We start from the raw sequence: 72,089 nt of genomic DNA, 5'->3' as shown, positions 1-72,089 counted from the left end.
CATTGTAAGTCCCAACGCAATCATTCGAAGATGCTCTGCCATTGTTCAAGAGCCATCAGTGGACAATTCCTTCTTTGATAGCTCATCTGATTTGAGGATGAGGATTTGTACATTTCATTCAACTGTTAGAAGAAATGAAAGCTCTTTGGACTTAAGGTTGGTAATATCCACAAATTAGAAAAAAGTAAAATAGAATAATGATTAACATATATCTTTCAATAGACTTCTATTCCAGTATTTTTCATTCCTATGTTTCTTTTTGTCCTCATTTGCTTTTATTTCTGGCATCTATTTGTATCAACTTTCTTTTTCTTCTCTCTGAATAGCTTTTTATTCTGCTATTCTAATGATTATATTTTACTGTCTTAATATCCAATTCCTATTAGCAGCAAAGCCTCATTTTGCTTCTAACATGAGGCAAAAAATATTATTATTATTTCCATTCATTCTGTAGCAATCTGACACAGTTGGCTTTAGTATAAAGCTCCTGGCTGGTCACCAAGCCACTCTCCCACACAGCCAGCTATTCACAATCAGTACAAATCCCTCAATTCAATTTTATTCAATGCAGTTCAATTCAAAGTGGCTCAATTCAATTCAGTTCAACTCAGTCTACCACATGCTGGTGCCAATTCTAATTGTTTCCTCTTCTTTTTCTTTATTTCCCTCTTTTGTGTGTAGATGATCAACGCATACATGAGAAATGGATCTGGTAATTTGACCAATCATTCATTTGTCCTTTCTTTGGAAAGTGCATGTTTACAATTGTACATCACTCTTGACTATTTCCAGTTTTCCATACACATGTTATTTAATGCATCGATACTCTTTCCTTTAGCACTTTTTAATATTTATTTATTACTTCTTCCAGAAGTGTTGCCTTTCTTCAACTTGCTCGGTGAACTTTCCATGTTGACTCCCAGTGATAGTTTTTTTGTTTTACAAGGTCAAGAACTTACATAATAGTAACATTTGTATTGCAATAATGTTAATTAAGGGTGATTTTTGTTTCTAACTCAGCTTTTATTATACATCAGGACAAAAAAAACTGTCATATATTCTGTCATAACTCTGTCACAATTACACGGAACTGAAACTCCTGGATTATTCCTACCATTGTGTTTATCATACTCCTTTTCTGTGTGTTCATTTTTCTTTCTCTCCATGTCTTTGTACAAACATCAGGTCATTTACTCCTAATGTTCTAACCTATACTTTTTATTTCCTGTAAATTAAAAGAATCTGTCCAATATCATTTTCACTGAGTGCTTTAGGCCAACTTTCTCTATTTTTGAAAACTAAGAATTACCCCTCCCCTGTTTTTACATCATCAGTAAACTATTTTCTAATTTATACAATCATTGAATTTCATTTAGAGTTTCTAAATAAGATTGTGCTTCCATTTTTGGTTAGTTTTGAATTCTGAGATATTTTTGTAAAAGTTATCTATATTATTAATATATGAAATTGCTACTTTATTACAAACAGTCTGAATAGTGGACATATCTATATTTGTATTTTATAACAACCATGAAAGTGTTAGTAAGGAATATCAATAACTATTTACTAGGAGCAATTGAATTCAAGGCAATATATTTCAGTGGATCTATAAAATACAGTCCTTGCTTTACATGGTAAATGTTCTCCTGTCACTCTTCCCTAGATAAGCAAATGACACCACCATCAACTGATTGGCTCTGACTGGACTTTAGGATTCACCCTTGATTCCTCTCAAGGCCTCATACTCAGCTTCTAGTTCATCAGCTACAAAATATGTGTAAAATCCAGTAGCTCCTCGTTAAGAATCTCTTCCAATTTTTCTAGCTTCTTCCAGACTGCATGTTATCGTCCTCTCTAGTCTCTGTTTTTACTCTTGCCTCAACATAGCCCATTAGCAGACAGAATAATGTTTCCAATATGAAATCCACTCATGCCATTTCTTTCCAATGGCTTCCATAGTCATTGGATTAAAAGTGAAATTCCTAATCATGTCTTGTAAGGTCCTACAGCATTTGGCCCTTATCGGACTTTATGACCTTGACGTTTTCAATTCTCCAACTCACTTAGCTCCATCCACAGAGACTTTCTTTCTATCCCTGGAGCATCTTATACTCACTTCCCTTTTAGGGCCTTTCCACTGACTCAGTGTCCTTATGTCTGGAAAATATTTCTCTTAGGTGTTATTTTGGATGTTTCTTTCCCCTCATTTAGGGCTTTGTTTAAAAGTTATCTCCTTGAAGACATGAACAGACATTTCTCCAAAGAAGATATACGGATGGCCAATAGGCACATGAAAAGATGCTCATCATCGCTGATTATCAGGGAAATGCAAATCAAAACTACACTAAGATATCACCTTACACCCATTAGAATGACAAAAATATCTAAATCTAATAGTAGCAAACGTTGGAGAGGTTGTGGAGAGAATGGAACCCTCATACACTGCTGGTGGGAATGCAAACTGGTGCAGCCACTATGGAAAACAGTATGGCGATCCCTCAAAAAATTAAAAATAGCACTACCATACGATCCAGCCATTCCACTACTGGGTATCTACCCAAAGAGCTTGAAGTCAGCAATTCCAAAAGTCCTATGTACCCCAATGTTCATTGCGGCATTATTTACAATAGCCAAGACATGGACGCAACCAAAGTGCCCATCAACAGATGAATGGATAAAGAAGATGTGGTATATATATACAATGGAATACTACTCAGCTGCAAAACAGAACAAAATCGTTCCATTTGCAATAACATGGATGGACCTTGAGGGAATTATGTTAAGTGAAATAAGCCAGTTAGAGAAGGATAATCTCTGTATGACTCCACTCATATGAGGAATTTAAAAATGTGGACAAAGAGAACAGATTAGTGGCTACCAGGGGAAAGGTGGGGTGGGGGGTGGGCACAAAGGGTGAAGTGGTGCACCTACAACACGAATGACAAACATTAATGTACAACTGAAATCACACAAGATTGTAACCTATCATTAACTCAATTAAAAAAAAAAAAAAGAAAAAGAATAGTTATCTCCTTGAGGAGACCTAGCCTGACCATGCTGGCCAAAGTAGACACCTTCTAGCAAATGTACTCTCTTTTCTATGTTCCTTTTTTCCAAAGTAATTTTTACTGTGTCAAGCTTTAGGGCATTCATAAAACTCAAAGTTTAGCTGAAAGGGATGTTTAGATTAGGTTTCTACCGTAACTCTTTGTTGAATTTGCAGAGGTAGCAGAAATGGACTACAGAGCTATGATTTTCTAGACTGTATTTTGGGAATCTTGGACTAAGAGGTTTACCCCAAAGGGGAAGCATAAATTAATACAATTTTAACAGTTCCAATATTTTTGTTCAACGAGATTCAATTTTCGCACTTTGAACTAGCAGAAATGTTCTCCTTTGTAATGATCCTCTGAGCCCAGCCCCCCAAAAAATGAGGCTAGAAGTCACAATGTCAGCCTACTGATTTGTTTACTTTTTTTCTACCTTTATTTAACAGAGCCTTCCTCCCTTACTAAAATATCTCTCTAGTTTCTTATTTGTATGTTTTTGAGTTTTTCTGAGCAGTAACTATCATTGGAAGAAATTGTTTAAATATGATATTGACAATGGGGGGAAAGGATGAAGGTACAAAGAGTTTTATAAGCTTACACAGAAAAATGACAAGAGGTGTTTAATGGATAATAACAATTGAATTCTACATGTCTGAGCTAAGAAAAAAATATGTGATTAAATATAAGGACAGAATAACATTTAATAAATATTTGAACACTTTATATTCGTCTTAGTCTGCTCAGGCTGCTAGAATAAAAATACCATAGGGGCCGGCCCGGTGGCTCAGGGGTTAAGTGCCCATGTTCCGCTTCGGCAGCCCGGGGTTCACCTGTTGGGATCCCAGGTGCGGACGTGGCACTGCTTGGCACGCCATGCTCTGGTAGGCATCCCACATATAAAGTGGAGAGAGATGGGCACAGATGTTAGCTCAGGGCCAGCTTTCCTTAGCAAAGAAGAGGAGGATTGGCAGCAGTTAGCTCAGGGCTAATTTTCCTTAAAAAAAACCAAAAAAGTACCCTAGACTGGGTGATTTAAACAACAGAGATTTATTTCTCACAGTTCTGGAGGCTGGAAGCCTGAGATCAGAGTGCCAGCATGGTTGAGTTCTGGTGAGAACCTTCTTCCTGGTTGGCAGATGGCCATCTTCTCACTACATCCTCACAGGGAGAAAGAAAGAAAAGACGAGCTTCTTGTGTCTCTTCTTATAAAGGCACTAGTCCCATTGTGAGGCCTCCAATCTCATGACCTAATTGCATCCAAAGGCCCCATCTCCAACTATTGTCACATATGAGATTAGATTTCAACATATGGATTTTGGGGAGACATGGTATTCAATCCATAGCAATCTTGTTACTTCTAAGAAATTTAAATAATTTAAACTCTGTAAATCTTAGTTTTCTCATGAGCAAAATGGGGATAATAATATTTTCCATCTGATAGGTTTGTCTTGAGGCCTTACAACAATAGAGACAGTGACAGAGACAGACACTCTCAGCATTCCTTTGTGGGCAGTATAATAAGGAATCATGTTTATCATAAACCTTATAATGAATTAACATTTCTAATTAATATGCCAGGCCTGGTGGTCTAGTGGTTAAGATTTGGCGCTCTTGCTGCCATGGGCTGAGTTCGTTTCTCTGTCAGAGAACCACACTACCTGTCAGTCACTTGTTATACTGTGGTAGCTACATGTGGCTGTGATGCTGAAAACTGTGCCACCAGTATATTCAAATACCAGCAGGGTCACCCATGGTGAACAGGTTTCAGTGGAACTTCCAGTCTAAGACAGACTAGGAAGAAGGAACTGGTCACCCACTTCCGAAAATATTGGCCATGAAAACCCCATGAATAGCAGAGCACTGAAAGGTGAGACAATGGCACAGAAAGACTGGGCAAGGTTCTGCCCTGCTGTCCACAAGGTCGCTAGGAATCGGAATCGACTTGGCAGCACTAACAAAAAAATTAATATAGAATTAATCTGAACTAAAAATTATGCTTTGGAAATTAAAATGAACATTTCGCATTGAGTTCTAGTCTTACCGTAGTTAATTCTGGAATTTTTAGTTTTAAAATTTTAAGTTTTATGTCTTAGCTGCTAAAAACAAATTAGAAAAAAATTAGGTAGAGATAATCAAAGGGAAGACAAAACTAACTACACGTATATGTTACCATTTGATTAGTGATTATCTAAAACAAAAATGTCATTTCAGATAGGAACAAGTTTTCTACTAAAATGGCGATGTTGTATCATAGCTCACATGAAATTGTGGAGTCAATTTTCTATAGAAACACCATGAGAGACATTATCTGACTCAAGATCAGTTCCGTGGCTTTCTATTCCTTCTTCCTCTAAAGAATCCCTCCTCACAATATTATTGAGTCAGTGTAACATGTTTTATGCGTATGTGTGTGTAAATTAAATAAAGTAATATATAAAAAGTGTGTAGGATAATATGGAGTGTGTCATAAGCATTCATAAATGGTAGCTGTCATTATTATTCTGACTCTAAATCCTGTGATCATTTCATCACATGATCTTATCATTATGTCACTGTTGGTATCACCACTGAGAAAATTTACCTGTTGAGACTCTGTTTAAAGGCTCCAAATTAAGCTTTTAAAAAATATGGTATTTATATCACAGAAATGTTTACCTGTTTTATTTCTTTAAGTAAATTACTTCTTTGACATTAAGTGTAATTTCTAATTAATTTCAGTTAGTGAAAAACAGTTTTCTCATTTTCCTGCGGTTATGACTAATAGTAAAGACGACCGTTTTGATGACATAAAACACAAAGCTGATCGCCACAGCGCGTGTTTTGAGTGCCCTCTAGTGGTCACTCAGCCAGTAACAATCAAGGAACCTGGAATTTGCAGCCTAGAGATTCACTATGTATATTTTCCATAGAAACTCCTCCTTTTCCAATCAAGAAGCTGATGCTCAGAAAGGATAAGTAAATTGCTTATTCTTGGAAAAACTCAAATTCAAGTCAAGTTTACTGGTAATGTTTTTTTAAATACAGTCTTATTAAAATATTATTTATTATTTTCTTTAACTGAATACCATTATGTGGGAACCATAAAAATGGATATAATGAATATCATTTGTAGAAACTGTAAACATTGAAATAAAAGTATTTTATTAGCAGATATGAAGTTCTCTTTTCTTTGTCCTTCCTCCATCACTGCTTTCCTTTCTCCCTTTCTGCCTACCTTCCAACATCCTTATTAAGCTTTTCTCATTGCTTTCTTTACTTTTAGAAACATTGTCTAGATGATATTTTAACATTTAAAAGTGCCTGACACTTATTAGCAGCTTAATAAATATTTTATAAATAAACTCTCAGATAAATTATAGACAGTCCAACTTAATGAGTGAAAGTTTTAATCCAACGATGACTGTAAATAAATATCATCCTTAGAGTATTTTGATTAGCATTGGAATCTTCTAATTCATGTTGACTTGTGTATTATATTATCTTTTTAAACATAAATACCTCAATTTTTGCTTAATAATTGAATGAGATTTATAATCACATCCTCAAACACTTTGCTACCTGAAGACATTTTATAAATAAGATTTATAACTAAGTTCTTTTTTCTCATTGTTTTAGAATTATACATTAAAATGTAATTTAATTCTTTTGGTCTATTTTATTATCAGGAAAAGTTTTCTGTGCTCAGCATGGTATTTCAGACACTATTGAGAAAATAAAGTAAATATTCTCACCTTTAGGGAATTTATTTTCCAAAAATATTAACAAGATAAATATAATAAATATATAACTATTTTTAGCATTTCATCATTAGGTTGATATTTTATCACAAACTCTATTTTTGTCTGAGTGTTATTTGCTGACAATAACTTGGCAAACAGGAAAAGGAAAAGTCATAAGAAAATTGACTGTGACTGATAAGTAACTTTATATTAAAATAACCATATGAAAAATGATAACTTGTATTACCCTTTTCTAAATATATTTTTTCCCTACATGTTTCCCTTAAGGAACAACTTTAATAGATCTTTGAAGAGTAAAATGATAATGAGAATATTAAATAAAATAAAATCTCTAACAGCACTCAGCACAATGCTGGATTTATAGAAAGTGTGAAATATATATTAGCTATTGTTATTGTAATATATCTTAGAAATTATCTATAACTTAAACGAAGGAAAAAGTAGCAGAACAATATGTTTATTAAATTAAAATAGTTTTCAATATAAATGTTTAACATCAAAGTTTTTGTTTTATTTTCTCTTTCTGATAGTCTCAGATTTGAAATTATAAAAACTAAAGAGAGACAGCCTCCATGGTGAGCCTTGTTTTCAAAATCCACTACCTTGTTCCTTTGGAAGGATTAATTCTGCTCGTATCCAGGGCAAGCCAGGGACTATCTCTCTCTTTCTAGACACATCTTAAAGGGTGGGTTATCCTGGAAAAGGCATGTGAACAGTTAGGGGAGGGTTATGTCAACAGTTAGCTGTGGAGTATATAGTTTAATACAAGTACATACAACGTGCCATTGTTCATGCATAGTTCAGTTTTACAAATGTATTGAAACTTTAATTCCAAACTGAAAGACTTATTTCAATATTGTTCACACAACTTTATTGAATAACGTTTTTTAAAGCAATAACAATTGTGTATCCGGTTGGCCTCTATTCACTTCTAAACTCAAGGAGAATAATTCATGCTATAAATGGCAAGGAGAGGCACTTACAGTTTGCAACATGGTGCGCTATAGTCACTCACTCTGAACTGAAAGATTTGGTAGGTTCTAGCAGATATGTTTTTTGGCCAGAAACATTTTTAGCACTCATCTAATCAAACTGGCTTTTTTACTCAACCACTTTGCTGGCATTCCTTAAAACAATGAACCCTATTTCGGTCTTATAGTTTATTTTCTAGGTAGGCAGTGGTCTCCATCTTATAACAGAATTGTAATTTTCATTCTTAATAATGAATGCATAAAAGGCTACAGGAGACTATTGCCAATCCAGAGAGTTCCATAAGCTGTAAAAAGACAAAGCCAACTTACTTACCTCTGTGAGCATTTGGAATTGTTGATGAGAATTAATCTGTACAATCATTTATTCATTTACTGAACTATATTTTTTGATGCTGCTTAGATCCACCTAAAAGTCAGGTTGTTTTTTGCTAATGATGTTATTACACAGCTCTTGCCAAAGGAGAATAACGATTATAAAACAAAAGCAAAAACAATCTACCTTTATCAAATATTTGCTTGGAAATTGTTCTACCAGAGCATAATAGATGCTCAATTATTAGCCAAATAAATGTAGAGTAGATTTTTCTACACTTAATATCCTAAGGATTGTGACAGGAATTTAAGAGTAGTGGTACCATACTGAAGCCTTTCTGGTATCTAAATTTCTTGGACAGGGCCTGAAATAATGGGTTTTGGAGCTTGAATAAAATGATAGATCATATACCAACAGTCAATCCTACCACAGGATTTAAGGGCCATTCTTATATTACTTACTTGAATCTTCACAGTAATCCCATGAGGTAGGAAATGCGGAAAATATGGAAACAAAGGCTTAGCAGGGCAAAGTAATTTCCTCAAGGTTATGCTACTAGTAAGTCATATAACTGCGGAGTCACATAACTCATTCCTGAGCGCCATTAAGCCTTGACCACATAAATCATTGTCTGAGTGAAGTCTATGCCAATCAAACTGAATAAGTTCCAAATCCCCTCTTTCCTTTACGTAGTGTATGTATGTACATGGTTCCTTTAAAAATATTTAAAGTATCCACTACTTTTAAAAAGTATATTCCATGTCCGAAACGTTGGTTGAGAAATGCAGAATCTTAAATGGCATTTTGTCTTCTTAACAGAGAATATGGCAATAACGTAAATTCAACACTGTGAAAGATAAAATGCACCAAGTGATTAAGGAGAGGATTTTACTCAGGTTATTGCAGTAGAGAGGTTTTTTCATGAATGAGAAGTGTCTCAAGGAAGAGGTTGAAAACCTAGGGCTTTGTAAACCAAGACAACTACGAGTGAGGGCGCAGAGGGATCTTATCCGTCATTGAAGAAGAGTGAGGTGAGTCTGATCTCAGACTGTATGAATACACGGAAGCCCTATGGGGTTAGATATTTTGGAACGAGAAAGGGTAAAAGGTGGGTGGATTTCTCATCTTTGCTTTTTTCCGGTAGCGAGGGCTCAGGCAAAGTTCAGCATTATCAACACACTAACACAGTTTTTCTGAACGTAAATTTGTTCTGGATTCACTTCTTACCCACTTCATACAATTTTCACAATTGACCTGAAAAATAGTTTATCACTGAAGATTTTGAAACACTAAAAATTGTCTGAATTAATTTACCGATAGCACAAATTTTCTTTAAATAGCCTTTTGTATATTGACCAAAATCATATCAATGAGTACTATTTTATAGTTTAAACAGAAGAAATTTAAGGAATTAAAACAAATGTAACAGAAAAGAAAGATTCAGTGTCATGAGCTTTCTTGGTGTGCAAAAAAATGCAAAAGAAATACTAGAAAGAACCTGCAAATCCCAAAGTCAGAAAATGGATATAATAAAGAGCAATATAAAAACAATCTCCGACTCCTAGTGATGCCGACTCCTAGTGACCCTGTGTACAGCAGGGCAGAATCCTTCCGGATCTTTTGCGCCATCCTCTCACTTCCGGCACTATGTCAGACAATGCTCTGCTGCTATTCACTGGGTTTTCATGGCCAATTTTTTCAGAAGTGGGTGGCCAGGTCCTTCTTCCTAGCCTGTCTTGGTCTAGAAAGTCCACTGAAACCTGTCCACTATGGATGACCCTGCTGATATTTGAAATACTGGCAGTATCGCTTTCAGCATCACAGCAACATGCAGCCTCCACAATATGACAACTGACAGACAGATAGTGTGGTTCCCTGACCACCAGGAAATGAACTGAGCCATGGCAGTGAGGGTGCTAAATCTTGACTACTAGACCACCAGGGGGGGCTTTTTGATACTTACCAAGAAGATGACTTTAAGACACGTACTTCTAATCTATGTAATTTGGAGATTTTTATTTTCTGATTTTTGGTTTGGTTGGTTTGGTTTTGGTTCTACCAGTCGTATTAGTGGCTAGAAAAACAAAGTTATCTTTTAAAGATTAGGAGGATGCTGTCATCTGTAGACAGGCCTGTGCTCTCACTTGGGATCAGAACATAATGAGATGATTTGAAATTGATCTGCACATGCAAATATGTGGAATATCATGTACTAATGGGCATTTTTATTAACTTACAAATACAGAGTTACCATTTTTTTTCTAGTTAGTGTGTTTGTAAACACTTCCTTAAGCAAATGTACGATAACTGAGGGCCATGTGGATATCCCAACTGGGCTCATAAATGTAGTACCTCTGTAATGATAAACATAACCAGTTTGAAAAAGATGTAGGGGTCCATGGGTGGGTGTAGAGTGTAAAAGAGAAAAGAAAAGGTAATCTAAATCATACTTTAATGTGGTAAATGTTATCTCTAAATTCTCTATATTTTGTTCTGCCAGAATCTGGGTCAGGTCACCCCCGAATCATTCTGTTCTGGGCTTTCTCTGTGTAAATGGTTATACACTCACTCAGAACCAAAGCTTGCTTTTTTTTTTTTTTTTTTTTTTTGCCATCTACCAGAAGTGACCCCTCTTATCTACTGTTCTTTATTTCAGTTATTATCATACTTTCATTTTGGGTAATTATTACAGCAGCCCTATTGAATGTTTACACGCAGACCCTTTCTCTATGTCGACACAGTTGGCACATGTACCAACTGAACGTCTAATTCTCTGAGGTGTGACCCCCTCTAGCCTTGCAGCAATGCCTTTCTTCCACGGTTTTATTGTCCCAGACTGAAAGCAGTCCCCACTTGTTTCCAAGTAGAAGGAGCCATATTTTGCTGGGTTCTATGAAAAGTCTCTTTTTTCCCCTCTGTTATCTTCCATAATGTAATAGGAATGCCTTGAAAATGAAGTATATACAAACGACAGATGTTAAACCAGTAACTTGTATTTTATACATGATTATTGCAAATCTTAGTTTGACCTAATTTCCAAGGCAAATGCACATGCACAAAACATACACACACACATATATATTTTAGTGACAATCTTAAGCCTCTAAGTCTCACGAATCAGAACACATATACACACATATAGAAATATATATTCATAGTATACGTACACGATGGACAAAGAGTCGGGGACCCATAAACACATTATAATATTTTTAAATATAGTTTTAAAACTGCCACCCAATTCCATGCAGTGCTATTTCTTTTTAGATTCTGGGAAATTTATCTCCCTCTGATCTGCTTGTATTTATTAATTCAACTCCTGCTGCCTCTTTGAATAGTCTGTTCATCATGTCAGGTGAAGGTAGCTGATCAAGGACTTCCTGTATCTAAATCCAAAGAAATACTTGTTTCACATAAATCTCTTCTTTGGAAACAGAGAACAGGAATTCTTTTAAGTGCCTTAGTAGTCACCAATATGTAACATGAAGTGTATTTTGATTGTAATGTGATAATAAATTTTTTAAAGTACTAAACAATTTGAGGTTCCAGGAATAATGCCCTTTGACAAATCTAAACAAACCTATTTTTTTGGTCAAGTAAGGTGCAACAACACACTAGAAGCTCATTTACCTTCTTTCCCAGCTATTAAACTTCTCACCCAAGTTCTGTTTCTGAAAATAATAGATGACAAAGTTCCTTTCTTATCTAATTATAAATGGGAAATCCATCCATCACCCAGGTGTGAGAAAGCTCAGCGATAGAGTGACAGATCTGAAAGCGCCGAGGAATCTATGCCACAGGTCTCTTTCCTGTCCACTGCCCCCTGGGGGTCCTGCTCACAACCAGATGGAAGAAGCATCTGTGGCTTCACAGGGCCCAGGGAATTCCTGCCCTTCCTCCCCATGCTGATATTTTTTACTCATCCCACTTTCATCAAGAATACCAGATGCTGCCAACCATTATCTTGGGAAGGATGCATTAGTGGTTAAAAACAATATTTTTAAAGGAAAGACACATAGAAACATAAAGACAAAGAGAGACGAGATTGAAAGGATAGAAAAAGAGAAAGTAAGAAATAGAGAAAGGAAAAATGAAGAAAGAGATAAGAAAAGGTAAGAAATAGAGAGATGAAAGAAGAATGGGAAGAGGAAGGATGTTTTGCAAAAGGCTATCAGTTCTGCACCATTTTCTCATGAGAATTCCATCTGCCTATATTTTTTAACCTTTTATTATAGCTTAACTTTCAAAATTTTACTTAGAGAAGCAAATATAGAGAAACACCATTTAGCCACGGATCTAGTTCCCTCATGGTTTGTATAACAACTGAATTTTCTCTCTCTCTTCTTTTTTCTTTTTTTTTTTACCACCACACCCTGCCTGTAAGTACACTGCAAATAGCAGAGTATTGATTGAAAAAAAAAAGACGAGACTTCTGCTTCCTGTGTGAAGAACCCTCTTTGCTAACAGCAAATCTCTTTGGCAGTTGCTCCGGAACTGCTGACAAGACATACTATTATCTCTTCAATTTCATCTTCCTCTTCTTTCCTCCCTGTGGGAGAAAAGCATCTGTGAGCCTTCAAGGGAGTTAAATAAGTTAGAAGAGATCTCTTGCCTTTCAGCCTGTTAAGAGGTGTTTGCTTTTTTCTACCCAGTTCATTCTGTAGGACTGGAGATTTTGTGAGGGATTCTGCATAAAATGCCATATCCATTCACTTAGTAATTAATTCATTTGTTTGTTTAGTCAACGCGTGTTTATTGAGACTCTACTTGATGTTGGCAATGTGCTTAGTAATTGGGATTTAAGAACTAAGGACAAGCGCTTTCAGTTCTGGGGAATGTAACCTAACATTAGACTCAGTGTGATTTTCTTTCTTCAAGAGTCTTTTAAAATAGAAATACAAAAGGCGATCTTATACATGCTTTCTAAAACAGTCCCACCTATCTGTGTGGTGTGTATTCTTAAAACTAAATCATGAAATAAAATATGTGAGTATATTCTGACTGTATATTATCGTTTGGAAACAAGGACTTCAAATACTGAACTATTATTTTTAAGCCTTAAACAATGGAATACAGAATTTGTATTTTTGGTTTGGACAAACAACTGAAAAAGTTTGGGAAGAATCTCGATAAGCGGGTCTTTAAGAATATTGATCTGGACATTAGATCATTCTTGTGTTTCTTTTTTTTGTAAAGATTGGCACCTGAGCTAACATCTGTTGCCAATCTTCTTTTTCTTCTTCTTTTCCCCAAAGTCCCCCAGTAGATAGTTGTACATTCTAGTTGTAGGTCCTCTGGTTGTGCTATGTGGGACGCTGTCTCAGCGTGGCCTGATGAGTGGTGCTAGGTCCATACCTAGAAACCGAACCAGCAAAACCCTGGGCCGCTGAAGTGGAGAGCATCAACTTAACCACTGGACCACGGGGCCAGCCTAGCTTCTGGCATTTCTGATCACCAAAGGAAAAGCACTCCTCTTTGGTAAGGATAAATGTTTACCAGCAGTATTTCCAAGTTACTTCACTTTCTGAACCTCTGAAAAATGGGAATTACTAACACTATGAGAGTGAAAGCCAAGTGCTTTAATCATTGAATCAACACTGTCCATCTTTATATAGTGACAACACAGGGTCATGGAAAAAGGAACTGTGTCCACTAGGGCAAACTTACCCATGGCTCCTAGTCTCAGTTTCTTCATCAGTAAAGCATCTAGCAGAGCATGTGTTATAGCAGATGTGGAGTAAATCATTATTATAGCAGAAGAAGGTTTTGTTTATTAAAATATCACTTTGCATCAGACCAAAGAATCTATTTTTATTTACCTGAAATTACGAATATGACTTCATATTTTAAAATCCTCCTCGTTCTGCTTTTCTCCCACTTTTCAGTAGCATACACTCATAGCGCCTTAGAATTTTTCCTTCATTCTTTTTTGTTTGCTTGCTTTCAATAAATCTTTAATTTCAGTTGCCCTCTCTTATATAGGAAAGCATTATTGCTCGGTAAACTATGAGTTAATTGAAATCAGGATTTATTCTTTTTTTCACTTTTGTAGTTGTTAGACAATATTGTGTCTTGCTTATATTAAATATTTCACAAATGTTGAATGAATGAATGATATAATAGTGCATTCTTTAATAGGTAGGAAATACATAGTATCATTCAGAAGTTACATATAAACAGAAAGCAAATATTTGGTAATACAACACAGTATCTTAGCATCTGAGAAAATTAAGCATAAAAGTAATAACTGAATAAGTAACTTGAAGAAAAGCAATAAATTTTAAGCAATACCATAAGCTAAAGATTTTTTTTGTTTACCAATACATCTATCAGTATGATGCTTAGTGATAAGAAGACTCAATGTCATAATAGATGGCAATACTTCCAAAATTTACTGATAGTCAATGCGATGCTAAGTACTTGGATAAACTCTGAGACATATGCATGAGCAGAAGGATATAAGTATGTCCCCAACAGAATTCCTTAATTAATTAGACAAGGGAAATGAACACCAATCTCTAGATATATTGAAATTAGGAGATGAATTAGGGCATATTCATACTATAGAATACACTACAGAAATTCATATGCCTGAATTAGCACTAAATATGTCTACATGGAAAATTCTCAAAAAGTCAATGACTGATAAGAAAAAAAGCAATAAGCAAATAAAGTATGATACCATTGATGTAAAGTTTGTAATTACCTTAAACAATAATGTACGAATTCTTTATTATTTATTTGTTTTCACATATTCCATTTATTGTTTAGATGTAAATAAACATGTAGAAAACATAAAATTTTGTTGAGAAAAATTCACACCCCTTTCATGGAGTACACAGTTCGGAATGTGATATCAGTGAGTTTCTGGGAGTTGAAGATCGTGGGGTGATCTCATTTCAGTAGTTTATTGATTCACAGAGAAAATATTGAATACAGTAAAATATTAATATGTGGTTAATCTTGGCTTTGTTAGATGGATAATATTATTCTATATACTGTTTCAGTATACGTAATAGCTCATAATTATAAAAAAAGTGAAAAAAAGGTGAAGAGGAAGAGACAGGAAATGCAGACAAATATTTTATTTTACTTTTTCTGAGGGAGGAAGTAGATAGAGCAGGATAGGGTCAGGACAAGTTTCATGTGTCATGTTTCATGTTTATTCAGCTAAGAATAAATAGGACAATAATGCGTGTGTGGGAGCTGTCTTTGCCATATTTTGAAAAATGAACAATCGAAGAGGAAGATACCTGAATAACTCACACCCAAGTTGCAATTTCCCAACGAGTGACATTTAGAACATTAGTACCCAAGAGAGATGCTCAGAAAAGTGACCCATCCCAACTGGTTTGTGAAATGCTATCAACAGTGCATAGTATTAGTGAATCTTTCACAGTAGTGTATAGCATTAAAGAACTTTAGAGATTAAGAATACTTATTAGTGTATTGCAGGCTGTGCAGTAAAGATACCTCTTAGCTTAGGTTCAGCCAGTAAAAACGTTTCATCATGTAGTACTAGCCCCAGTTCTGTAGACACCAAGTTCTTTCACACTTTCATCATTTTAAACAAGTTGTTTTTCTGCTTACATTGTCCTCCTAAATTGTGACCAATAAAGTTCTTAGTCATTGCTAATAATTTAACCAATTTCCCCTTCTCTATTTAGCCTCTTCTTTTTTTGTGCCAGAACAACCATTCTTTTCTGTCCTCCCATAACATTTTGTGCTCTATAAATCATTATCACACAGTATTTTAATTGTCTATGTTTTTCAGTCTCATTTATCTGACTCATAACTCCAACGTATTTACTACTACTTTTATGCATTTTTTCCTGATGATATAGTACGGTCCTGCATACACATCCAGCACCAATAAATGTTTTTGTATGAATTAGTAAATAGCTTTGGATGTTTCTCAGTGAAGGTGGTGGACGAAGCATCTGGACAATGCCTCATTACACAAGAGAGTGTCTCAAGGGAAAAGAAGAGAGGCCCAAGGAAGGGACTTTAATAAAAGTCTATCTTTGAAGTAATTTATGAGGAAAGAGGAGTCAGTGAAGGAGATTTAAAGGTATAGAAAAGGGACAGCATAAAGGAGACTGCAATTATAAAGAATAAGATTGAAAAAGCTTCCAGAAGAAGGAAAATGTAAACATTACAAAATGTTATAGAGTAGTAGAGTATAATGGTGACCAGAGAGAAGGCATTGGATTTGACAGCAAAGAGGTCACTGATGATTTCATAGAGAATATTTTTGGAAACACACTAAAATTGAAAGCCAAGTGTCTAAGCATTGCGAAATGAAACTGAGGGGAAAAGAGATAAAGATGTGTAGGTGTAGATAAGGGAGGGGAAGTGAGGGAGTCCAAGCCAGATGGACTGAGAAATCATTCATAATTTATTTCAAACCAAATGGTCTTTTTCATCTGAATTTTCTTTCACATTAGAAGTATAAGTTTAAAAAATCTAAGAAAAGAGGAAAATGCATGTAGTTTAGTTATGAATTTTAAACTGGATGGTAAATAATAACTCAAAGCATACTTTTTTAATTTATAATTTTTCATAATTGAAACCTTATTAGTGAATTGGCAACAATAAATGTTTATAAACATTAAATTCCATCCAGAATTTAACACTAAAACAACAAATTCCCTTTTCAACCACCATCTCTGACCTCATACGACTATCTTATAGACATCGCAAACTTAACGTTATTAAAAGATAACTTGATTTTTCCTCCTCCATATCTGTTCTTCTTCCACATGACGCTACTACCTACTTAGTGGTTCAAAACAAAACAAAACAAAATAGAGTTATTCCTGATTCTTTTCTTTCCCTCACCTCTGTACTTTAAATCCATTAGCAAGTTTTGCTGGCTTTCTTCGAAAGATATTCTAAATCGTTATACATCTTTCTTTCTATTGTCATCACTTTAATTCAAGCCACGGTCATCTCCTGCCGGGAATATGCAACATCCTTCTGTTTTCTCTGTTTGATTCTGCACTTCTCCCATAATATCCAGTTAATACACATTAGGCAGAATTAACATCCAACAATACATATCAACTCATTATCCCTCTATTTAAAACCTTCAAAGCCTTCCCACTTAGAAAATAAGAGGCCTCCTTTACTGACCTCAACATCTATCTGACTCATGACCCACCGGCCACATTGGTCTTTGGCCTCATAAAAGACAACAAACTTGTTCACTTCCTAGGGTTTTCCACATATGTTCCTACTTTTTTTTCTGTTTCAGAATATAAGTTCCATTAGACCAGAATTTCTCCGTCTTACGCAACCTTTATAATTAGCACTTAGACTCAGTGCCTAAAGCATTTTGAGGAATTTTTGCTTCCAGTAATAGTGGGCTAGCTTGCTTCAAAGCAACCATTCCACCACCAAAATCAAATAAGATGACTGAAAAAAAGGTTAAAAGAAAGGGTGTTGGAGCTTAGCAGAAAGCTGCTAAAGCATTAAGCTCTTAAGGGACCAAGGTAACAGAGAGCAGGGCAGCCAACAAAGGAAATCTTGCTATTTGATCCTGCTTCTCTCTCTGCGGTATTTGCCAATCTGGAAGTAGGCAGTTTGAGGGACTTAGATATAGAGCTAAGATTTCTGCCACTTTATGCCAATGGAAGGAACTGTAGTTTAAAGTCAATCAAAGAAGAAATACCTAGTGAGCACCCTGGGCTGTCAATTTGAACATGAAGAGGGCTACATTTGTATAGGTAGGATACATAGCAACTCTCACAAAACTGAAGCCCAGCTTTGCTTTGACTCAGCTCAATCTCTGATTAAGGTGATTTGCTATTCCCCAACTATCTTTCATAGCAGAAAGTAAATTCTTTATTGAATGAGATATAACAGTATGTAGAGATGCAAAACCTCTACTCTCTTTTTCTCTCTGGTTCCAAAAATATTTCATTCAATCAACAATAATCAGGCATGCGAAATATGGGAATTGACCAAAAACTATGAAGAAAGAGTAGCAACAGACCCACTGAAGATCAGACACAAGGGTAACCAGAAAGGAACTTGAAAATGATTTTAACTGAAAAATCAATAAATTAAATGACAGGAAGTATAAAACAGGAAACTATTACAAAAGAATTGCATTGAAATTCTAGAATTGAAAAGATGTAATACTAGAATTGAGAATTCAGTATATGGGTTTAAGAAGAAATTAGAAACATATGAAAAGAAAATTAAATGAAAAATAGGACAAATAAAAGATCTTGACGGAAAGATGGAAAAAAGAAAGAAAAGGTAGAAAAGAGTGTAAAATATACACATGGAGTGTCAGTAGGAGTGAGAGAATGAGGCAGAAGCAATATTTGAAGAATAGTTGAGTAGCTCCCATAAATATAGCAAAGAAGATATAATGAAGTCATACAAAACTTTAGCAAAATGAATACAAGTAAAAGTGCACATTATGACACTAAAGTGAAAGCAAAGTAGTCCAAAGAAAAGGGGAAAAATCTTAAAAGCAGCCAGAGTGGTGGGAAAGACATATTACTGTAAAAAGAACAAGTCTAATACTGCCAGCTGACTTCTAAGCAGAAACAGAAAAGCATAGAAGGTAAAGAAAGATACCTTAGAGTATTTCAAGAAAATAGCTACCAATATAGAATTGTGTAAGCCATGAATATGTCCCTCAATGATGAAAGCAAATGATGACATTTTTTAGACATACATTACTTGAGATAACGTATCACAAGCAGAACCACGTTTCAGAAACTGCTTCAGGCAGCAGGAAAATGATCCAATAGGAAAACCTAGAAAAACATGAAAAGTAAAGGAAAGAAAACAGGGTAAAACAAAGATTAAAAAAATTGGTGTCTTACAGAATTTCAAATATATTTAGAATTAAAATACAAAAAAATGTTTCCAGCCTTTGAAAAGAGAAAATGAAAGTGTTCTAAGACCCTTCTATTTAATGGGAAGTTGAAAATATAATAATATGTACTAGATTTAAATGTCTAATATATACTACACTTTAGTAAGTCAAGAATTCATGGTATAATATTGTGACCATTAAGATGTTAATGTTAAATTAAATAGTGTATAACCAACAAACTAAGAGACAAAACATAGAATAAGAAAAGACTATTTGGCTATTCTAAAGTAATGCAAGGAAGGAGAACAAAAGTAACAGAACAAATAGGACAGAAAGAACAATATAGCAAACTTAAAACTGATACACTAGTAAATATATTAAATATAAATAGATTAAAAAATTCGATAAAATAAAAGTGTTCACAATAGATTAGAAATAAAAGCCCAAATATATTCTGCTTACAATAGAATGTTTAAATATAATGGTTAAAAAAACATCTGAAACTAGGGGCCAACCCATTGGCACAGTGGTTAAGTTCACATGTTCCACTTTGGTGGCCAGGGGTTTGCCAGTTCAGATCCCAGGTGCAGATCTACGCACCATTAATCAAGCCATGCTGTGACAGCATCTCATATGCAAAGTGGAGGAAGATTGGCACAGCTGTTAGCTCAGGGACAATCTTCCTCAAGTGAAGGGAAGAAGATGGGCAACAGATGTTAGCTCAGGGCCAGTATTCCTCACAAAAATTTTTTTAAAAAGCAATCAGGGGCCAGCCCAGTGGCTTGGCAGTTAAGTTCACATGTTCTGCTTCGGCAGCTGTGTGTTCGCTGGTTCAGATTCCAGGTGCACACCTATGCACTGCTTGTCAAGCCATGTAGTGGTGGGTGTCCCACATATAAAGTGGAGGAAAATGGGCACAGATGTTAGCTCAGGGCCTGTCTTCCTCAGCAAAAAGAGGAGGGTTGGTGGCAGATGTTAGCTTAGAGCTAATCTTCCTCAAAAAAAAAGAAAAAAGCTGAAACTAAAAGGATAGTAAGGATAGTACCCTTCAAACACCAGCCAAAGAAGTGGTGATTCTTTCTGTAGTACAATTTAGGCAAGAAGTGACAGCAGAGGTAAAAAGATACAGTTTGTAATGACAAGACTCAATACAATACAGATATTTTTTAATACTATTTTTTCATTTTTCTTTTTTTTGCAAGGAAAGATTCTCCCCGAGCTAACATCTGTTGCCAATCTTCCTCTTTTTCTTTCTTCTCCCCAAAGCCCCAGTGCATGGCTGTGTATCCTAGTTGTAAGTCCTTCTAGTTCTGTGTGGGACATTGCCACAGCATGGCAACTGATGGGTGGTGTGGTTTCACAACTGGGAAACCAACCCGGGCTGCTGCAGTGGTGAGAGCACTGAACCTTAACCATCAGGATTGGCTCTCAATCTAATAAAAATGTTTCACAATTCATAATTTTTAATACAGCTAATGATTAGGATCGAAATATATACAGGAAAAATTGATAGAGTTGAAAGAGATAAATCCATAACCATCCTGGGATGATTTGATTTGTGCAATTTGATTTCAGTGTGACACGCTACAGTAACAAATATATTTTATATAATAATATATTAAAAATATCATTGGGTGTTGGGGTGATTCAGTGTGACTGAACACGTGGTGTGAGTTTGGAAAGGTAGGCAGTCTCGGATTAGGAGGTCCTTGGTATAGCACACCATGATGAGGAGTTTCTTGTTTTTCCTAAAGGCAATGAAGCTCTGTAAAGGATTTTTTTTTCTTCATAGGAATGACATGATCATATTTGTTTTAAAAGATTACTCTTGCAATAGTATGGAATGTGTATTGAAATGGGGTAATCTAGAAGAGTGAGAAACCAGTCACATAGGTACTGCAATAATTCTTATGTAAACCCATTTTAAAAGCAGGAAAATATTTTTGGTGCTATCTGATCCAGAGAATTGACAAGATCTAATTATTGATTGGATAATTGGCTTGAGAGAGAAATGAGGCTTTGAGTTTTCTGTTTTGGGTAGTTGGAAGGTAGTGCCATTCATTTAGCTAAGAAATACAAAAGGAAGTCAGGTGGTTATAAAGAGTTCGGGTACAGACATTTGTTGAATCTAGCTTCCTGGGGTTCATGAGAGAAGCATAGGCTGGAAATGTAATTTGGGAGCTTTCAATATATATGAGGTATAATTAAGAGACAGAGAGGAGGTTTTTGCGCTCATGGGAGTAAAAGAGAGAGAGATGGCAGAGTCCCAGAGATATTTTGACTAATTTATAACCATGACTCTAGCCAATCCTACTGACGTGCACTATCAAATATGTTAAAAAAAATAATTCACTTAATAAAAACCGTCCCTTATTTAAGGGACAATATAATGCATTTTCAGGAAATTAAGGGAATATCTTTACCTGTCTATTTTGCTGTTATTTATTTAACAGCTAAAGCCACAACCAATATGCAAACAAAAAATACACACAGAAACACAAATTGGGCTACTTAACATTTTAACACATTTTGAAAATAGTCTATGAAGACAAGTTCATGTCTCAGTGTTTCTCTTTAATAGAATAATGAATTACAAATATATTTTTTATTTTTAATATTAAAGTATAGTTTTTAAAGTTACTGACATCTATTTCTATTCATTTGAGTTAAAATCATTTTAGCTTATACAATTTATTTACTTATCTGAATCCTTACATTACTTGTAATCTCAAGACAAAATTTAGAATATGGGTAAATGGAGCGAGGGCGTGTTTGGCAGCTTAATGAATAGTATATAAATAGTACCAAATGACCCCTCAGGATGTAGTGACTAGCTGGATTCTACTCTATTTTGTTGCTACTGTATTTGAGATGGTAGGAAAGAGAGTACACACATTTTCAGGATAGCCATACATAGAAGGTTAAGAGCAATTAAAAGGAAATTTTGTAATAGAATTTGGGTTGTACAAAAAAGGACGAGTCCTACGTTGTCTCTCTACTATCAATATATATTTTTAATTGTTCTCCTTCTTTGACCTTTATTTATACCAAATATGTGTACTTCCTTCCTCATGATGAGGAATAAAATGTGGATAGCTGCCTTATTGATTTCTAGTTGTTCTGATAAGCCAGTGGATTGAGGAAGGAAGAAGTTAAAAAATATAAATTAAGAAAATTTCTGCAGATTCTTTGAACATTTTCTTTATGTATTTCACTATGCTTGACATAGCTCATACTTATGACAAGCTCAGGAAAGCTCAATTTATGTCACTAAAAATGTTACTGCCAAACTGTACTGGACAATTCCACATTTTCCCCATTTGAGTTTAATCCTAGGAGCTTTCGTAATTCGTTGCATGTATTATGTTCATGCGTTTAGAAATCTCAACCCTTAAGAATAACTAGAGTCTAAAGAGATGCCTCCTGTTTATGAACTACTTAACTAAATAAAAATCGCTATTACTTTCAAATATTTCCCAAATACCCATTTTCATGGAGCTTTTTCCAATTATTTCTAAAACCTGAGATCTTTAAGTTGGGATATTAAAGTATTTCTAATGGTTTTGAAGTATTTCTAATGGTTGTATAACATTACTACTGAGTACTTAACTTTTTCATAAAGTTATGAACACTTAGTCATGAAAGTATAATGAAATATTGGCCATATTAACTTTATGTGCCTAAAATGGGGGAGGATTGAAAGAGAAAAAAAAAGTAAGATTAGAGAACTTAGGCTGTGTGATGAATGACCTAGTCTTTGGGCAGTTCAAGATTTCGAAAACTTGTTTGAATTAAAATGTCTCTTCTTTCTTCAATATCAAGAATTAAAATTTCAATGGTAAGAAATCAGCCATTATTTTTATTTTACTAATTATATTTAAGCTCTCCTCCTCATTGAGGCTGTCTTGTAACAGTGTAGAGAAAATAAATTAAGCCTCTTCATTTTGAGGCCGTTAAAACATTTCAGTGCTGACGGAAGTGAGATGGGCCTTCGTGACTTAACCTCAGTAATATCTGCTGGAACACTTTTCTATTGCTGGCTAAAGTGCATTCCTGTGTATTTCCACTTAAGCCATCTGCCAATCTTAATGCTTATTCCTGAGGGAGGAAAACTTCCAGAGCTATTTTTCATTTAATTTGCAAGGACATCCTGTTTAGGTACTTATCAAAAGAACAGAAGAATTGATGCCAAATACCACAAACCCTAGTTTAGAAAACTTATTGGTTTGGACTGAAGTAATAACCTACATTTAAAAGGAACTGTAGCTTACTTCCTTTATATTTAGTAAATACTCAAAAGTATGGCTGTTAGGCCTAAACGCTTTGTAAAAATAACAGTACTTTGCTCTATATACATTAAGGGATTTCTAGAGAAAAAAGTTGTTAACCTTTCCCAGGATGGTGACTAAATACTTTAGTGCACTACAACCACGACGCTGTGTGTCCCAAGATCATAAAATGAAATTCAAACACCTATTTCTTTTGGAAAAGAAATGATCTAACCTAAAGGTTTTATCATATATGATAAATAAGATCAATCTATAAAACAATAACGGCATCTATATTTTTATCACAGTGTCCCACAAACATTCTTTTGCACAGTAAATATTTAGTTTAACTCTGCTATTTAATTTCACAATTTAACTAAGAAAATACCCTGTTTAAATGTCGATATTACTGTTGTAAAATACCATATAAAATGAATGTATATATAGCTTGATTTTGAAGAACTTCTTACTTGAGTGACGAAAGGAAGATTCAGTAAAACGTCTTTGCTTTTTAGTACATTGGGGCAATAAATCAGAACTTGATTTTACAACTTTTTTTAGTTCAACAACCTTATAATGTACTGTCCTGTCACCTATGAGCTATACAAAGAGATTTGTGCTGAATAGGTTAATGGAGACCAAAGTGAAAAAAATGCTTGAAAAACACATCCGATCAGATTGGGTAAACTTCACCACTCATTTTGGTTGGCACTGCATAAGCAAGACATTTAGTTAATTTTTTTCTTTTTTTTATTATGGTGATTATGTAATTTGAGCATTGAGACACCCAACAAGCCTTTACTGAACACTCCTTCAAGTTACATTTTGCATGCAGGTTGAATATGTAGCTACTATGTGACATGGCTTGAACACTTCTAGTTCAAGGCAAATGTTCCTACTGAATACTATAGCTTACTTCTTTGATTTCTAAAGTCTTAAAGACTTTTTAGGCCTTAAGATCTTCCAAAATATCAATCTTTAAAAAATTTTAAGAAGATAAGGATATTACTTTTCTATGTTTACTTTAAAAAATAAGATTCAGAGAAGCTCTATGCTACATAAATAGGTAAAACTTAGACTAAGTCGGGGGGCCTAACTCCCAGTCTCAGGGACCTTTTCTTAGCATACCTCTGGCAATTAACATAATAATGGTTTAATTTTGCTTCCTCATAGGGAAAATTGTTTGGAATGGACCAGATGGGTGAGGATATGGTTTCTCTAGCAAGGCTGGGTCACTCAAAACAAAGGAGAAAAATTCAAAAATAAATCCTATTGAAACACACAATGAGTCTTAGGGAGTACTTCTGTCTAGAAGCAAATCAGAAATGTAAGAAAGGATAAATTGAAAAACAGTGTTAGTTTCAAAGGCATCAAAGGCCAAGAAAATTATAGGTGGCAAAGTGCAAATAAAGAACAGCCTAGCATCAGATTAGGGGTAATTTCAGAGCTAGCAATGACTTGCTCACTGTCTCTAGTCTATTTTTAATGGATACAAACCTGATGTAGTAAAGGTATCTATCTTATGTAGAAGTGGAGAATAGCCAGATTGTACAGTGGTGGTACAATTGTAGAAATAGAAACCACATTGCTGATTGACAGTGCTTAAGGAGAGTGTGGTCGTGAGAGGGAAATGAGCACGTCTGTGGTAATCCTTGTATTGAGGATTATGGTCTGTATCTTGACTGTATCAATCTCTATATCCTGGTTGAGCTATTGTGCTATAGACTTGCAAGATGTTACCATTGGGAGAAACTGGATAAAGGGCTTACAGAATCTCTCTGTATTATTTCTTACAATTGCATGTGAATCCAAAAGACAAAGCTTATCTCAAAAGACAAAGCTCAAAAAAAAGTAGAAGTTGGTGGATTCACACTGCTACTGGGTAGGTTAATATATTTTCTTCATTTTGGATAGATCAGTAGACAAAAATCAGATAAAGTGTAGATAATCTTAATTATAAAATTGACAAAATTGAGAGATATAATTAATAAATTAATTAATAATAATTAAAATGTTACTCTGAATCGTATAAGTGTATTTTCATAAATGTGTATCAAACTTTCTACTTTACAAAGAGTGAGCATGGGCTATATAAGTACCTAGAGAAAAACAAAGCAATCCTAATGGCAATAAAAATAAAGGTCAAACATTAATGAATCAAATAATGGAATAATAAAAACCATAAATCCAATTACAGTCTCTTTACCCAAAAAAAGTTGAAAGTCAAATTAGAAAAAAAGAGAAAAAATCCATTTAACTATAAGATGTACATAACCATGGATCTGGGAAAAAAATTAAATAAAAAGCAATATTAATTACAGCTCTAGTCAAGTGGACTTGAAAATTTTAGCTTCACCACTGTTTTATAAAATAACAAAATGACTAAAACTGAACCAAGAAAGATAAGAAACTGGAACTCTTCACTAGACCTAAAGAAATGTGGCACAGGTTCATATTACTAATCACTTTTAATTTTCTAATAAATAGGTAATTACCAAACAAAAATTGTACTATTATTTTAATCTTTTATTACTCTCAGTGAATATCACATTTAGAAAACTGATAAATTTTACACCATTACAGTTAAAATATATATTCCTTGGGTAGTTGAAATTATTATAGTTCATTCAGGCTAAACAAAAACAGTAACAAAGTCTCCAACCATTGGGAATTTGAGCTGTTATTTTGAGTCGTTGGGCAAAAAAGGAGGGAGAGCAACAAAAATAATATAAGTGTTTTCCTGCTTATTCTATCCTCAATGTTGTGAAATTCTATAGAATATGTTTACAAAAGCAAAGGACATTATAGACAACAATTGGCAGCGGCCTGCAGTGTTCTTGATGAGTTACTAGTGAGATCATTGTGTAAAATGAACTCAGTTACATCCAGCAGAGATTTGGAGCTCTTCACACATCTGGAAAACCCTGAGGGAGAGTTAGTAATATTTCAACTTTTTGATAATTATACTACCCACCTGTTCAAAAAGGCCATATTAAAATAAACTTATGTAAAGAGATTGAAACAGTAATCAAAAACCTCCCAAAAAACAAAAGTCCAGGACCAGATGGTTTCTCTGGAGAATTCTACCAAACATCCAAAGAAGATTTAATACCTATCCTTCTCAAACCATTACAAAAAATTGAAGAAGATGGAACACTTCCTAACTCATTCTATGAAGCCAACATTACCCTGATACTATAACCAGGCAAGAACAACACAAAGAAGGAAAATTACAGGCCAATATTGATGATGAACATAGACCCAAACATCCTCAACAAAATATTGGCAAACTGACTACAGCAATGTGTTAAAAGCATCATGAACGATGATCAAGTGGAACTTATAGCAGGGATGCAGGGATGGTTCAACATTCACAAGTCAATCAATGTGATACATCACATTAACAAAATGAGGAATAAAAATCACATAATCATCTCAATAGATGCAGAGAAAGCATTTGTCAAGATCCAACATCCATTTATGATAAAAACTCTCAATAAAAATGGATATAAAAGGAAAGTACCTCAACATAATAAAGACCATATATGACAAACCCACAGCCAACATCATACTTAATGGTGAAAAACTAAAAAGCCACCCCTCTGAGGACAGGAACAAGACAAGGATGCCTACTCTCACCACTCCTATTCAACATAGTACTGGAGGTCTAGGCCAGAGCAATAAGGCAAGAACAAGAAATAAAGGGTGCCTGAATTGGAAAAGAAGTGAAACTCTTGCTGCTTGCAGATGACATGGTTCTATATATAGAAAACCCTAAAGAATTCACCACAAAACCATTAAAAATAATCATCAACTACAGCAAAGTTGCAGGGTACAAAAATTAACTTAAAAATCAGTTTCATTTCTATACACTAATAACAAACTAGCAGAAAGAAAAGTCAAGAACTGCAACAAAAAGAATAAAATATCTAGGAATAAATTAAACCAAGGAGGTGAAAGAACTATACACTGAAAACTATAAGACAAATATTGAAAGAAATAGAAGAAGACATAAAGAAATGGAAAGATATTCCATGCTCATGGATTGGAAGAAAAAAGATAGTTAAAATGTCCATATTATCTAAATCAATCTACAGATTCAATGCAATTCCAATGACATTCTTCACAGAAATAGAGCAAAGAATACTAAAATTCATATGGAACAACAAAAGACCCTGAATACCCAAAGCAATCCTGAGAAAAAATGACAAAGCTGGAGGCATCAAATCCCTGACTTCAAAATATACTACAAAGTTATAGTAATCAAGACAACATGGTACAGATGCAAAAACAGACACACAGATCAATAGAACAGAGTTAAAAGTCCAGAACCATACACCTAATCTTCCACAATGAAGCCAAGAACACACAATGGAGAAAGGAAAGTGTCTTCAATAAATAGTGTTGGAGAAACTGGACAGCCACATGCACAGGAGTGAAAGTAAACAATTATCTTACATCATATACAAAAATTAACTCAAAATGGATTATGGACTTGATTGTAAGACCTCAAACCATAAAACTCCTAGAAGAAAATACAGGCAGTACTCTCGTTGACATCAGTCTTAGCAGCATCTTTTCAAATACCGTGTCTACTCAGGCAAGGAAAACCAAAGAAAAAATAAACAAATTTGACTACATCAGACTAAAAAGCTTCTGTAAGGCAAAAGAAATCATGAACAAAACAAAAAGACAACCCACCAACTGGGAGAAAACATTTACAAATCATATATCTGACAAGGGGTTAATTTCCAAAATATATAAAGAACTCATACAACTCAACAACAAAAAGACAAACAACCCGATCAAAAAATGGGCAAAGGATGTGAAAAAATATTTTTCCAAAGAAGATATATGGATAGCCAACAGGCACAGGAAAAGATGTTCAACATAACTAATTATTAAGGAAATGTAAGTCAAAACTACAATGAGATATCACTTCATACCTGCCAAAATGGCTCTAATTAAGAAGACAAAAAACAAACGTTGGAGAGGCTATGGAGAAAAGGGAACCCTCATTCCCTGCTGGTGGGAATGCAAACTGGCACAGCCACTATGGAAAACAGTATGGACATTTCTCAAAAAATTAAAAATAGAAACACCATATGATCCAGCTATCCCACTACTGGGTATTTATCCAAAGAACTTGAAATCAACAATTCAAAGAGACATATACAGCATTATTCACAATAGCCAAGATGTGGAAGCAACCCAAGTGCCCTTCAACTGATGAAGGGATAAAGAAGATGTGGTATATATATATATATATATATATATATATATACATATACAATGGAACACTACTCAGCCATAAAAAAAAATTGTCCCATTTGCAACAACATGGACCTTGAGGGTACGATGTTAAGCAAAACAGGCCAGACAGAGAAAGACAAACACTGCATGATTTCACTCACACGTGGAAAATAACAAATACGTGGATAAAGAGAACAGATTAGTGGTTACCAGAGGGGAAGGAGGTTGGGGGGTGGACGAAAGGGATAAAGGGGCACATGTGTATGGTGACAGATGAAAATTAAATTATTGGTGGTGAGCATGATGCAGTCTATACAAAAAGAGATAAATAATAATGTACACCTCAAATTACACAATGCTATAAGCCATTATGACCTCAATAAAATAATTGGAAAAAAAAGAAATTACATATATTCTTAGGGTGATTATAAGAAAACAAAACGACCTTATATAACATCAATCTAAAGAAGTTTAACTCTTACTTGGTAGTCTTCTTTCACTGAAGTTTGTATTAACTTTCCTCTAAGAATTCAATATTTATCATTTATCAAGCAATCTAAAGAAAATTCAACTACTTTGCACTTTTTTGCTGAAATACAAATAAAATCAACATTCTATGTACATTTTCCATTTAAGTCTATAATTTCTTTTGAGATAAATTTTGAATAAGGTGTTCAGTTTAGCTTTAGGGGTTTTTTTTTTTTTAATCAAAGGATGTCCAAAGGCTCCAGCACCATTTGTTTCAAAGCTTATCTTTCCTCCATTAATTGCTTTTTCCTTTTCCTCTAAAATCAGTTGGGTATATTTGTGTGGGCTTTCTGGATTCTCTCTTCTGTTCCATTGATCTATATGTCTATCCCTCTACCAACACTACATATGCTTGGTTACTGGAGCTATTTAACGTCTGGAAATTAAGTAAATGGATTTCTCTCTATTCTTCGTTTTCAAAATTATTTTAAATATTCCAGTTCCTTTGCATTTCCATATACATTTTAGAATAATGTTACCTACAGAAAAGAATTCCTGGTATGTTGGTAAGAATCATATTAAACCTATATTAATTTGAAGGAGAACTGACATCCTTACTTTATTGACTCTTCCACTCTAGGAAAACAATTTGTTTCTGCATTTGTTTAGATCTTTTCTTACTTCTATCAGCATTTTGTAATTTCAACATACAAAGTCTGTATAGATTTTATTAGACTTACATCTAAATATGCAATTTTTGTATGGTATAAGCAATTTTGAATATTTAATTTCAGTGTATTCATGTACATTTTTATTATATAGGAATACAATTAACTTCTATATGTTTACCTTATATCCTGTGATCTTGTTAAATTCACTTTTAGTTCAAGTGGGTTATTTTTTTAATTTGTTGAGATTTTCTACACAATCATGTAATATGCAAAGAGGAAGAATTTTATTTCTTGTGTTCCAGGCTGTATACATTTTATTTCCTTTTCTTGCCCAACATTCCTGGCTGGAACTTTCAGGAGTATTTAATAAGAGTGGTGAGAGGGAACACTCTTGCCTTTTTCGAATCTTATGGGGAAAACATTCAGTCCTTTACCATTAAGTATAATGTTCGGTGTAGGTTTCTGTAGATGTTCTTTATCAAGTGGAAGAATTTCCCCTCTGTTCCCATTTTCTGAGAGTTCATTGATGTCATTTGGGAATCTTTTAAATTATCAAGTCAGTTTTCTTAATAACTGCATGGATAGTTATGTGATCTATTTCTTAGTGGGAGGTGTGTGGTAGTCTGTATTTTTTGAGGATTGGTGCATTTCATCTAAGTTGTCAGATTTATTGATGTAGATATGTCTGTTGTTTTTCCTTATTACTGTTTTGATTTCTTCAGGGTGGGGAGTGATATCTTGTTTCATTTCTGAAATTGTTAATCCGTATTTTTCTCATTTTCTTCTTGCTAGAGGTCTTTTATTGATTTTTTCCAAAGAAACAGCTTTTAGTTTCATTGATATTCTGTATTGTTTCCCTGTTTTCAATTCCACTAATTTCTGCTCTTTATTTTTTCCTTCTTTTTGCTTGCTTTGGGTTTATTTTGCTCTTCTGTTTCTAAATTCTTAAGGTAGGTGCTTAGATTACTAATTTAAGACTTCCTGTTTGCTAATACATGCATTTAATGCTATACAGTTCACCTTCAGCACTGCTTGTTGAGACGGTTTTTGGAAGAATAAATAAAAAATGTGAATCCTCCAGTCTAGTTCATCACAGACAGTGTTTAATAAACATCAGTTGTTTTGTTTTTCACCTCTTCTTCTAAGATCGTGTTTTTACTATGTATATGCTATACATGATCACATATCCTGTTCATAACATCAGTTCCTCTATTTAATTGCCATCTGGGTATCTATCTATATGTCTGATAGACATACAAAACTCACCTTTTCAAACTGACATTAATAATTTTCACTCCAAACTTAGTTTTCTTTCTGTATTCTCTATTTAGATTTGCAGGACAACCATCCTCCAAGCAAGATGGAATTACAATGTGGGAGTTCGTCTATGTATCTCTTTTGACTCTCTCTCTACAAATCTTTTTGTGACATTTCCTATTGATTCTAATTTCTAAATAGCTCTGAAATCTACTTTCTTCTCTCCATCCCTACCCCTACTTCCACACTACATACTTTATTCATCTCAATTTCTGAAGAGTTTTTTAACTGGATTCATGCCACAATACGAGTTTTACACTCCCTATCCAATTCTTTCCTACAAAGATTAACCAAAGTAATTTTCAAGGTAATACCCTTCTTTTACCCTTTGCCTTGCTTTCCCCCTTCGATTTCTTCTTAGGCTCATTTCTGACCTTACACCATATTCTAGACATTTTGAGTTACTTGTGTGCCATATGATCTTTCACAGGTGTGTATCTTTGCAAACACTGTTTACTTTCCATTTTTCTATCTGGAAATCACCAGTCATCCTTTCGGATTCAGTCCAAGTGTCTCTTTTTTTGCCTAAATGATTCCCAGTCTTCCACGCTGTGGCTCAAGGCCTCGAAAAAAGTCTACCGGTTTTTATCTTCCCCTTTTTTATCTTTTACGTTCAACTACTGTGTCATTTATCATTCTATATTATAATTATTTGTACACATTTCTTTCTTCCATACTGTGACTCTTTTAAGGACAGAGATTACATCTTTATATCCTTTATAAGACAGTATTCCAGCATAATTAAGGTTTTGTCTGGAATTGGAGATTGCATGTTGTATCTAAAGCGATTGAATTTCAAATGTTCTACTAATAACCCTAATAGTCAAACATATATTTGTCTTTGGAGCTATCTTACATAGATGAGAAAAATAGTAAGTGCTTAATAAAAATACATTTAATGAATAAAGACAAAATAATCAAGTTATTTTTTATTTATCTTGACAGTGACCACATGGCTGGACATTTTTCAAACTATCTATAGTGATTTGACTTGTTACTAACTGATTCCTTTAATAATTTTGCTATGGTCATCACAGAGATTAAATATTAAAAATTTTTAAATTAACTATTCTGAGGATATGCAGTGCAGGTTTATAGAGAATTTAGTGCATCAACAAGTGTATTGAATGAGCTTTCAAATCTTGTCCAATTCATTGTAACCTCTTTCAGCTCAGTACCTTCCTGTCACTTCTATAGTCAGTATCTACCTTAAGCCAAAGCCTTTTGTATAATCTGTTATACCAGATTATACCAGGATAGCGCACAGATTGTTTTCTCTACCCCAAGTTTCTCTCACTCAAATGCCATTCTGTATTCAAAGCCAAGTGAAGCAAAATAGCTTAGGAAACTCAATACTGCCACAATTTTTCTCAAAAGTCTTTAGTAGTTTGTGCTTCTCCTAAATTAAACATAAATTTTCAATCCCTTATTTCTAATACTAAAAATACCATAGCTGTGGAAAGAGAAAGATTTTATACATTTGGGACAAACTTATTTGGAAGTAATGCCTGATTTAAATTCAATTGAGACTATTTAGTCACTTTTGTTCCACTTAGTATGAATATTTGTATACCTTGCTGTAGATACAGTAATATGTTTGATTACAGTGTGCGGCCTCTAGCCCACTGGTGTATCATACATTTAGTATACCTAGTGCCTTATATTAATAATAACAACAACAACAACAACAACAATCTAGACAAAGACAGAAGGAAAGAAAAGAGAGAAAAAAAAGAAAAGAAAAGAAAAAGAAAGCAAATATTTTCAGGGCCATGGATGAAATATTGTGGGCTTACACTACCTCTGCTATCTAGCATTCAAGACTATCCACTTTCTGCCCTTCCTCCAACTCATTGTACCATGTTTACTCCTCTCACAGTTACAAATGCAAATGCTTCAAGACAGTGTTCCAGTGTAATTAAGGCTTTATCTGGAATTGGAGATTGCATCTCATATCTAAAGTGATTTAATTTCAAATGTTCTCCTAATAACTCTAATAGTCAAAAATACTTTTGTCCCTGGAGCTGTCAGAATTTTGCAATTCCTAATATTTCAACCCTACACTTCAGAGATATTGATGTAATATTTAACATTTTCCTAACAAGTCTTGAATCCTTCATGTCATGCTATTTCATTTTTCTGGAATCTTCTGTCTCTCTTCTACAAATTCTTTCCCCAGATGTATCTCTATTGAATCCAACTGCAACATCCTTCACTGTCCAATTCAAATACCAGAGTGAAGTTTTTTCATGACCATGATGATTGTAATATCTTGGGAAGTACATCATATTGTCATTGTAAATTTTCTCCTGATGCTTGATCTTAGAAAATTCGCAGCTTTCCTGTCAAAATCTGCATTCATGTAATACAGACATGATGCCTTATTTGCTTACTTCACTCAGTTTCTGTGGGAATCAAATGAGATAAAACATGTGATAACATATTTTAAGTTAAACCATTAAGCTCTTTAAAAATTGAAGGTATTATCATCATTAATTGGTCATATTCTGTTTAATTCTCAGATCTTTCACACTTGTGTATTTTTTTATTTCATTTTATTTAAAGGCAAGAAGAATAAAGTACACAAAATTATGTTTTCAAAAAGATTTAGCCCAAGGAACTAACTAAATATATTCCAAAATACCTCATACAAGAAAGTAAGTAAACGTGTGTAATGGATAAGTGAGTAAGTCAGCAAACAATAATTTTAATATCTATGTTCATAATATCTTTATCTAAACTGGGGGTCAGCAAAATTTTCTGTGAAAGGACCAGATGATAAAAGGGCCAGATAATAAATATATTAGTATTTGCAGGCATGCAGTCTTTGTAGCAACTATTGAATTCTGCCTTTGTATTGTTAAGGAACCACTACCCACTACATAAAGAGATGGTCATAGCTGTGTTCTAAGAAAGCTTTATGAAGAGTAAAATTTCAATTTCGTACAACTTTCATGCTTCACAAGATCTGTTTTTTTTCTTTCTGATTCATTTAAAAATGAAAAAAAATAAAGCATTCTAAGTTTGCAGGCCATACAAAACCAGATGATGAATCAAATTTGGTCCATGGGCCATCATTTGCTAACTACTGATCTAAACATTCACCAAATTTAAAAGTTTAAGATGTGAGCTAATTTAATTGTTAAAATGAGCTCATTTTCTGTAGCTTATTTGAAATGAACAAGAGAAATTGCTCATTTACGAACAGTGGGAGACATTTGTTGGCGTATGGAGCTGTATGGAGAAGGATATGGAATTACCAAGAGAAACTTTCGGCTTAATTTGTGAAAAAGAAGACTTATGGGACACTCATTAAGATGGAATTTTTTATAGATAATTTGGAGTATAGAGTATTTGAGAAGTTCTTTGGGTAAAATAAAAAGATACAGCCTCATTTCTCTAAATTTAAATTGTAGCCACATCCTGTTGTAGTTACTGGAATTCTTATATAAAATTTTTCCCCTAAGATTTCCAAATAGCCTCAAAAATGAGGTGAAATGCTTTGAGAGATATCTTTCATCAGCAACATACTCCCATTTTGTTTTTGCTCTATTCTTTTTTCTTCTCTTCCCAACCATTTTTTTTCTATTTTCTAATTCTCTCTTGATTTGAGAGACAGATTTTAATTTAGTCTACACCCACCTCCTCTCTCTTCAGCAATTATTGCATGTCATGAAAAAGCTGCCTTTTAAAATTAATGTTTTGAAAAAGTATTATGTTTGAGGACATCTTGATAGTTCAATTTATTCTCTATCTTCATTAACTAAATCAAACAAATAAACAAGCAAAATCTCAGATCAGTCCAATAGAGCCTCAAAGTAAATGCTGGAAGTATACACAAAATAATGTGATGATTACAGACTTCCTCTAGGTGTTTTTGTTGTTGTTTTTTTGTTTTTGTTGTTTTCCAGTCCGCCTATAGCTATCAGATGTGTAGCAAAAAAGAAGTTACACTCCGGGCCTGCTGGAAAAAAGAAACAAACCATTTAAACCAATATTTCACATTAAATAGCTAGGGGTTAATTGTTAGCAAGACACCTTTCCTGATGATTGTATTTTTGCAATCTTCATACACATACCCAAGGGGCTGAGAACCAAATATATTAATATACCAAGGTTAGACTTTAGTTCAATGAGACCCAAATCCTAGGAGCAGTTTTCAGCAATTTGATAGTTTCATATACCATTTCATTGTTGAGTAATACTATGTTTTATTTAGTCATGACAGCCAGATTTAAGAAGGCAATTAATGTAAAACATAACTCATTTTTTTGCTTTTCAGTTTTGTTTAGTGGAAATAGAATATTAACTTTAAAAATGTACATTTTGGAGATATAATCATTTTAGTAATCTTTAGTAAATAATGATTGTCTTTTTCCTTCTAATATTTTCATAGTTTATTCAAAAATTGTACTGACACTATATGATTTGATATGTTGTCAAAGATAATGTTATAATCAAAAATATTCCTTACTTTTCTCCTTTATTATTTTTAACGAAGGATGTAATATGAGTAATGATAGCTGGAAAGTCATCAAGAGATAATGCAAATTTGTAAACTGATTAAGAAACAGAAAAAACAACTAAGTAGGCAACAAACGGGCATTAAACCACAGTTGTGAAAAACAGATACATATAGGAGAAAAGAAAGTTTCTTCAATAAATGGTGTTGGGAAAACTGGACAGCCACATGCAAAAGAATGAAAGTAGACCATTATCTTACCCCATACACAAAAATTAACTCAAAATGGATTAAAAATTTTTTTTGAGGAAGATTAGCCCTGAGCTAACATCTGCTGCCAATCCTCCTCTTTTTGCTGACAAAGACTGCCCCTGAGCTAACATCCATGCCCATCTTCCTCTACTTTACGTGTGGGACACTTGCCACAGCATGGCTTGCCAAGTGGTACCATGTCTGCACCCGGGATCCAAACTGACGAACCAGAGGCTGCCGAAGTGGAACGTGCACACTTAACTGCTGCGCCACCTGGCAGACACCTGGAATAAAGATTTGAATGTAAGACCTGAAACCATAAAACTCCTAGAAGAAAATATAGGCAGTATACTCTTTGACATTGGTCTTAACAACATCTTTTCTAATAACATGTCTACTCGGGCAAAGGAAACAAGAAAAACTTAACAAGTGGGACTACATCAGACTACAAAGCTTCTGTAAAGAAAGGAAACCATGAACAAAACAAAAAGACAATTCATTAAATGGAATAAAATATTCACAAATCATTTATCCAACAAGGGGTTGATCTCCAAAATATATAATGAACTCATACAACTCAACAATAAAACCCCAAACAACTCAATTAAAAAATGGGCAGAGGATATGAACAGACATTTTTCCAAAGAAGATATATAGATGGTGAACAGACACATGAAACCATGTTCAACGTCACTAATTATTCAGGAAATGCAAATCAAAAGTACAATGAAATATCACCTTACGTGGGTCAGAATGGCTAGAATTACCAAGACAAAAAACAATAAATGTTGGCGACGATGTGGAGAAAAGCTAACACACATACACTGCTGGTGGGAATGCAAACTGGTGCAGCCACTATGGAAAACAGTATGGAGATTTCTGAAAAAGTTAAAAATAGAAACACCATTACAACCCAGCTATCCCACTACTGGATATTTACCCAAAGAACTTGAACTCAATGATCCAAAGAGATTTATGTACCCCTATGTTCTCTGCAGCAGTATTCACAATAATTAAGATGTGGAAGCAACCCAAGTGCCCTTCTACAGGTGAATGGGTAAAGAAGATGTGGTATATTTATGCAATGAATACTACTCAGCCATAAAAAAAGACAAAATTGTCCCATTTGCAACAACATAGATGGACCGTGAAGGTATGATGTTAAGCAAAATAAGCCAGACAGAGAAAGACAAATACTGTAAGATTTCACTCGTATGTGGAAGATAACAAATACATGGATAAATAGAACAGACTAGTGGTTACCAGAGGGGAAGGGAGTTGGTGGGTGGACAAAAGGGATAAAGGAGCACATATGCATGGTGATGGATAAAAATTAGACTACTGGGGGTGAACATGATAAAGTGTATTCAGAAATTGATAAATAATAACGTACACCTGAAATTACACCACGTTATAAACCATTATGATCTCAATAAAATTATGTGGGGAAAAAAATAGACACATTGATCCATTAAATGACCTGATGTCTTTGAAGTTACATAATGGTTTAGCCACCTTCTAACTGGGAAAAAATCAAATAAAAAATCTCCAGTCTCCTACATCATCCACTTAGTTATTTATTGAGCAGCATATCAAATTTTTCAAGATCTTCTTCAAAGGTACCTGAATAAATAAATAACTATAAGTTTAATTTTTTATTTTTTTATTGAGGTCACATTGGTTTATAACATTATGTGAGTTTTCAGGTCTGCATTACTTTATTTTGACTTCATTGTTCTCATCAATAAAAGTCTACTCGCCATCTGCCACCATATGCATGTACCCCTTTACCACTTTCACCCTCCCCCCACTCTTTTCCTCTCTGATAAACACCAATCTGTTCTCCATATCTATGTGTTTGGTTGTTCATCTTCCACATATGAGTGAAGTCATATGGTAATTGTCTTTCTCCATCTGACTTATTTCACTTAGCATAATACCCTCAAGGTCATCCATGTTGTCACAAATGGCAAGATTTAAGTAGTACTCCATTGTATATATATACTACATCTTCTTTATCCATTCATTTGTAAAAGGGCACTTAGGTTGCTTCCTAGTCTTGGCTACTGTGACTAATGCTGCAATGAACATAAGGGTACATATATCTTTTCAAATTAGTGTTTTTGTGTTCTTTGGATAAATACTCAGTAGTGGAATAGCTGGATCATATGATACTTTATTTTTAATTTTTTGAGAAATCTTCATACTGCTCTCCACAGTGGCTGCACCAATTTACATGCCCACCAGTGGTGTACGATGGTTTCTTTTTCTCCACATCCTCTTCAACACTTGTTATTTCTTGTCTTTTTAACAATAGCCAGTCTGATGGGTGTGAGGTGGTATTTCACTGTAGTTTTGATTTGCATTTCCCTAATAACTGGTGATGTTGAACATCTTTTCATGTGCCTGTTGGCCATCTGCAAATCTTCTTTGGAAAACTGTTTATATCCTCTCCCCATTTTTGATTGAGTTGTTCATTTTTGTTGTTTTTGAGTTGCATGAGTTCTTTATATATTTTGAAAGTTAACTCTTTCAGACACAAATATTTTCTCGCATGTGATGAGTTGTCTTTTCATTTTGTTGATGGTTTTCTTTGCTGTGCAGAAGCTTTTTAGATTGATGTAGTGACATTTGTTTTTTGTTTGTTTGTTCCTTTGCCAAAGGAGACATGATATTCAAAAAGATGCTGCTAAGACCGGTGTCAAAGAGTGTACTGCCTGTGTTTTCTTCTAGGAGTTTCATGGTTCAGGCCTTACATTCAAGTCTTTAATCCATTTTGGGTTAAATTTTGTGCAATTGTAATTTAGAAAAAGCCACATTTGAAATATCTGTGCAATTGCATCAAATTGAAAGGGGATGATAAACTCAACAACATTTTTTTGTTTTTTTTTATATGTATGCTTTTCATTATTTTTTTTAAGCCCCAAGAGTGAAATTGCTATTGCCATGGCGTTTTTAAAAAGCCACATTAAAAAGAATCTGTGCGAGGATGTCAAATTTAAATGGAATATTACATAAGGTTGACATTATTTTTTCTTCCTTTATACTCTCTGTTAAATCTTTCTAAACTGAAAAATGAAATTGCTATTGTCCTGACAATCCTAGGCATTTTGTAGTTTGTTCCTATCAATTGGCCCTTTATACCTCTCACCAGAAGCCGGATGTTTGCAGTTGCTGGCAGTTGTTGTTTAAGACACAGCTAATGGCTGATAGACTGGCAGCGCGCATTGAGAGAGTGAGGCTCAGAGCCTGGGAAAGGTCCCAGCACTGAATGCCCTCAGTCCTGCAGGGTAATTAGTTTATTACACAAAAGATTAAAAAATCAGAACCAAAGATACTCTATCTTACCACGTCTCAAGAGTCATCAGAAATTACAAGTGACTACATTATGTTTCTAAGAAAAATATTAAAAATGGCCCCTCTTTCTGTACTAATCCAATTATGCAAATATTCAGCAACATTCAGTGAAAGACCCTTCATTATTTTGACTCTCCTCCTTCTGGACTTTGAATATACGTAAAATCTAGTTTAAAAAATATATCAGCTAGAGGAACTATTGGAAAAGCACAGATTAGTTTATTTTAAGATTAGGAAAAACATTGCTTGTTAATTATACAGACAAGTATAGAGATCAAATTGAAAGGATCATTCATTGGCAAAAGGTAACTTCAAATGTAGTTTTAAAACTAGGTACAGTAAAAGAAACATCAGTGTCTTTCAAAAAAATTGTTAAAAATGTCATTAAAATGGACAAATATTTTAGTACTCCCCAAAAGCAAACTGAAATTACTACGCAAAGGAAGATCGGAGGAGTATCTTATATTTGAAGAAGTTGTGCTAATAGAATTCCCTAGATATATTTTTACTATTATTGACAAGAAACAATAGAGTGAGTTGCTACTTGACCTTTCTTTTCATTTCAGTGCTGGAAGCAAAAATAAAGTAAATTTTCTGGAAGAAAGTCACTCTGTTTAAAACATTAACACACTTTTAATGTTTATTGCATGCTGGTGTGCTGTACTCATTATTAAAACAAACTATGACTTCTAAAAATTGAATATTAAACATACTGGTGGCAAACTCAATTTTAAAAAAGTAAAATTTCAAAATGCCGCTAAAGATTGTATTATTCTCAAAGATAAAACATGCATAGTACGGTGAAGAATGATATTTTTGGTAGATGGACCATCTTGTTTGCAACCTTGTTCATAAATGTATCATTGGTTTTATAGAATATGAATACTGCTAAGTCCCCTGGGGACATAGACAAGTTGAAAGAAACACATATAAATCAAATTTACTTTTCCTCAAGTTTTGTCAAACATTTCATATAAGGCATATATCTTTTATAATAATAATAATAATAAAAACACTTAGGTGTCATGTATGGTGATAAACCTCTTGAGGAAAAAGAGGCAGAAATCTGGGGCTGGGTCTGTGGCATAATAGTTAAGTTCAGCATGCTCTGATTTGGTGTCCAGGGGTTCACAGGTTCAGATCCCAGCACAGACCTACACCACTTGTCAGCCATGTTGAGGCAGTGACCCACATACAAAATAGAGGAAGAATGGCATAGATGGTTGAGGGCTAATCTTCCTCAAGCAAACAAAGAGGAAAATTGGCAATAGATTTTATCTTAGAGTTAATCTTCTGCACCAAAAACAAAAATTAAAAAAGGAGGCAGAAATCAAAGAGTCAAATTTAATATTTTATCATGACTGACCTAATGAGTTTACTAGATTGATTGTTAGTAAAAAGATAAGGACTTAGTTAAAACAATAAAGTTTATACAGTAAGAAAAATGTAATTTGCCTTATACTTCTGCTAAAGATGATTGGTTTTCACTTCAGAGAAAGGAGCTTCTCAGTGGAAGAAGTCAAAAATTGTCATTACCCTAATGCAAACATTAGAGAAAATCATTATAAGCAAGGAAAACTACAGACCAATATCTCTAAAGATGCAATAATCCTCAACTAAATATTAGCTAACAGAATTCAACAATGTATAAAAAGAATTATACCCTATAACTAAATGGAGTTTACTCTCGGGCATGAAAGACTACTTCAATATTAGAAATTCAGTTAATATAATCCTCTACATCAAAAGACCAAAGAAGAAACATTATTTGATCATATCATAGATGCAGAGAAAACATTTGACATAATCCAATACCCACTAATGATTTTTTTAAAAATCTCAGCAAACTAGGAATAAAGGGCAGCTTCAATTTTAAGAAGAACATCTACAAAAAACCATAGCTATCATCATACTTGATGGTGAGAAATTGGACACTTTCCCCCTATGATTAGCAATAAGATTATAGTTTATCCATTTCTTAAAAAATAAACATCACCTTATCATATAACACAACAATCACACTCCTAGGTATTTGTCCAACTTATTCAAAAACTTCTATCCACACAAACAAAATGGCAAGTGAACGTAGGTGGTGGTTTTATTCACAATTGCCAAAAACTGCAAGCAAACAACATGTCCTTCAGTAGGTGAATGGATAAACAATCTGTGATACTACCATACAATGGAATATTATTCAGTGGTAAAACAAGTGAGCTATCAAGCTATGAAATGACAGGAATAAACTTTAAATGCAAATGTTAAGTGCTAAGTGAATGAATCCTGCCAGAAAAGCCTATGTGTTATTTGATTCCAACAATATGACATTCTGGAAAAGACAAAACTCTCTTTATTAAGAGACAATAAAAGATAAATGGTTGTCAGAGGTTCTGGAGGAGGAAAGAGTTAAATAGGCAATACAGTGTTTTTTTTTTTTATGGCAGTGAAACTTTTCTGTATGATCTTATACTGGACACATGATGTTATATATATGTCAAAACCCATAGAATTTAACAGCATAAAAGTGAAACTTAATGTATGCAAATAAAAAAAATATTTAGGAGGTGGGGTAATTCAAGGAAGGAACAGAGACTTTGATAAGAGAATCTAATTTTATTACAAATACATAAAACAAAATCACTGAACATGGGTGTAGGGGTGAGCAAAGGTGTTGACCTAAGTAACTTTGGAAATGAGTGAAGTCTGTAAGACTAGAGGCAAAACTAACATGATATTTTCACTGTACTCTGGTTGATAGAGTTGTTTTGTTGTTTTTCATCTGATACTCTTACACATGCATGCTGGAACTGAACAATTAAGCAAATGGATAGTGAATAGTGGGACGCAGGTTTCTTAGTGTTGTAGTGAGAATTTACAGTAAAGCAAAGAAAGGATGCAACAATGATCCATGTGGTAATATATTAGAGTTGGAAGCATAGTATGAACTCATATTTAGCTCAATATGCATAGAGATGGTTACAGATGGCAATATCTATAGATTAAGTATATATTCGGGTTAGTATACACGTAAATTTCTTTCCTTTATCAGCTAAGGCCTAGACACAATGTCACTCCAGCAGCAACAAGCACATCTAGCCCCAGATCTTGATTTCTGATACCATTTTCAGTAAAAGTCTCCCGGGATCTTTGGAGAAATAACTGATTCTAGGAATGGGAAAAAAAGATACAAGATGAGCCTGGATCATCTTGTAATAACAGGAAGAAAGTCAGCGCTAAACCAACAACAACAAACCCAAGTCTACATTGATGGGTTCATGGCAGAGGGACATAGGAGCCAACTGAAATAGTTTCCAATTGTCAAAGCTAGACAAATTTAAGCAAGAAAATAAAGTAGTATTAGACTAAAACCCAGTGTAGGAAATAAATATCCATAAGTTCATACTGACATAAATAAATTTATTGAGTAAATAATAGAGAAGAGATAGATCTCCCTTTCAGAAAAAATCCAAATAAAGTAAGTAAACATTCTACCCTCAAGGAGTAAATTCCCACTCCTTAAAGGTGAAATGTGTATAGTGCCTTCCTTTCAAAGATTTCAATTTGGAAATGGGGGAAAGGAAAGAATAACCTTACTGTGGAGGAATTTGACAAGTACCACCTCAGCCAGGAGATCCAGGTAAACACTAGCATTTGATAAATCATATTGATACTATGTACTCTTGCTATGATGTGTTGAAAACGGTAATTACGTCTATGATTTTCCACCCAAACCCCCATACACCAGTCTAATAATGAGAGAAACAGACAAATTCTAGTTGAGGTGCTTTCTACAAACTATTTGACCAGTACTCCTCAAAACGCTCATGGTCATCAAAAACAAGGGAAGGCTGACAAACTGTCACAGCCAAGAGAAACCTAAAGACACACGAAAACTGAACGTAATGTGATGTCTTGGATAGGATCCTGGAACAGAAGCAGACATTAAACAAAAACTAAGGAAATCTGAGTAAACTATGGGCTTTAGTTAGTAATATTGAATCACTATTGATTCATTAGTTGTGGCAAATTTGCTATACTGATACGATGTTAATAACATGGGAAACGGTATGGGTTATATGGGTATTTTCTATACTATCTTCTCATTTTTCTGTAAATCTAAAACTATTCTAGAAAATAGAGTCTTAAAAAATAAAAATAGTCTCACAAATGAACATAATACAAATTACGGTCTTTAAAAGTGTTTTGTTCTTTAATAAAATGTATGCTAATTTAGAAAATACTTTTATATAGTATGAATGACTTTTTGACTATTGAAGGAAAACAGGGACATTTGATGGCATATCTGGATTAAACAGCCAAAGAAATATTTAAAAATATCCAAAGGAAACTATTTGTCATACTGTAACAGTTAGGGACAACGTGAAAACTAAGCTTGTTTTTATACAATTTTACATAGCTGTCTCTAAGCCAAAGTGTTCTGGGCAAGTTTCAGAACTTTTCAAACTGTTTATAAACCGAACAAACAAAGCTGCCCAAGTCCATTCACAATTGATTCCTCAGTCTCTTTTCAGTACTGAAGAGCAACCCTTTCACAAATGCAGGTCATCTTCCACAGCCTGCAAAAGATGACGTCAGTTGCTTAGGTGGATGTCTAAACAGTAGGATTCCAAAGCATCTGGTAAGTTCATCTTGAACATTCAAACATTAAATGAACACTGTTTATAGACAATATGGAGAAATGAGAATTCAGTTAATTTTTTTTAAAAAATATGTACAACACGTGGTCTTTCTGTCTGCTATTGTTCAATCTCCATTTTGCTTTGTAAAGATTAGTCCCAATATTTATTCAAGAACCAGCAGACCTAACTATAAGAGGATGATTGGCCTTTGTATAGTTCTTTCTATTTTCAAATTTGAAATAAGACTTAAGCCTTGTGAAATTAAGATTAGAATTTAACTGCTCTGTACCTCTTCCTTATGTCAATAGACCAGAATCTAAATGGGAAATTGTAGTGTGATCATATTCTGTCTAGCAAATGTCTATTGGAATGGTAGGACGCCATATATGGAGCGGTGGTTATGGATCTGGAGGAGGGCTGAGGTTTGCTGTGCACTTAGGAAAAGAACAAGCCAGCTTCCTACTATTAAATTTTAAGTTCCCTCTGGAAACATGTAATTATATTATTCATTAGGGAGGGAAAAGATCTTACAGCCCAGTCTTGCTAAGTCACAAAATGATTATCCAGTTTCTGCTTTATCTCTGCCCTTTGCCTCTCTCTATCCCTCCAGCAGCCCAAATGTGTATAAGAAAGCTGTGGATGCTGCAGTTATCTTAAAAAGCACACGTGTAAAATGTACACATAACTCAACTCCACACTCTAAAATATCTACATAGCTTTAGGGTATATACAGATATTATTATATATTTATGTATAATAAAAACAGAATATAGTGTGCATAATGTAGTATATAACAATATATATTAAATATTGTAGGTTATAAATAACACGAGTCATATAAGACATTAAAATAATTATATATTTAAACATGTAAAATTCCTACGTTTACTGTGCTCTCACTAAATTTTTATTTTATTCAAATTGCATCACCTTTTATTTCTTGAAATTAATATTTGTACTAGGAGTATAATGCATATTTATAATATTCAATAACATATAGAATATTAAACCAATGAGAACAAAAGTGACTAAAACAAAGATCCATGCAAAAATGGAGAAAAATGTAAAATAATTTCAATTTCAAATTAACATAAGCATTTATTCCCCCATGAGGGGTTAGAAAGACTGTTCAGGAATAATTCTGCTTATAGCCAATTCTTGGCTCCACTACTACGCGGCCTTGGACCAACTACATACCTGCTATTAGCTCCAATCCTCCTCAGTAAAATAGAGATAATAATGTATACATGCTCTAAAATTTTTGAGGATTAAATGTGATTATGCATGCAATATGCTCAATTAGATCCTAGAAGGAATCTCATCAAAAGGTGATAAAAGTCAAGGTTATGAATAAATTATTTTGATTCTAGCCAATTACTAACAATGGAAGAATGCATCAGTCTTTGTAAATGCCTAGTGCTACAAAGGTCTAATATTAACATACAAAGGCTTAGTATACTAATAAGACTGTACTTAGAAGAAAAATGTTATTTTTTAACTTTTCTCATTTTCTGTTAAAGATGATGTTTTTCCTCATAGGTTAAATGGCTATGGATAACTATATACATATTTAATATATTCACATACATATATAATGGCTTTTTTGTTTGCTTCTAATTCCTCTGATTTCTCTGTGGCTTCAACCATTTGCTTCATATTGCTTCTTATTTACTGCATTACTCTAACAGGAAGCTATTTCAACTTATATAAATTTTTAAATAACTTCAAATACTGAAAGCTCTGTGCTGATTTTATTAATGATGTAGTAGGTCATAAAATATCAAAAGAAATAATGCTCATGAACAAGTTAGCAACAAAACCTTTCTTCATATCCATTTTATGTTTCAAGATGCCGTGAGATTTGGGAAAGAGAGCGGAATGAGTCTGAAAATGGAATTGAAAGTGTTTATCTACGTCTTATGAATTAGAAATTCTTTTCCTTTTAGGATCAGGCTTAAACATGATTCCAATGGTGTGGTAAACTTCAAATAATCAACAAATTTCTAAAAAATTTTGCAAGCCAGAAGTTTTTTTGCTTTGTTTTGTAATTATCATTTAATTTGTTCTAGGAACTCAGAAGACTAAATCTATTTTTTATTTATTTTATTTAAATTTTTACTTTTTACTTGAAATATTTTCAAACTGACTGGTAAAGTGCAAGGGTAGTACAAAGAATTCTCAGGTGTCCCTCGCCAAGAGACCTCACTGAAACAGTACCAACTGTACAACAATGTATTTTATAGCAGAGGGATTTGATCCTCAATCACTGCACTTAGCTGTCGTTTCTCTTCATCATCCTTCCCTTTGGAATGGTTCTTCTGACCTTCCTTGACCTTCATGAATTTAACAATTTTGAAAATTACCCGCCAATTACTTTATAGAATTTCTCTCAATTTGGATTAGTATGATGTTTCCTCAAGTACAATTTCAAGTTACACATTTTCTGGTAGAAATATCACAGAAGTGATGCTATATTCTTACTCCTGTGAGGTAGTCCACAATATCAAGTTGCCTATTAAAGATATTTCAATTCTGATCACTTGGACGAGGGTATCGGCCTTCTCCAATGTGAATTAACGCTTTTCACCTTTGTAATGTTAAGTATTTGGGAGGATCTACCTTAAGACTGTGTGAATACAGCACTCCTTATCAAAACCATATACTAGTTTTAGAGTCCCTTGATGGTTGTTATTTGAATTAATTGTTAGTATGATGGTTGTCACATAGTGATTTTCTAATTATATCATCCCTTCAAAATTTGTTAGTTCACTATCTATTTTAAGGAAGGCATTTTTCTTCACTTTTTTCTTTTAGGAAGGCATTTCTCTTCACATTTTTTTATTAATTTGTTCTAGATTTGACCCTTTACCTATTTGTGACTCCCATTTCAAAGAACGAGAAACGTAGTCTTACTGCTCCAGCTGCGTGAGTGCTGCTGGCCCTCAGCGCTCGGTCACCTTGAAAATTTCCCATCCCTGTAGATTGCTGCCCTGTGCCTGGCCACGCCTGCTTCTTGGAGACGGGCTGTATCCAATGACTGGTGGATGTAGGGGTATAAAAGTCCAGTCTCCTTGCCACAGCTGAAGGGCCCCGGCTGGTTTCAGCGTTCCTCTTGAGGTAGGCGCTGAGATCTTTGTCGTGGCTGCATCGCAGTCCAAATTCTCCCTCTCATTAACTGTTTCCACACGTGTTGTTACCAAGAGTGCTCCCTCATAAACCTCCTGCAGGGTGATCTCTCACTCAGAGTGGGGTTCCCAGTCCACAATAGAGTATGTTTGCACTTCAGTAACTAATCGCCATATCTTACAGTACTAAGAAAATATCGAAGTAGATTAATAACAAATACCTATATAACCAAAGCTATAAAATCTAAACTATCTTATCAGGATTTAGTATAATTACTTCTGGAGTCCATACACTTAAAGACTATAGTTGAATTTAGTACAATATGGAATATATAGATTTTTAAATTACCACACTCCAATCTTTTTCTAGTGAAATTGACAATTCCTTCATTCCGTGAGTTTGGGGAAAAAAAAACTATAGCTAGAACACCTGTTACCATGCACAAATTAATACAAATGTTTCCTGAAAGACTAGAACGGAAAGAAGTGGACATTTCTGACCATCATTTGATTTATAGCTTAATGTTTAATGGTGCCCATGCTGGAGTCAGATTGCCTGTGTCTGAAACTACCTTAGGTGTAAGTGTGTGACCTTAGGAAGTTACTGACCCATTCTAGCTTCAGTTTCCTTCAGCAGATAACAGTGATTGTCTCTTCAGACTATTCAAAAGATTAAGTAAAAATAATGCATGCAAAGTGCTTGCAAGAGTATGTGGTAAGCGTCAATACACGCCACCTATTATTATTGTTTGAAGCAACTCTTGCATAGGGACAGGCATCGTAAAGCACAGGTCTTCGTGTTATTAGCAGCTCCAGAGGCAACTGTGATGTGGTACAAATAGCTCTATACTCAGAGTCTGGAGAATGTGTTGAGGATTTTGGTTTTTACACTTACTGTGTGATCTTGACTACATTTTCCTCCAGTTCTCCAATCTCCGACATCATGGACATCTTACATATGCAGAATACTATTATAGAGTTTAAGTGGATTAGTGCTTGGGAGATCCTCTGTCTGGCATAGTAGGTGTTCAATAACGGGAGGATGAAAGAGTAGGGAGATACATCATGGTCTTGATATTTGCCTCACAAGGATATTGGTGAATTGTTTAGGTAGCAATGGTTAGGTGCATGCCTTGGTACTCATCTGTGTCTTTTACACAAACTAATCACTTCTGCATTGTCCTCTGACCTGTTTTCATTACTCACACTAGCCCTTGTCAAGCTCAAAACTGCTTATGTCTATGCCAGTACAACAGTCATGAAGATGTTTTAATCTCTGTGTCAGAAATTACTCTAAATGTAGTGATTAAAGCACACAATTTTCCTAAAAAATATGTTCCAAGCCCTCAGTTTATTTCTGTTTCTATGAGCTGGTTCATAAACCTATGAAAACATGAAGGTGCCATTTCCTTCACGACGAACATCCTGGTGATGACTTCCACCCAATTCCCTGCTGCAGAATGCCTACAACTAAAAGTTAATGCCTTCTGTGGCTTTAGGCTGGCAACAAAAATCTTTCTACTTATACAGGCAGGGAAATTTATCTTGAAATATTAATTATCATGCTTTGTTTTTTTTTTGCATTCCCGTGTCATAGTCATTCAGCATTATCCACACTGTCTGGAGAAGAATCAGTATTATTAGCTTAATACGGTAAAAAAAAAAAAAAAAAAAAAAAAAAATCCCAAAAACAAACAAACAGGACTCTTTTATATTTCATAAATACACTTTTTAGAACCAAAATGGAAATGCTGGAAGAAAGCTGGGGACAGGGGTTAACGATAGATTAAAAGGAGAATCAGTGGAGCAAAATCACCTGTAGCTATTCCTTGGGGAGATGAAATGACCACCTAGAAAGGAAGAGAAACTGTCCTTACAAGAGTTCTAGAGGCGATGAAATTAAAGGGCTGGCCCTGTGTGAGTCCTGGAAAGGGGAATGGGGTCAGAATTAAAAACTGCTGAGTACATTCTCTGTCCATCCAGAACAAAGTCTTATGGAAGGAGGTCAAGGTCTGCAAACCATCTCTCACTATCAGTGTTGAGGAACCTCAGGGCCCCATCGGTTGCTTTCTTGTTCTTGTCCGTTCAGAACCTCCCATATTGAACCTAAATTGTCCAGCAAAAAGAGGACGGGTCTTTTCTCCAACATTCTTCCTGAGCCCCTTTTAATTACCTCACATGGACCACACAGACCACCCACATCTTTCCATTTATTATCCTTACTCTGGTTCAACACAAAAGAACCAGAAACGAGATAGGGTTCTTGTCACCCTTGTGGTCTAAGTGGGGATGAAGGGAAGACTAGCACTGGCCCTTGGATAGGATGGTGGGGAAATCCATTCAGGTTTCAGATGTGTGTAAGATTTTCTCTCTCATCACACAGTCTTGACTTCAAAAAGTATGGCTATGGTAAAAAGTAAGAAATTGCTCATGCATTTCCATTCCAGAGTCCAGCTATGCAAAACTATCTTCTATGTACTTGTATGTAAGAGATGAGATGGAGATAGAGATAGAGAGGTAAAGAAAATACGTGTATTTCTAGATAAATGAGCATAATTAAGATATACTTAAGAAAATTGCTAATTAACACACAACACGTGTGACCTCGATCTCTTAACTAATTCCTTATTTTAAAATTGTTGAGATTGTCAGAGGAAGGGGCAGAGGACATGATAAGCTGCCGGATCCTTTCCAATTTTAAATTCTCCATCAATGATTCAGGATGTAGCCTTTTATGGGAACTTACAAGATTTTAAATTATTTTTCATCATGTAAATTTAAGAAACCAAACAGTATATAACTGCTTTATTTTAAGGACTTAGAATGTATAAAACTTGAGTAGCAGTCTGAACACATAAAACAACAGAAGCCATTTGTCTTTAATAACTTGATAGAAAAACATCGCTTATAGAAACAACACATTGCAATATTAGTGATTATAGTTGAACAGCATGAAGTGTATCCTGTGCAATAATTCTTGATTAGTCAAAGAACTACAGTGGAATATTTTGTCTGCCCATGTGTCCTGAACTGTTCATTTCCTGTTACTTTGCTGGAGGCAGAAGCCAAAGACTTTTGTTTTCCTGCCTTTATTATACATCTGCTGGTTATTGCTATTTAAGCTGACTTGGTTCTTGATGACCACTGGGTGACTTACTATAGTTGTTTTCCCAAAAGACATTAGCAGCAACACATGTTTTTAAATGCATCCAATGTTGTTTTGAGACTTTTCAAATAACTCGGGAGCAATCAAATGTAGACTACACACGTAACCATAAGTTAATGCAAACTTCTTTAGAGAAAAAGGACATAGTTGGTTTCAATCTATAAGTCGCTTTGATTTAAATTTTTTATTAAAGTTATATTTCTACAGTGCATTTGGATTTGCATACAATTTATCTCACTCTACCTACTTTTCAGAGCATGTTACTTAAATGTTTATATCAACTATACAACACATCAAAGCATTCTCCAGAGAATTTTCAATAGACTATGCACACATTGCCTAGATTACTTCTGTATCTGGATTTGCTAAAGAGAACATCTACATACAAATGTACAATGATTAGAGCCCAACTTTATATTCAGAGAAGAATTAGTTTACACCACATTCACTGTTCAATTATACTTTAGTATGCAATGCTTGATTTGATAAAAGGAAACAGAATAGTTGGAGATTTTTCAAAATTCATTCAGAATTAAGAATTTTGTCTTTTTAGTTATGATCAAAATTTTAAATGCACCTTCTTTTGTATACATACATGTTTTTTTGCAGCTATACTATGATCATTGTTGCCGTTAATTACCAACTGTGCATCAGTGTCTGCTCAGCACTGTGATGATCTGGGTTCTTTTTCAAAGCACATTATCTCCTCAAGCCACTTAAAAACGTAAGGGATTTATTTCAGGATACAAGAGATGGACTCTAGGTTGAGTGTTTGTGAATGGTTAACAAGCCACGAGGGAGGCTGCTGGGTCTTTTCCGCAACTGAGGACTGGACAGGGAAATGGGAAGTTACTCCTTCAGCTCCTGGCAGAATCACAACGCCACTGCCACAATCAGGAGTCCCATAAAAGCTGAAAGTCAGCATAATCAGCCATCGCCACCAGCTCCAGACCATGCCACCACTTTGCATACCACTGTCACCAGCTCCAGCTCTATCTCTTGTCATACACAAAGCAGGTGACTTTATACTGCACATCTACTAGTATTTCCACAGAAAAGTTAAGGGTCTCCAGGATAGTGGAGAGCCAAATCTTTACCAGCAGCAGAAATGTGACCTCTGCCTCACTTCTGCATGTCAAATATTAGGCAAGTGCATCTGGGTTAGCCAAATATGCATCATATCCAGACTTTCAGGAACAATTGAGAAATGTAGCTTTAACCTTGCAGGCCTTGCGAGACAACACACGTTAGGAGGAAGCAGAGAGCCCATCTCCGGTATCAACCACAGGTATTTAAGTTTATTGTCTTATCCACATAAAAACGCTATTAGTCAAATTGCTCCATTTTGCCCATTTACCTCCACCTGACTTCTCCTTTTCGAATGACTGATATTTTTCCTTTGTTCATCTGAAATAGATAACTTTTGATAGACTGCACAACTGAGGTTCTTCCTTGCCTGAACTTAGTAAACAGAATATAGTGATTCGAACCAATTTTCCATCTTTTTAAATCTTCTTTATCTCTTTATTCAGCCTTTTTTTAAGACAACAGAGCATATTTATTAAAATGTGTTAGGTTAGCGAATAAACTTGTGTCAGTTCTTCTTGTGAAGATATGTAAGTTAAATATCCTACACTGATATTTGTGAAGTAAGGAAAAATCATTGGTCTCATTTTATTGTGGATTCCTATTTTTTCTTTTGGAATTAGGATGAAAAAATGACCAACATCTTTATTGTGGTAAAAATTAAGAAAAGAAAGTCTGTGAACTTCAAAAGACTAAAGATCCATAAAAGGGCATGAAGGAACCATAATGACACCTGAAGATATTGTAATTTCATCGAATGCATTCTTGGAAAGGTAATGTTTCCCACTTTTTCATTTAGGTAAAAGTTATCAAAGGAAAAAATATTTTGCTTAGTTATATAACATCCTCCTTTATTCCTGATAATTGTCTCTAATAAAGTGAGGATGTTTGTTAAGGAGAAGCTTCAGTAAGTCTGGCTACAGGTGTCATAACCTCCACTGTCATTCAAAATCTCTCCCCAAACTGCTCAAGAGTAAAGCCATCCAAAATTGAGCATGATTATGGGTCCTGTTAGCATTTAAATCTCTTAATGTCTTTTCTTCTCTTTGTACTAATTCACTACTTTAATCTAGATTAGTTCAATTCCTGCTTTAAAATTAATGCTATGAATCTGCCATGACCTTTTTTCCTTCACTTTTCAAAACTGAAAGAGTAAGAAGGGCAACTTAATTATTTTGATTTTATGTGGATTAAGTAAATTACATGGATAAAGTAAAAAAAGGAAAGATAAAAGTGAAAGTAAGTATGACAGAATAACAATATACAAATCTACAAATATGTAGTAATAGTTTCTTTAATTAATATATAGTAATAGTTTCATCAGCTAATTGTTTGATATTAAATACTTTCTCTAATTGGAAATAATAACACAGCCCATAGTATACTGGTACATCTCAACATGGCATTTTTACTCACTTTACATACTTTGCTATGAGAAAGATTTTACTTAATTTTTACAGGTCTTTTAAACTGCAATTTGTTTTGGTCATTTTTTTCTTTCAGTCTCTCGAAAAAATTGATATCTATTCATTCTCCCGTTGGTAAAATTTCAAGTGTTAAGAAGTAAATATAACATTGACGAGGAAAGTCTCAACCAGCAAGATTAAAATGATAATTTTAACAGTAGCCATATGCTATTTGGGGAACCAATATGGAATAGGATAACTGTAATAGTTCTTTGATATCTTTTGATCATCCATATTTCATTTCATCTCCCCAAAACAGCACACATATTTCCTTTGACGTAATTCTCTCCTCCACTTGTGTGGTATAGTAAATCCTTCTGTTAGGGATGCCAAGGGGCCAGATAGATACTTTCCTTCACTTGGAACTGAGCCAAAGGTTTATCCCATAACTGGCTCAGCCAACTCAATGCTTTCTTTTGGGTCTGGATATTTAGCAAGTGACGCACTAACTAATGTTTAGATGTTTTTCCTTTTTCAAAGATGAAACCCTAACAAGCTTGTTCCTCCTAGGAAACCATTCTGGATGTTCCATCATTCTCTTCACTTAGTCCTTCTTCTTGCTGATTTCCAAAACTCGTTTTATGGTCTGTAATTGAATGTTTTTAGACTTCTGATAATCTCTTTCTTTGTTCCAAGGAGTTAGCCAGAGTCATCTTAAAATTGCAACCAAAGAACCCTAAATGACTCAGAAATGAGTGTGAGAGAATGGAGTGCTAGCAACAGAACAGATCCTCAGCAATATAGAATATTTGGAATTATCTCTTCAACAATGGGTGAAAGTAAGTATGTTTCATTCATTTTCTACAATGGAAAGTAACAGCATAAATCACAGTGGTAAAATAATGTTATTTCCTAAAGCCAGACATTTCTGCCACTATATAAAGTTATAAAAGAAATTAGAGATCGGAGGACCACAAGATAAGATTACTGATAGTAGACAGGGGTGAATAACTTGAAACAGAGACAGACAAGTCCCGAATAGCACTGACAGAAAGTCAGGGAATTTTTGGGAACATGCTGAAAAGGTCTCTTAAGCCTTTTAGAGGCTGGTATTGATGAAAAGAAAAGAAAATCTGACTATTGTGGTGTGGGTTGACATCTTACAATGCTAGTTAAATTCACAGCCTACTAAATCACAGCCTTGACTGAGAAAAAGTGAAATAGTTGAAATGAAGGCATCTTTGAAAATTCCAAAGAGTAGGAGTAACACAATTTTTTTAACCCTTTGGTGGCACCCACCAAAAAATTTCTCTGGAATAGAGAGAGAGAGGTGGAGAATCTCAGGAAATGCTGGGACAAAGATAACAGGAGGACAACATCTTGTAGGCCTTATTTGTAATTACAAACATTTTGACTTTTGCTCTGAATAAGATGATTGTAAGCAGAGAAATGACATTACTGATTTACTCTTTAATATAATCCCTCCTATTGCACTGTTGCAAAACATTGGAAGGACAGACTGGAAGTCAGGGGAGCAGTTAGGAGACTTTTTAATAACTCATGAAAGAGATAATAGCAGTTTGAATCAAGGTAATAGCAATGGAAATCATGAAAAATGGTTATATCAGAATATATTATAGAGGAAAAGTCAACGGGAAAGTTGATGGATGTGAGTTTTGCATGAAGGTAGTGAAGGATGATCTCAGGTTTTTGGTCTGCACAAATGGAATAGCCAATAACTAGAAATGGTGAACCCTGGTGGATGAGCAGCTTCTGCTAGAGGTTAAGTACAACTATGTGGTTCCATGTTGAGCTTTTTAATTTTGTAATGCTCCTAGACAATCACATGACTATTGCAAGTAGGCAGTTGGATAGATGAGTCTGGAATCCAGTTAAAAGCTTGAAGATAGAGATAGAAATAAAGGAGTCATTAGTATACAGATCAGTTGATACAAATAATACAACACTTTGGGACTAGGTCTCCACATCTATAAACACACAGAGTGAATGATGTAACAGGAGTGACTTCATCTGCAGCATGTGGAAAACCTTCCACTGTGGTCAGAAACCAATTTATTTATTTACTTCAAATAACAGGAAGTCCTCAGATAGGGCATTCCAGCACAGATTTGGCTTCTTGAGAAAATCTCAAGGACCCAGATTCCTTGCTTCATAAAAGTTATCCTTATCATGCAGCACTGGTCCTCGTGGTTATAAGATGTTCATTCCCATTCTAACCTCATATTAAATTCCAGTCAAGAGAATAAGAAAGAAATGTAGGATCAAATTCAAGAAAGCACAACTTTTTCAGAAATATCCACCAGACTTTGATAAATCTTATTCACTAAAAATGTGTGATCTGGCCACCTGTACCCATAAGAGAAACTAGAAAATGTAATAATTTAACAGGAGTTCACAAATTCAGAAAAAGGGGGGAACTAGACGTTGAATGAATAACTTGCAATAGTTCCGCAAATCACAGTAGTGAATCCTAACGGTGAGTGAGAGGGAGTCATAATCGTGGGAATCAAATTCATCTGGAATAGTTTTTCACAGTAAGTGCACATTCACACACAGTGATATTGAGAGTTACTGTTGTGGACAGCATTCTTTCTTTTTGAAAAATACTCAGTACTCAGGCATATGGAGACATCAGATACATTAAGAACTATTAAACTAAATAATCTCAAAAATTTTGGATAGTGCAAACTCAAAAAAATTTACTGTATGATTTAGAGCAAATAAATTGTTCTTTTTAGACACTTTTACTGCAGTCAATGCCCACAAAACCAACTTCTACCTGTTGTTAAACTTGTTTTCTGTTCCATCTGTTGTTCTCGCTGGAAGCACATTTTTACATAGTCATTATGTGCCCTGTGATTATATGATGTATATCCCATCCAGCTGCAGGAAGATTTCCCAACCTAGTAATAGAAAAGGCAACACCCTGTTTCTTAGAAGAAAAATCAAAGCATCTATTCTTCTTCCAAATTACTTAGTATTCTTGAATTTGCTTCCTTGCAGCACTCACATGCACGTGCACAAACACATACACAAGCTGGAAGTATCCTTTAGAATCCAAAGAGAGGGATTATCATAATCGTAAAGGGAAATACACCTTGTAGAAACTTGCATTGTTGGGCCAAAAGACAGAATGTTGTATTTTTTAAGTAGATTTTCTTTCCATTAATGAGTCATCAAATGACCTACTTCTCAAAGAAGATATGAAGTTTAACTAGTTAGGAAAAAGGAAAAGAATGGAAATCTCCTTTACAATGTATAGGACTATGATATTCCAAGTTTTAATACAGCAATGAAGGGATTTCACATATTCAACAGCTATTTATTGAATACTTATTTATGTGCCAGACACAATAGATATAGTAGTCCTATTACAAGGTTGAAATGATAGAGTTTCTAAGATAATATCATACTTTTAAAAATGGGTACTCACACGTTTTTGTTATCCCTAAAGGCATCTTTTTCATGACATGAGTATTTCATATTATTTCTAATACACTTAATTTTGTGGGAAAATCTTTCAGTGTTGTTTTGTATTCCTAATGACATTTATAGCAGAAATTATAGTTAATAAAAATAATGGTTAACACTTTGTGAGCATTTACTCTAGAGAAGCACTTGTATCACTTCATTTCAACCTCCCACCAATCCTATGAGATAGACATTATTATTGTGTCCATTTTACAAATTTGGATACTAAGGCTTAGAAATATGAAGATAGTAGTTCTTGATCACACAGTAAGTAACACATCTTGGCTGAAAAAAAAAACACTCATTCTTATTAGAACCCTAGCTCTTGAACACCTCACTTCTGTTCTCACACCTAACTTTTACTGTATTTATTGTTTTTGTTATATTTTGTTCCTCCATCAACTAGTTTAATTTCCACTACCACAGACCCTTAGTTCATTATGATGGCATATTCTGTGGAAAAATGGTGCTAAGGGCAACGCAAAACAATGCTCAGGATAAACCTGCCTGTGCTCAGAGTTTGTCTTCCAAGTGGAGGAGACAGACAAGTGTAAAGGCAATTGTGATACAATTCCTTATAGGCTGTAATTGTTCAAGTTCATAGGCAGGCACAAAACCCAGACTTGGACATGTCAATGAAGGCTTACTGGAAGAAAATTGTCTAAGGTAAGACATGAAACAAAAGTTGGCATTTTCCAGAACTCCTACTCATCCAACATACAAAACATTTCACTCCACACATAAAATCTGTCTTATGATAAAATTTAATTTATTATTTCTTTATTTGTTCCTCTTTGGTAAATGTGTGATCTACCAAAAGGCTTGATTTCCAGAAATCAATATTATCTTCAACTTTCTCTCTTCCAAAATATGCCTGTAACAGTCCCTCTTTTAAGGGGGTAATGAAGTGTAGTAAATACACTCCCGCCCTCACCTGTCCCCGATGCCCCCAGCAGTCACTTCCTGACTCGACTCTTCCTCCCTCCTAAGCACTCAGCTTCATCCTCCTAAGCAGGTTCAACATTGTTTCCTAGGTCCATGCAGGCATTTTGAAGTCTAAAGTAACCAGCCAAGTCATTTTTCTCACTACTGAAACATGTTTCATGAATATCAAATGACTCAGTCCCCACATTTACATATGCAATATTATCAAAATAATGGAGTGACATATAAATCATTCAATATTGTGTTAATTGACACTTGCTAAAAACTAGTTTTTGATGTACATTTTATCACTTCATTTTTTTCCTGTAACCTTAGATGAAGATACTGCCTCTTGGAACATTCATATATCATTTCTTTATATCTTCTCCTTATTTTCTTTCTACTACTGTTAATAAAATATTTTCCTCAAATTTTCAATAGATTTCGATAAAATGTTTTACTGCCCAAAAAAGTTCTTTCTTTTCCATTCTAGCTTCTATCCCTTTCTCTACTTTTCTCAGCTTTTTAAATAAACTATAAAATAATTTTTCTTTAAACTTCTATGGTTTAGATCCCTAAATGCTTTTTAGTATTTTCTTTTTTGCACATCCTTGGGAAGTGCTTACACAGAAAAGTTTAGCAGTTGATCCACCAACCTATTTTTTTATCTTCCTCTTTCTAACATTTTCTTTTTGTAAATTACCCCATTACATCTAAATACATGTCAAAACTCTTTTGCAGCTTTCTATAAAGGTAAAGTTAAAGCTAAGAAGGATATTAAAATCTATCTAGTCTAATGATTTTATTTTGCAGATGAGAACAATATTATCAAGAAAGAAAGTAATTTATTCAAGGTTACATAGCTTTTTCATGGCAGAACTAGGACTGGAAAAAATTTCTGAATTTTCTCATATAATATAACATTCATAATGCCACCTGCCTGCTTATTATTGTATCTTCTCCCCAACATGCAAATCAAAGGAAAGGATGATGGGTTTTCATATAAGTTGCTGGACTTCTGTCTCACTGACAGTATTTTAGAATGTAATTCTCTTGTCTCTGCCTTTAAGCTTCTTTGGAGAAGATCCAGTCAACCAAACATGGGATGAAAACCAGAAAAGAGAATAAATAATCTCTCTACTATTTATGATAATATTTTCAAATAACACAGAGCTTAAATAAATGTTTTGTTGCCATTTTTTTGAAACTTAGGACCCCACTTGGTGAATTTAGAGGAACTGTGTATGTGTTACATATTTCTTAGACTATGTTAAAATCCATAAATCCTATTCTCATCTCCCTTTGTTTTACTCTTAAAATCATATATGTTTAAAATATTTACTCAGAATAACAAGAAAAATGGTTTGAGCTGGTTCGATGTATTTGCTTGGATTAGTCACTGAACTACTTTCAGTCTGAGCTACGTTATCTCTTAAAAATATAATAATTTATAAAGACGTTCGAGGATTAAACAATGTAACGTATGTGAATGCCACTTTACTTTGGAAAAGTGTATAGGAAATGTCAGGCTTTATTATTGCAGTCACCTTCCCCAAAATGCTGTGCCCATGTCTATAAATATACAATTCGACATGTTTTTCTCTTTTCTATATGTAACATCAACATCTGGAAAATCCCAAGGTCACCTCCTCAGTGAAGCTTCTTGTGACATTCTCCTCTCTACCTTCCGGAAGAGAATATAGAACTTTCATCATTTTAGTCTAACAGTCCCTTATCCAGTCCTTTACTAAGGCAATTATTTTATTATTTGTTTATGAACGTGTCTCCTTGAATTGGGAGGTTCCTAGTGACTTCTTTGTCTTGTTTTCCTGTGTTTTAATGTAAAACTTTGTGAGGACTAGGTGCCTGAAGCAGACATTATTGTGGAATCTAAGAACAATTTTATATCCCTTTCTTCCTTACAAATATAATCTTGAATTTTAGTGCCCTTTCTACCAGTTTGTAGTTTAAAATTAATATTTATTTCAATATTAATTTTACTTAATCCCAGTTACATTTCCATTTCAACCACTAAAGTAAACAAAAATGATACCATAACCAGAAGGAAAAGCACACAAAGTCCCTTCTTTTTTCCCCTTCTGATCCAGAGCAATCCTTCACTTTCTACATAAGTACGTTCTCCAGTCTTTCCTCAGTTCTTACCAAAATCCTATAAGTGATCATACAATTTTCAAAGAGTGGTCAATGCAAGTCAGTATAGCAATATAAAAGATTGGGATAGAGTTGATAAAAAAGAGATTATCATATTCTTCATCAATATGCTATTTAAATTTGGCACATTCAGGAAAAAATCCCCCAATTTCCTACCTTTAAATATTTTTAACATTACATACCAGTCAAGTTATCATTGGTCATATTAATAGCTATATTTTATTCACATATTCTGTGTCCTTTTACTAAGCTCTTTATACGTAAAATCATTTAATCTTCATCACTACCCTACGAGTTAGGTACTACACTATCCTTTTACAGTGAGAAACTAAGGATCAAAGAAGTTGGGGAGTTGACCAAATCTTCACAGCTGTAAGTGGTGGAATTGGGTGGAGTCAAGATTTAACTCAAATCTTTCTGGTTTCAGATTTCAAGCTCCCAGTCGCTATTCTTTATTTTCACAAGTATCAACAGAAAAAAAGTATATTGATTAAGTGCTCTGAGAAAATTCTAAAATATATATGGTTTTAAAAAAATTTTCTTACTATATGCGTTTTAAAAAATTAAGCTCCCTTCATATGACCTTCTACATACATACTTGTATTAAAGTATTCATCACGTTAATTAATGTAACAAAAAGTATTTGTTAAATGGAAAATTTACAGCATAAAATAATGAGTCCTGTGCTTCACTTTTTGGTTCAAAACTTCTCTTGAATTTTTTACCTATGTTCTAAAATACTTTACTCGGCATCACTAGTTCATCTTTATCTGTGGTTTACGTTAACATGGAATTTGGCGATTGAGATGAGTTTATTGATCAGCTGGTTCAAGCTTCCAGAGGGAGGTGGTGAGCACTCTGAGCAGTGGAAGAGCTGTGACTGTACCACAGCTCTCCTGCCCAAGGACAGTGTGGATCTGGGCTGCCATCACTCTGCCAGCTTCCCCTGAAGGGACTATGTGCCACCTGATTGAAGAGTGCTGAGCACACAATGATAGCACGTGCTCAGTATTTCAGACAATTTCCCATTCTGCATTTTCACTTAGAAGCTTCAGGTTTGAAAAGTTATATTTTGTAAAATAATATATAAACTGGGGAAAAAAGGAGTTTGAAATGATGTTGATAATAATAACCATAAGTAAAATTTAAGAACTGTTTTGATTTGTAGTGAGCCTTTACTAGCTTTTTAATGTAAGATCATACCAACACAATACAGTAAATAAAACGTGTGTTTTTATACTTTCTTTCTTTTATAAATGGGAAAACTAAGAGGTTAACTGACTTTCTCCAGTAACATATCCGGTAAGTTTCTTGAGCCTTAAAACATGTGTATTTACTTTCTGCTCTCCTCATAAATCACCTCTACTTCATATTCAGTTTCTCAAGATAGAGAAATTCAGTGATCTCCTCTTAACCCTAGCCCTCAAAGGGGGCACCAGAATATTAGATGCTACAGTTATTAGATATTTCCTGAGATAAAATGCAGCCGTTGACAATAGCTCTCTACTGGGTCAGTTTTGCTACTTACTATACTCCTCTCAGAATAGTTAAGCTGGGTACATATTTTCTTTAAAATATGCATTCCTGATGATGGCTGAAAATAAAAAATGAAGTTATTGAAAAAATATAGAAGAAAAGAGAGTTTTAAAAGAATGAGTTTCATATGACTTAGGATGTAGGTGAAATACCATACTTTATGCTAATTAACATAAATAGGGCTTTTCTTAAATTGTGTGGTTTTCCTCAATCATATAGCAATGTACTCTCTGACGGAGAGAGAAGGAATAACTCCGTCTTTAAAAGTCCAACCACTTTTCCAACTGTCTTCTATCTTGACAGCTTCTAGAAGAACTGGCTATACATGAATGAACTATTTGTATGATTTTAGAAGTTAAGCTGAATATTTTCAATATGTAAAGAAAGTTGGAGATAGAGACAGTAATGCTCTTCTGTCAAGTTTTAGTTTTTTCTCTATACCAAGTAAGAAGTAAAGACCAGAAGAGTAAAAGGCAGTGCACAGTAGTACCAGGAGAGCAATGCAGTATCCATTTTTGCTTTTTCTCCCCAAATCCCCCCCGGTAGATAGTTGTATACTTTTAGTTGTGGGTCCTTCTAGTTGTGGCATGTGGGATGCCGCCTCAACATGGCCTGGCGAGTGTTGCCATGTCCGCGCCCAGGATCCGAACCAGCGAAATCCTGGGCCGCCAAAGCAGAGCGCACGAACTTAACCACTCGGCCACGGGGCCGGCCCCTCATCTTTCACCTTGATGTCTGTCATCTGGCGGACATTGACAGCAACATGCAGTTAAAGGTTGTTTTGGGAACGAAACAGTTAAACACCAATCATTCCTAACTCTGTGACTGGCCAAGCCAGCATCTCAGTTTCTCCGTTTCTATTCTCTTGAAAACATCCTATACAGTATATAAGGGGAGTTTCAAACTGCCGCTTTCTTGCTGACAAACCTACTGCCTTTGAGAAGTTCCCTGGCATAGAGGACAGAACACAGTTTTAGCAGTCAAATTCACTCGACACCAATCTTGAGTTGCAGCTCAATGTCTAGAACATTGAGTGTATTTACCACAACGTAAATAAGTGATTAAAGAGAGGAAAATAAAGATGAAAATAATTTAATCTAACCAATCTCCTAGTCACACTCAGAATATATGCCTTTTATTTTCTCTACCACAGTGAATAACTTCATGAAAGCAAAGCTATTCTATTTCTCGCCATATCACTTAAAAGGTTGTATAAAAAATTAGGGATGATATACATAAAATACATAGCACAAAGCTTGAAAAACATAGTAGATTTCCAATAAATGGTACTTAATATTAATAGTATTCAGTATCCTCCCATTGTTTTAGGAGAAAGTTCAAACTTCTCAGAATGCCCGTTGAATCTGTATTCCCTGCATTCACTCCTAGTCCCACTCCTATAAAAAGTCCCTCAGATCCTGGAGTCTTTACTATTCCAAATGTAATCAAATATCTCACCTGTCCTATTATTGCTCACTCCGTATAAAATGCCGCCAGCTCAAGCCCCACAACTTACATAAACACACCCCTGACTCAGACTCCTTGTTCTTTAAATTTCTACCTTCCTCATGTGTCCATGACATTATTTGGCCCTCCTTTTATCACTCAACTTGGACTTATCCATTACTTGTTGTATGCAGATCTTTTTTTCCTTAGAGGGCAGATGTGCCATGTCTTTTTTTCTGTCTCAAACAACACAACTCCTTTTAAAACTAGGTGTGAGTGTTAGCAAAACACCACACCTACCTTCCCCACCACCACAACCTCTGCTGTGTAGTTCAGTTGGATTTCTTATATCACTTATGACAGCGTTTTCCCCAAAATAAGTTTATGATATATATGTGATTGACTGGGATTCAATTTCTCCATAAAAGAAGCAACATGTATTTTCCAGTTGCCCTAATACTACTGAAAAAAATGAAATATATTTATGAGAAATCAAAATTAAATTGATCTCTCAAGCACTAATCAGCTAGCACACATAAAAATGTCACATATAACGGCACCTAGAGCTTGTTTTACAAAATTGAAATTCATTTGAAAAAACATGCTAAACTCATAAAACCAAAACTTCAGACACTAGACCACGTTTCTGGGTAAAGCAAATCCTTTTCTCGTCTTTGTTTACAGCAAGCAATCCTAGACTAAACTCCATTAAGTAGAGAGATTCTGCTGGTCTTTGGCTGTACACAAACAGTACGTTCACTATAAACACTGTGAGGGAGGTAGGAAGTGGACATCACCAGAAATACACAAAAAAGGATACTCACCACTACGTATTTTGACAAAGCAGATAAATAGATCAACAAAAGTTAAAGACATTTTTAACACCTAGTGAGATAAGCTAAATTAAAAATAATACTACCTCATTTCTGATTTTGTAATATCAAATGATACACAGATTTAGTTTTCAATCAGAAACAGAAGCTCATTTAGAAATTCTGCTTGAGGAAGAAATTTATGTTTGCGTATATAATTGATAAATGACCTACAGGACTATCCAGAGTCATTTGGGTTTTAACTTAATTCTCCGTGTTTATAAAACTTTCAGGCTATTTCCTATACACTAGAAAAGCACTTGTATATTCCATAGCTTTCTGTTATATAGTCTTTGCATCTTTGTTGGCATAGAAAGTGTGTGTGTGTAATTTATAATCTTTTCAATATGTATTAAAATGTCCCCATAAGCAAGTCAAATTATTTAACTTCAATTTTCAGTGGGTGTTTTTCAAAACGATTTTCAAAAATCTACCCATTACCTCTGCTTGAAGTTTAAATGATCAGTCTTTAATGCCACTTTAGCATATCAGAAACATGTCACTTTACAATTATAATTTAGGTGACACCCCTGGATTACTGCTTTTCTCTTTCAGGTTGATATAAAGAAACGTTGTTGACCAATGAGGAACTTTACAGCTATGTGCTGCTGTAAGCTTATTAAGATGAACAGACCCTGGAAAAGAGCATCAGTCAATTTTCCTTGCCTTTGATAGATTTCTCACAGATATGCTGGAGGACAGAAAACCAGAGAGGAGATTTTAGATATAACTGTTTCAAATTCTTAGAAAACTGAAGACTATTTACCACTAGAATAATTACATTCCTGAGTTGGCTTTCAAAGCTAATTTATGATTTCAGAAGTCATATCAAATAGAATCCCATAAATGACCTGTTGATTAAAAAGCTTTTGCTGGGGCATCATAAGATTTATTAAAGAAAAAGGAAAAAAGGAGAAGGAAGGAAGGGAAGAAGGGAGGAAAGACCAAAGAGAGGAAGGGAGGGAGGGAAGAAAGGAGGAAGGAAAGAAGGAATAAAGAAAGGAACAAAGAAAGTGACCTTCTTTGGTTTTTTATCAACTTGAGGAGAGAGAGAATTGATGATGTATGTCGACTCCACAGCAGCTTCAGTTAGGCCCCAGCTTCTGTCAATTTTCTAAGACTAAACAAGAGAGGGGAATGGAAAGGAGAGGGAGTGAATTTTGTATCAATAAATCTGTGTCTTCTGTTTCTGAAGGAGAGTGTTTAGCTTACATGCATATTATCAGACCCATTATATTCTGCTTTAACCTCCTCAGGAAAGACATCATTCTTATTGCAAATATGTATCCAAGTCGTTGAATTCATCTGTGCCTTGGGCATGTTGTTGCTTTCATTTTGCCAAAGGAAAATAAATATTCTTAATTAGTAATAATATTTAAAGTAATTGCTCAGTATTTAAAATCCTCCTCAGTTTGAATTCCTTGTGAGAATCAACTCTGGCTTCAGTGGAGGGTGCTGTCCCCAAAATTATGTGTCCTCATCTCTATTCCTCAGGCCAATATTTTGAAGCTGAATACAGGAGTTAGTGTGCAGAAGTTTGAGCTGACAGAATGGGATAGAAAGGAACAATATTTTGAAATCCTGAGATATGTTTGGATGGAGCACGAATTATAAAGGCAAGTTAGAGAAAGCTACTCATGTGTTTACACATGAAAAGCACACACGCACTTTTAAAAAAGCTACATGCTGTTTCTCAACATCTGTTAGAAAAAAACAAAAGAACAAAATATACTTTACTGTGAACAATATTATATAGAAGTCTTCTAGATTAGCACAAATATGAATGAGTAAATCAAGGTCATTTCCAGTGTGCTAAAGAGAAATACAAACTCAAAACCCACAAAAGAACCCAACGCATTAAAAGCTTTGAAGTTAAGATTTACTGTTATTTTGGTAGTGAAGACAACTCCAAATTATTCATCACTGTTGAGTAATAATAATAATAATTCATACCAAAATATTGAATTGCTCAATCTTAAAAAATCAGATGCCATTATTGGTATCAACACCATTTTACCCCCAAAGTAATGCAAATGGACATTGGCTTTAATGACTTAATATCCCTGCCTTGAGCATCCCTCTGCTGGAAACACCATCCCCAGGGTACCTTGCAGGGTACCTGCAGCGTGGCATGTGCGGCTCTTCCTCTAGACACTAAACCTAAAGTGTTTCAGGTTTTTCTGTTACCAAATAATGAGAAGCATCCAGGGATTCCTTTGTTCTGGTTTTTAACAGTGAAATTGGTTGATATTACCTGTACTTTTCAAAATCCCCGTATGACTTATATTGTAAATACAATTAAGAAAAGGAGAACAAACACAAAGAAAATTAAGAGAAAAAGGAGATAAGGAGTATGAGAGAGATTGACAATTTAGCATAATGTAAATATCAAAATACTTTTTTATTAAAATGAACTGCATTTTAATGCATATTATTTTAAGAAAATACATACTTTTATATCCAATAAAGAGGAAGAACATTTTGGTAATAAACTAGCCACAGAGAAAGAACAATTACACAATTTCCCACCCTCAAAAGGTACCTAGAGAGAGAAAAATGCCATCGTCTTAATGTTTGAACTTATGAAATTCGGTGTCTATATTTCAGACTTAGGAATCTAATAAATTAAGAGTAATTATAACCAAAGAAAACTTCAATTCTAGGGTGGGTAACTAAATACATACATTTAAAAAGATTCTGTCAAATCACAGCTTAAAGTATTACATTATGTAAGGTAAGATAGACCAATAAAACTGCAGGTTAAATGATTATGCAAAATTATCTCACGTAAAATAATACATTACTTCGTTCTGTTAATCATACCCTAGCTGAACATTATTACAACAATGACAAACAATAAAATATCTTCTTTGCAAATTAGCTCTCAATTTTAGGAAATGAAATTTTTGCTGTTTCCTGAGTTTGAATAAGTGCTATAGAAATACAAATTTTTCTATAAAAGAGCCTGATATTTGTAATTCCAAGTTATTCTAGAAATTTTCCAAGCATCACAATATTTTGGTATGTTTGATATGAAATAAGGAAGGACGAGGTTTACAAAATACAATAATTTTTATCTTTTTTTATTAAATTTGCTTTTGCCGTTTAATTCCATTTAAATTAGAATCTCAAGAAAGATATACATTCATGAAGAATTACTTTATGGAAATCAAAGAGTAGAAGAGGAAAATGAGCCATTTTTACCAAACTGATAAATTTAATATTTTGTCTAAGCAATTTTTTCCAGCTCTTTTAGGTATAATTGACAAATATAAATTGTGAATATTTAAGGAGAACACTGTGATGATTTGAGAGATATATATATATACACATTGTGAAATGATTACCATAATCAAGCTAATTAATACATCTATGACGTCACATAATTATCCTGTGTGTGTGTGTTTGTGTGTGTGTGTGGTGAGAACACTTCAGATCTACTCTCTTAATAAATTTCAAGAATATAATAAATACAGTGTTATTAACTATAGTCACCATACTGTATATTAGATTCCTAGACCTTATTCATCTTAAAACTGAAAGTTTGTACCCTTTCACCAATATCTTCCCATTTCCCCCAGCCCCCAACCCCTAAAACCACTATGTACTCTCTGCTCCAGAAATTGAGTTTTTTAGATTCCACATATAAGTGACATCATGAGTGTTTGCCTCTTTGTGTGTAGCTTATTTCACTTAGCATAATGTCCTCCAGCTTCATCCATGTTGTTGCAAATGGCAGGATTTCCTTCTTTTTTATGAGTGAATAATATTCCATTGTGTATATATACCATATTTTTTAATCCATTCATCTGCTGATAGACCCTCAGATTGTTTCCATATCTTGGCTATTGTGAGTAATACTGCAATGAACATGGGAATGCAGACATCTCTTCAAGATACTTATTTCATTTCTTTTGGATATATGCCAAGGAGTGAGATTGCTGGAAGACATGCTATTTATACTTTTAATTTTTTGAGGGACCTCAATCCTATTTTCCATAGTAGCCATACCAGTTTACATTCCAACAACAGAACTCAAGGGTTCCATTTAATCCGCATCTTAGCCAGAACTTACTATCTCTTGTCATTTTGATAATAGCCCTCCTAACAGGTGTAAAGGGATATCTCACTGTGGTTTTAATTTGAATTTCCTGATGATTAGTGACGTTGAGCATCTTTTCATATACCTTTTGGCCTTTTGTATGTCTTCTTTGGGAAAATGCCTATTCAGGTCCTTTGCCTATTTTTTAATTAGATTATTTGCTTTTTTTACTGTTGAGTTGTATGAGGTCCTTATATAATTTGGATATTAACCCCTTAACAGTAAATGGTTTGCAAATATTTTCTCTCATTCCTTAAGTTCCGTTTTCATTTTATTGATTGTTGCCTTTGCTGTGCAGAAGGTTTTTAGTTTGATGTAGTCTCCCTTGCTTATTTTGGCCTTTGTTGTCTATGCTTTTGGTGCCATATCCAAGAAATCATTGCCAAGACTACTGTAAAGATGTTTCCTATATTTTCTTCTAGGAGTTTTACAGTTGTAGGTCTCACATTTAAGTCTTTAAAACATTTCGAGTTGATTTTTTGGCGTATTTTAACGTAAGGGTCTAATTTCATTCTTTTGTGTGTGGATATCCAGTTTTCTCAATACCATTTATTAAAGAGACTATGCTTTCCCCGTTGTGTATTCTTAGCACCCTTGTTGAAGATAGTTTACCATACTTGCGTGGGTTTATTTCTGGGCTCTCTATTCTGTTCTGTTGGTCTCTCTGCCTCTTTTATACCAATACCACACTATGTTTATTACTGTAGCTTTGTAATATAGTTTGAAATCAGGTAGTGTGATGCCTCCAGCTTTGTTCTCCTTGCTCAAAGTTGCTTTGGCTATTCAGGTTCTTTTGTGGTTTCACATGAACTCTAGGATTGCTGTCAATAGGAAGGTTTAGTGTATGTCTGCTAGGTCCCTTTGGTCTAAAATAGAATGTCCAATGTTTCTTTATTAATTTTTGTCTCAATGAATTATCCATTATTGTTATTGAGATACTGAAGTCTCCTACTATTATTGTTACTGTCTATGTCTCCCTTCAGATCTATTAATATTTGCTTCATTTATATATTTAGGTACTCCAATGTTGGGTGCACGCATATATTTATAATTATCATATCCTCTTGATGAATTGATGCTTTATCATTATATAGTGACCTTCTTTGTCTTATAACACACTTTTACTGAAGGTCTATTTCTCCTGATATGAGGATAGCCAGCCCTGCTCTCTTTTGTTTATTATTTGCATAGAATATGTTTTTCCATCCGTTCACTTTCAGCCTGTGTGTTTCCTTAAAGGTAAAGTGAGTTTCTTGTAGGGAACATATTGTTGAATCTTATTTTTTTATCTATTCAGTCACTCTAGGCTTTTGATTGGAAAATTTAATCCATTTACATTTAAAGTAGTTATTGGTAGGTAAGGACTTAGCCTCATCATTTTAGTTGTTTTCTGACTTTCGTAGTTCCTTTGTTCCTTTCTTTTCTCTTGCTAAATTTCTTTATGATTTGATGGTTTTTTTGTAGTTTTTGCTTTAATTACTTTTTCTTATCTTTTGTATATCTCTCACAGGCTTTTCTTTGTGATTACCACTTACATAGGACATCTTATAACAGCCTATTTTAAGTTGATGACAATTTAACTTTGGTTATACTACACTATTACTTCTCCCTCACCACATTTTATGTTATTCATGTCACTATTTACGTATCTGTATAATGTGTATGCAGGGGTTGGAGAAGGGCTACAGCCAGACCATGGACTGCTTCAGGGTGCACAACTGGGACCAAGGTTGGTGGGCCTGTTACCCAAGGCACAAGCAGATGAGGCTCCTCCTAAGTCCCTTGGTGGATGGCGCTAGTGGCAAGACCAAGACCAAATGGGGCTGTAGTCAAATTCATAGAGGATGTGGCTGTTTCTGGGTCTATAGCCGGGACCAGGGTACACAAGTCCACCTTCTAGGTGCTGGCTGAACTTCTTAAATGACCCTCCTTTGTCTAAGGGGGTCTTTGTCTTAGAAAGTCCACCATGGTTTCACAGTCTCCCACTTGCATCCCAAATCTCCCACAAAAGCGCTTTTGTCTGTGGATGGCTCCCAAATTATTGTTGCTGTGGGGGGAGTATGAGCAGAGAACCTCCTATTCTGCCATCTTGCTGATGTCCTGCTCAAGTAATTATTGAAAAGCACATCTAAATAAAACAGAATAGAATCTCATGAGCATTTTACAACCTGTAACCCTTAGAATAGATAATTCAGCGTTAAAAGAAATTGCAGTGTACTATATTCATAAATGAATATTTTATTAGATGAGGATTTTTCTCTTCCAATAAACTTAATGAAGTAGTTGCAATAGAAAATTAATAGATGTATGCTGAAATGCCCTCATGCTTCTCTACATACCACCTGGTTACAAACTACACCAAGTTTTAAGAAATTAGATTAAATATGTTGAAAGCAGGATTAATCATCTTCAAATAATAGAGGCACAGTGTTATAAGAAAATCACACTTCTTAACTTCTTCTGTCCATAGTCAACAACCCTGGAGCCAGGGAAGAAGTCACAATATTTATTTCAATGCTATGCTACTCATCTATGTCTTTTGGACAGCGATACAAATATTCACACATGTTGTACTTGTTTGTTTAGCTAGATCTTGAAAACATTTGAAAGCAATAAAAAATAAATTAAGAAAGGATGCTTCAAAATTATGTAATTGAATACACAAGTTGCTGTTGTGATTTCTTGGTCAAATTATAAAATCAAACAAGAAAGGTGTGAAAATCAGGATAACTTTTACCTTACTATTTGAGAGAAATTGAGACTCTCAACTCTGGCTGCACTAAGAAGAATTTTAAAATGTTGTCACCACGCCAAAGCAACACCGGAACAGCTCTGTCTGTAGTCTCAGGCCAGGGAACATTTTCCATTTCATAACTCATTCCCCAGATGTATGATCATACCTCATATACACAGAAAACAGAACAATAAGCTCTTAAATATGCCTGCGGGCAGTTTTTCACAAGGGCAAGTTTACAGGATAGCATGTCTGCTTAAAGAATTATTCCCTTGCTTTCTCTATTTGTTCTCAAATTATCCATTTCCCATAAACTTAAAATGCGTGAAAATATCCCTCACATAGTCAGTTTATTTGGAAATCGCTTTATCTGTGTTTGGACACTGAATTTTCACAAGCTTAAACTTTAAGTGAGTTTTAGTATTTTTTTCTCCATAAGCAATTTTTGCTGGTGGGAAATTGGCTGAAGGCTTTCTACGTGCTGCTGGTGTGTTATAGCTAACTGTGTGTCCAAAGAAATAAAAAATTTGCCACCTTGGAACTCCTTAACTTAATGCTATAAAGTGAGTAACTTTATCACAGCCCCACAGGGAGAGAGTGAATTCATGGACAATGCAGGCTTTCTGGGACTTTAGTCAACATGTCTCTGGAAAGGATGCATATGAAAAGAATCCAGATCCACACTGAGGGTTGTTCGAGCAGTCTCCATGTAGACCAACAGAAACCATCACCGTTAAGGACAAAATATTTTCTAGGTTAATAAGAAAATACTTTCTTGGGGCCAGCCCCATAGCCGAGTGGTTAAGTTCGCGCACTCTGCTAAGGCGGCCCAGTGTTTCTCTGGTTCGGATCCTGGGTGTGGACATGTTACCACTCCTCAGGCCACGTTGAGGCGGCGTCCCACGTACTACAACTAGAAGGACCCACAACTAAAATATACAACTATATACTGAGGGGATTTGGGAAGAAAAAGCAGAAAGAAAAACAAAAAGAAGACTGGAACAGTTGTTAGCTCAGGTGCCAATCTTTAAATAAATAAATAAATAAATAAAATGGCTTGGCTTGCATTATTGTTATTTATGTGCATATCTTATTTAACCTATCAGCTTAAAACTACTCAAAGAACAAAAAGACAGGCTTATCCATAATTGTATCTCCAAATGTATGTGTTGATGAATGAATACATGAATGAACATCCAGAGTTTAAAAGAAATGAATGTGCATGGATTAATTAGAAGAGCCAGAACTTCTCACTAAAGATGTCGTCCCTTCATCACTGAGGATTCAATGATGTAAAAATGCCAATTATTCCCACATTGGTCCATAGACTTAATGCAACTCAAATAGTCACAGCAGATTTGTGTGTGTGTGCAAACTGACCAGCGTGTTTCTTGTGTTCACTCTGAAAATTCATCAAATTGTACACATTAGATTTGTGGATTTCTCTAAATATATATTTCAGTATTTTTAAAATCTAAAAAATATTTATACTTCTGAGAAATAAGGTATTTTATTTAACTAACAATTAATTTTCTTTATTAGTACCTTTTTTCCTGAATACCTGAGAACATGGTTTCAACATTTTATAATCTTTCTCGCAGCAGCTTTTAAATAAGGTGTGGAACATAGTCTTCTTCTCAGTCCTGCTCTGAAACGAGATTAAGTGAGATATGCTTTTTGGCATTTACGAATGGGAACAAGAAACTTTTAATATAAACATGTTCTGAAAGGGTCATTGACCTGTTCAAAGCTCATGAGACAGATGTTCCCGTTTTATAGAATACTTTTCCCATTTTAAAACCTGCTCATCCTATAAATTGCCAATTTAACAACTCAGCATTTTGCAATCTAATGTCCTGGGAGAATTTTAATCAAATAACCAAGATAATTCTAATTTAAATAAATTATTTAGTCAAAATTCAGCCTAGATATCAGCTGAGGATACCTCGTGATTTGAGATTTAGATCAAGCTGGCTCAAGTCCTCATGGGTAGTGAGAATATCCAATGCCCTTAGTAAGCTTTCTATGAATTTTCTGAGGAATTGTATTTTCACCCTGATTTCCTGCTTTCTTTGGCCCAGTCTCTGTAGTGTCTTGAGTGCTGTGACTGTTCTCTTTTATCTGGTCTGCGTTTTCCAATCTCCTTGTTAGCTGCTTTAATTTGCATAGAAATAATGTACTCATTTTATTTTATTTTTATTCATTTATTTATTTATTTTGAGGAAGACTGGCCCTGAGCTAACATGCGTGCCCATCTTCCTCCACTTTATATGTGACACACTTGCCACAGCATGGCTTGACAAGCCATGTGTAGGTCTGTGCCCAGGATCTGAACCAACAAACCCTTGGCCGCAAAAGCAGGGCATGTGAACTTAATCGCTACGCCACGGGGCCGGCCCTCTCATTTTATT

General features: G+C 34.6%; 1 long non-coding RNA gene across 1 annotated transcript; it reads left to right on the top strand.

The window, feature by feature from the left end:
• Positions 1–43,497: 43,497 nt before the first annotated feature.
• LOC139076498 (uncharacterized) lies at positions 43,498–53,239 on the top strand. The gene is made up of 4 exons (XR_011528191.1): positions 43,498–43,616; positions 51,136–51,196; positions 51,618–51,767; positions 53,097–53,239. It is a non-coding gene; the product is annotated as an uncharacterized lncRNA (long non-coding RNA).
• The last annotated feature ends 18,850 nt before the right edge of the window (positions 53,240–72,089 follow it).

Source organism: Equus przewalskii, chromosome 16 (assembly GCF_037783145.1).
Source record: "Equus przewalskii isolate Varuska chromosome 16, EquPr2, whole genome shotgun sequence".
Taxonomy (NCBI): Eukaryota; Metazoa; Chordata; class Mammalia; order Perissodactyla; family Equidae; genus Equus; species Equus przewalskii.
Note: the sequence above shows the minus strand (reverse complement) of the source record. Positions and strands in the feature narration are given on the sequence as shown.